At 41.9% G+C, this 61,934-nt stretch overlaps 2 protein-coding genes across 2 annotated transcripts; both read right to left on the bottom strand.

The window, feature by feature from the left end:
- Positions 1–1,293: 1,293 nt before the first annotated feature.
- LOC128470129 (uncharacterized) lies at positions 1,294–25,071 on the bottom strand. Its single transcript, XM_053451963.1, has 15 exons — positions 24,985–25,071; positions 18,211–18,329; positions 14,963–15,118; positions 11,309–11,425; positions 9,782–9,916; positions 8,561–8,632; positions 6,846–6,928; positions 6,246–6,422; positions 5,516–5,575; positions 4,644–4,733; positions 3,868–4,019; positions 2,565–2,650; positions 2,008–2,135; positions 1,781–1,865; positions 1,294–1,403 (listed from the first exon to the last, which is right to left on the bottom strand). The coding sequence occupies exons 2-13, from the start codon at positions 18,311–18,313 to the stop codon at positions 2,101–2,103; spliced, it is 1,266 nt and encodes a 421-aa protein (XP_053307938.1). The 5' UTR covers positions 18,314–18,329; positions 24,985–25,071; the 3' UTR covers positions 1,294–1,403; positions 1,781–1,865; positions 2,008–2,100.
- A 3,802-nt stretch (positions 25,072–28,873) lies between these two features.
- Positions 28,874–54,277, bottom strand: LOC128470124 (glycogen [starch] synthase, muscle-like). Its single transcript, XM_053451958.1, has 16 exons — positions 53,898–54,277; positions 46,191–46,372; positions 40,208–40,399; positions 39,543–39,731; positions 38,674–38,818; positions 37,208–37,325; positions 36,853–36,973; positions 36,452–36,558; positions 35,591–35,650; positions 35,091–35,169; positions 34,285–34,398; positions 32,314–32,440; positions 31,185–31,280; positions 30,899–31,062; positions 30,466–30,546; positions 28,874–30,205 (listed from the first exon to the last, which is right to left on the bottom strand). Exons 1-16 carry the CDS (start codon positions 54,013–54,015, stop codon positions 29,885–29,887), a joined length of 2,214 nt encoding a protein of 737 aa, XP_053307933.1. The 5' UTR covers positions 54,016–54,277; the 3' UTR covers positions 28,874–29,884.
- Positions 54,278–61,934: the final 7,657 nt, after the last annotated feature.

The raw sequence follows: 61,934 nt of genomic DNA, 5'->3' as shown, positions 1-61,934 counted from the left end.
AACGTAAGATTCTACCTTAGAGAAAAGGTAGTAGATACTTGGAATAGACTTCTAGTGGAATTAAAATCAAACACAGGAAAGGAACTCAAGAAAGCTTGGCTCAAAAACAAAAGGTTGTCTAGACTAGATGTGACTACTAGTTTTTTTCTGGTATTAGTATCTCTGTATTGAATGTCACAATTAAAGCAAAGCTAGAATATTTCCTTTGCTTGTTACCCCATTTTCACCTGTCTTTACACATCTTTTTTTCACATTTTTATTTTTGCTAACCTTTAATTTTTGATGCATGGATCCCAAATTCCATTGACAATATGGTATCCTCTGTACTGCTACCAATGGTCCTCTCCAACACATGGTTCGTATGGGATTCATAGAGAAAATACCTAAAGAACAGGAGACAAAGAATAAGTCCAGATGAAGAGAAGTGGCTTCTAGTTACAGATATCTTCAAATGAGTAATAAACCGGATCTACTGAATAATAATTCAAGATTATTCACAGCCCTATACTTATGCCAAAAGTAAAGAGCCCTGTAAAGAGCTTCTAATGTTAAATAGCGTGTTTGTTTAGAGTAACGTGTTGGAATTGGAGATCTGCTCATTCGTAGCCAATCAGAACACACCTTACGGCATACCTGGGTACTCCTGAGGTTGGACACGGAGTCTCTGGGTGAAGTGCTGCTTCCCTGAGTCTCAGGATCAGTCCCCTCTTTCTCAGGGGGAGTGGTGTTTAGCCACGCCCACTCTCCAATTGCCAATCCCTTTAATGCTACCTGGGCTAGATCCACCCACCCACTGCTAGCCATGCCCCCCCCCACAAAGCCTTTCCCTCAAAAGAAAAGGCTCTGGGCAGCCAGCCTTGGGAAGCTCGCAGGTAGGGTTATAAAAATCAGATTGTTGTATCTAATACCATGCTGAGAACGCCGCTTATTACTGTATTTCCTCGGAACTTGCAAGCTACCTGTCCACAGCTAATTAGAATTCCCTGACCTCAATTCTAAAAACATTAATTACTGGGGAATAGAGAACACTGGTTCTATATCACCTAATATGATGGGGAAAAAAACACCAATATTTCACACTGAAACTTACACAATCTTCCCAAAACAAATAATAGTTATTAATAATGTACATTAGATGTATTGGACACTTTTAGACAATGTCTGATGTGATTAGAGTCCATAAAGATCACCTGTAAACAGGACTGGATAAACACATTTATTTGTTCCAACAAGACCAATTTTCAACCTTTTCCCCCAAAAAATTGCTTTTTAGCCTTAACCTCTCTTAAAACTTACATGGATTTTGGCAGATAAACCTTCACTGTCACATCTGTAGCATTAATTTCTTCCTCTAATATAGACTGGAACTCGTCTGCCAACCTCGAAGGATTTACAATATTCACCTGTCAATAAATAGCGTTGGTTACGATTTCTGGATTTAATGGGCTCTCTACAATGTATGGAAAATGGATGTAGATGTATTGGTCCAAGAGGAGATGAGGTCTTAAGTCTATATTGACCCAATAGAAGGCGTCAACGTTGAGTGGTATAAACTTTTGAGAGCTCGGAGTTTAGATCTTCAAGTGGAATCAGTCCGAATGACTGAAGAGACTTCTAAAAGCCTTTGTGACTCTACATCTTTTTTCTACGTTGACCCAATAAAAAGGTATCATCTTTGACTAAAGACCATATATAATGCAGACTGTCTGTAGAATAGACAAAATTGGATCAGATGTGTTAATGTGTTTCAGGTCAGGAATATTGGGGCATTTTACTGTACCTTTCCTCCGGTTTTATCAGCTAGTTGCCCCAGCTCTGGCAGTCGGCAGTCGGTTCCTTCTATTGTGACCACGGATACGACAACACTACAAAAAATATGAAATAAAATAGAATTTTATGAAACACAATTGAAAGGGTCCATTAAAGTTCATGTCATGGCTGGAGTGTCCCTTTAATTGCAGTAGACATATTTTTCTGGTGCCCCATGTCAGAGACCATCGCTCTCACCTGTTCTGAAGAGCCAGGTCAGCCAATTTACTGTAATAAAGCCGGGAGGATTGATACACAGATTCCTCTGATATGTCTTCTAAATTTCCTAAGTCAGTGTTGGCTCTGCCATCGGTGCAGATTATCACCTGAGGGACAACAAAAAGGTGGAAATGCAGGCATTCGTTATCTATATATATCTATAAACAGGTATAAAGAAGAAATAACTACTCTCTATAATTTACTACATATAGGCACAAGGGTTCTGTGGCCCCGCGTGAACCTCAAACACACGTACTTTGAGGATGGGGCCTGGTGGTATTGGGATGAGCATTATTGAAGATGTGTGGGGTCTGATCTAAAATGGGTGGAATGGGGCTTTACTGAGACTTTTTATGTCACTTTGTGACCTACCTGGATTTGGGACTACGCAGGGGCCTAATTATTATTTCTGCCCTGCGCCCATCCCCAATTTCTTACTTTTCTAAGTCCTGGAAGAGTTTCTGTGGATGCCCATGAGCAGCACACTCTTCTTGCATTAACATAGCATACTGTAGGTCAGCCATATTGAAACTCACTTGCCTTAGACCCTGGTCTCTGTGATGCCATTGCTATGGAAACCAAGGCAGCAGGACCCAGTGCCGTCGCTCCTTTTTCTTTCAGGCTATGGTTAAAACAAAATGGTCCGATTATATTCTAGAGTAGATCAACGGTTTAGTCAACAATTTCAGTAAATTGTTCCCTAATGGCCTATATGCTACGAGCACAAGCCAGGCTTGGAAATGGCCTATGAACTATAGACGGCCAAGTTGCCTATTTTGCAATGGGGTACAAATAAAGTAACCCATGTCGGCTTGTACAGTTCGATTGTTTGCATCTTAAGTTTCAACGATGATCAAAAAAATCTTCAAAAATACAAACATGAAGAAAGAAAGATAGATCTATAATTTCTAAATACAGTAGGTCACGTGAACCTTGAGTTGTCACCAATTGTGGTGGTAATTCAGTGATCACATGGCGCGTATTACATACAGATGACGCTACAACACGTGGATCCTATTTATTTTATAAAGCACTGCGGAATCTGCCGGCACTTTATAAATAAATGGAATTTATATAATATATCCTATGACGTCAACCTTGCAGGATTTTTCATCATCTGGTAAAAACAAATGTTTAAGAAAGAGTGCGAATGAGTGTGCGAGTGTGTGAATGAGTGAATTTATTAATCAGGATTCAGATATAACATAATGGATGTGAGTGTGGTTTCGGTGAGCATGGGCATTTTATCCTTGGACCCAGACAGCACAATGTCTTGGGTCGGCCCTACAACTGGCGTTAAATTTAACGGTTTAGTTGCCGAGCGAATTAAAAAAGCCATATGGTCGTTGATAATGTAAAGTGAAATCGGGGAGATAAAACTGCGACCCCGCCCTTTAGTAAATAAACCTCCTTATGTCTAGTAAAGGAGATAAGACGCATTTTCTTAACCAGTTGTGCTACTTCCAGAGCCTCTCTTTGCTCTCCTCCTGTACTGAACTCTCTCGAGTTGAAGGCCAGGAGCAGGGCCCTGTTACGTAACAGTTTGTCTCCGTAAATTCCACCCTGTAAATACCCCAAACTTTCTAAAGCCCTCAGAGTAAAGGTTACTTCAATTCTACACTCCTCCTTTTATCGGAAGAATGTATTTCAAATGGCATGCAGATCACAGACGGAATTATACAAAGGGTAACCTTTTGTGCCGTTTTGAATGATGTGCGAGTGTGCGACTCATTGTAGAAGGAATGTGTTGATAACTATACATGGTGTTTGCGATCTTCTAATCTCTACATTTCAATTGATGTTTATTGAGATCCCCCCCCAAAAGACGATGATAATCACCATTCAATCTTTGACCTCAGGGAAACGATCGTCTCGTCAATTGGGTTTGGTAAAGGCTGGCTTTCACCCTGTGATTTCAGGTAATCTGGATCCAACAGCTCGGTGTCCTCCAGAATCTGTGGATTTCTTGTGCCATCGCCATACAGCTTAACCTTTTAGGAAATGACAGTATGATATATAGTGAATCGTAACGCATATAGCGCTGCGGTTATGATATGGGTCACTAGCAATATCTAGAGTGGGAAACACAAACACATTTTTAACTAAATCAGGGGCTAGAACTACTAAATAGCATACCCATTTTATAATAGTATTTCCATGACCGGTCCAGACCACAACTACGGGAAGACATATTCGGCCATGTCTGTAATTAATAACGACAATCTCTTCCTACCTAAAATTTCACCCCCATCGATGTACTTGTAGGCACGTATGGCCAATATTTGGGCTTATAACGTATAGAGAAAATGTGATAGGATGGGATTATTTTTCTTATTAGACGTAGCACACCTATTCTATGGATGCCAATACAACACAGCACTTCTAGATGGACTAAGACATATCGCTTGGCGCTCCACATTTAACTACTAAGCAGCCCACAGTAATAATAATAATAAGCACTGTAGACATCAATTGCACCATGACCTGCTCATTTCTATGTCTCTTTTCATTGTTTTTATTTGATGTGGCATTTGGCCAGATATATATAGTACATAGAGAGTAGAAAAAAACGTATCTGCCCAGTAAATAAAGTTACTTCTGTCATGGCCGCCTACCTGGTCACTGAAGGTTACGAGGGCCACGCGTTTCTTAGCATTGTGGACATAAAGGAAATTGAGCGACTGCATCAGCCCAAATTTTACAACCTGTGGTAACCAAAAAAAAAAAGTACAATTACATCTGCAGCAATCTTGCCATTCATCTCATGTTTCTTCCGCGAGGCTAAATTGGTACAAACATTTCTTTTTTTGGCCCCATTCTTAAACAAAATGATGTTGCGTAGTTATCGTTCGGGAGCAGAGGAAGAGTTGGCTTGTAAATTTGCGTATTTTAAATCATATAATGTTTTAAATTCTGGCTTTCTTGTGTCACGTCATAGGATCCTCGGTCAAATACCAACACTGAGTAGATCTGGGTTTTGGACACCATAGACCACCAAACAGTAACAAGTCATGTTATACATGTATATATATGTACACATTAAAATAATCTAGCGCAGACGGTGTTAATGTTGTAAATGACTATTGTAGCTGAAATTGGCTGATTTTTAATGGAATCTCTTCATAGGGGTACAGAGGTATAGTAAGTATAGCTTGTGAGTTAACGGTAACACAGAGAGATAACGCCGCAGAAATGCCAACCATAATGTAAGATGAGTCTGCATTTATTAAACTGGCGTCCGCACACTACACTTCTACATCGAGGATGATGTCAAAATGTAGCATGTGGTCATATCCAGCAGGCAGCCACGCTTCCGTGACCTATGGCTTACCAGCCTTAAAGTGCCAGCATCCAGACCCGGAAACCTCTTTATACATGATACAGTATACTGTGGGGGTTACATGTGATCTACCGCAGACCCCCAAAGATATACAATTTATTTATTTATAGGAAAAGAAACTCCACTAGTTACATGAAAAACGGTTACCTCCATTCTTGAAGTGTGGAGAACCAGGTTATTATCGTCAGGGCTACTTTCAGACTGCATCTGGAAAAGCACACAATCAGAACGTAGTTAAGAATAAATAAAAAGACTGAAACCCATTTGTCCGTGTGGCGCTATTAGACGGGGAGGAGACAGCTTCCACCTCTCTATGTGCGAGGGTGCAGAGGTTGCGTTGCATGACTTGCTCCCTCACACCAGCCCAATTATACATCGGCCCATAATATAAAGGTATCCAGTAATGGCGGAATGCCTAAAGTCCCATTGGCCTTATGGAAAATTACATACAGATACACACAAATCTAATAACCCCCCCACACACACACCCAGAACTTGTGGACATGGCCCAAAACACTTACACCAGGACAGCTCACAAGGTATTTGCCCCTTGCCGCTATTGTCACCCCTCAATCTACTGTATACTTCCTCAATGGAGAAGTTGACACAAAGGACAAGTAATTTGTGGGGTGAGTTTACAGGAGAGATCTACAGAACAGTTTTTGGGTGGCCATTATATACAACAACCCACTAGGAAGTGCCGGGATGCTCTTGGTGGTTAAGCTTTCTATCAGCTGATGTTAAAAGACATCAAGAACCAATCAAATCTCTGCTTTTATAATCATTCACCAAAAGAGGACTTTAGCTCCTAAGCGGCATTCAACTGGATGTAGAAGAAGCTAACTTTTGTTCTGAAATGATAATCTGGTTTCAGTACCTCCGATGTCACACTCATGCTCCCAGATATGTCAATACAAAATATCAACATGTCTTCTCCAGCAGAACCATGCTGGCCTCCAGGCTTCCCGAGGAAGACTTCATCTTCTGCAAAGTTGTAGTATTTTTTGCCCTCTTCGATGGTATTCACAGAACCACAGAACACGCAGGTCCAATACTAAAAAGAAACAAAGCAGGTACGTCATGAGGCCGAAACCACTTGATGCAGATCGAGGGACTGTCAACACTTCTAACGTCAGATATTTTTAGAAGACACACCAGTGTTCTTTTGCTGTAGGAGGCCTGATGACCCAAAACATAGTCATTTTTGTGATGGCGTAATACAGGTGTACTACTAGACTATCGGACCATCATTGCATGGTATCTCATATTGGTAGTTGTGACGGTAGTTAGCTGTGGTGGTTTAAGATGGTCTATTATATAGTAGCACAGCGCACGCACGAGAGAACCGGAGAATTAGTTATAATGGAAAAATCAGAACCAAGGAAAGTCAATATTAGAATGATGTCTACAATAGGTTTCTAAAAATAATTTGTTCTTATAATAGATCTACCTGTTAAGCCGGTCGGTTTCAGTTTACCTTGTTTTTCTGTATGTTGTTTAAGGCTGACAGGCCAGCGGCACAATTACTGCACAACAACGGGGATTCTGAACTCGGGGTTTCTGCGGGCAGAAAACACGTCGGTAAGTTAGCCATACACTTATATTTTTTACATACACTCACTGGCCACTTTATTAGGTACACTGTGCTAGTACTGGGTTGGACCCCCATTTGCCTTCAGAACTGCCTTCATTCTTTGTGGCGTACTTTCTACAAGGTGCTGGAAACATTCCTCAGAGATTTTGGTCCATATGGACATCATGGCATCTGATGTCGCTCGTACAGACTTTTAAAATCCTAATGCAGCAACTTGTCCGGCAGAGTCCACTGGTCTCCCTGCTCTATCAGTTAAATGTCCGTACAAGCGACTTTATTGGTCGTTCGTACGGACATTTAACTGATGGAGCAGGGAGACCAGCGGTCTCTCCTGGCCAAGTTACGGCACCAGGAGTTTAAAAGTCTGTACGAGCGACTCTATTGGTCGCCATTGGTTGATGGCAGACAAGCCCCCTGCTGGCAACCAATAGAGTTGCTCATATGGACATTTAAACTCCTGGCGCCAGAGCTCCTGCGGTACACGTTAATCCCATATTAACCCCTTATACAAAACTGGAAAAAACAAAGAAAAAACAAACACGAAGAATGTCCACGAATATTCACCCGAAGAGAAGACAGCAACGGGCTATACCTTACTGAATGAAATGATCTAATTACCTGGAACATTGCATTGGTTGCTGTAGTGATAAGACCACGGAGATTACTGTTTATACATAAACCTATATGTCAACTAAGTTAGAAGCTTAGTAAAAGGTTATATTCTGCACCAGCTAAAACCTCTGCAGAAATCCTTAGTTATTTTGAAATAGACATTTACTAAACAAGTTGTATACGCGTATTGCGTAGATGTCCCCCGCCGGCCCCGCAAGACACCCGGGAGTCTGCTCCAGTAAGTCTTGGGGGCAGAGGTAAAACACATTGTGCGGACGGTCACCGGCTGCGGCGATGTGGGTAAACCCGCTGTTTACCCGCATCGCCGCAGCCGGTGACCGTCCGGACGATGCGCTTAGACAACCTCCCGTGCCGGCACCCCCCCGTGGGAAGTGTTGGCAGGGGAGGCTGTCTGAGTGTATCGGAGAGTAGGATACGGGTCCCCTGCACCGCTGCGGGGGATCTGTATCCTAACCCCGCTGCCTGCCCGGCACCCGGGACTGCATGTCCCGGGCGTCGGGCGCTAGACCCCGAATATAGGCCGCACCCCCACTTTAAAGACTTAAAGTGGGGGAAAAAAAGTGCAGCCTATATTCGAGCCAATACGGTATTCTGTTATTTTATTTAAAAAACACACACACATTAAATATATTTATTCTAGTGCGTAATTAGAAACCAAAGGCCCCCAACTTCACCAAGCAACATGTCCCACAATTCCACCTTTGTCCCCAAACAGCTCCAGAGTGCCAACTTTGTCTCTAAGCAGCTATGCCATCTTGACCATCAAAAATCCTGTCTGTGCCATCTGTTAGTGCCCCCAAACAGCTTGTCTGTGTCATCATTACCCCCAAACAGCTTGTCTGTGCCTTTTTTGCCTGTTGCCCCTCCCCAATATACACTCTGGCAAACATATGTTTCCTGTATGCCTTTAACTTCAAAATTCTTTTTTTTTTTTATTTTTTTTTTTAGGTAAATATTCAGCTTACCAGGGACATCCACCAACTTCCCAACATTCAGGAGCAGAATATTGCAATTTGCCAGTAACTTGGGGGCCACATCTGGAAGAACAAACATCTTATTAAGGAACTTGAAGGGGAAGTCAAATGAAAAACAAACACTCGATACATAGAAGCATAGCTTGGTACCGAAGAAAATTCCGGATTTTTTTTGCTTATTTTTTTATATTTAACTTCATATTATTCAGCAAAATCTGAACTCATTATTTTAATTCTTTGATGTGATATTTGGCTGCCTCGATCTTTATTGTTTGCCCCACAGCAATACCCAAATACTAAAATAAAATAAATTTATAAAATAAAACGTTACCTTTAATCTTGAAGAGGCATTTTGCATCGGACGCACAAATATTCTTGTTATTAGCAAAACAGTCTGGATCCACCTGCACTCCCATTTACCATGCATGTCTAGAACCTATTATACTGGTTTTGCTTGTTTACTGACATACCTTGAGCCTTCAACCTACAACTGTTTAGATTGGTTTGGAACAATTGGGTTAATTTAGCAGGTATTACATATTTAATAATGCTCCAATCTTTCTGTGCTTTACAAGAGGCCAAGCCATTGTTCAACATGAGGGACTCTATTAGCCCTGAATAATCCACAATAAATCTATTAGATAAAGTTAGAGGAATTTCTCTAGTTAAATCATCCATTAATCAGGGTAAACATGCTCCTTCCTGCATGAGAAGACCATGGGAGAAGAACCCTAAGATGGTAAAATGTTTCAACTGGCTAATGAATGAGTCCTTAAACCCACAACAGAGATTAGTGGGCTAATCACAGAGCTGAGATAGGACATCATTCCATGGATCTCTGCAGAGAGCTGGGGGGAACTGAGGTGTTGCCCTGGGTCAAGCCTACTGGAAACCCCCAAACAAAATACTTGACTGCACCAGATGTAGACAAGGTACGTGTTCAGGAACAGCAGTGTCCATGGCATGGCATGTGGGACTTAAAAGATCCTTTGGGGCAGTTAGTAAACTACCCCCCCTCATAGTATTTTGCTGCTTCATATCTCTACTACACGGTGAAAACCATGACATTAAATGAATCCTGCTGGTCACCTTCGGGACACCGTTTACTATATTTGTGGTCCTAAATGTGTTTGAGTTCATTAAGTGTTCCAAAACGCAGTTGAAGCAATACGTTTAGGGCCAGTGTGAGCAAAGAAATGTAAAGTGCCGTACCTGGCGGTAGATCTAATAAGGATTTTTTTTTACAGACTGGAATACGTTGACTTTCCAACTCCTCTGGAGTTGCAGGTAGGACCTCAACATACTCAGAATTTCCAAATGAGCTCTGAATTGGCGACCCCTGAGGATCTACAAAAAAAAACAAAAAAAAAACCAAGCACCATAAATCGTAAATTGCATGCTGAGTACCAACGAGAGGCATTAGTGAAAGAAAGATCAAGGTCATGGTCAATCAGACGTCAATAAAAGCACCCATTAGTTTGTGTATTATTAAATCCATATTTTACATCACAAAAGACTTTTATAGGCACAAAGCCAACTATCTACCCTGTTGTCTTATCCATGAATGCATTTGTTTGTGTGGAACAGTCCTAAACAAACATAGAGAAACCTGCTTCGCTACTTTCCATTCATTGAGGCCTGTTTACTCTTAAAGGCAATGAGACAATGTATGGAGTCACTGCCAAGCCATGCTAAACGGCATGTGTGATGTCACCATTGAAATGCTACAATATGTGTGTTGGAGTTGTGTAACTACTCATGGAGAAGTGGTTATCTATATCACAAAGGGGTGTAGAATGGGCAGAGGTGGGGTCGGCTGCCATTTCCAACTCCTAGAGATTACAGCATCTCTGAGATCCGGGAATGAGCTGCCATGCCTCGAGTCTTTCGAGAAAACCAATTGGGCTCCCAGATACGAGCTTTATACGAATCAGCATACCTGGAAGCTCTCCAGGGTGAAGATCTCCTTCCCTGGGTCTCCAGGTCACGTTCCTTTTTTCTCCGGGAGGAGGAGCAACATTTAGCCACACCTCCTCTCAAAACCACTCCTCCAGAAGAGAGTTCCAGGTAGTCTACCCTGGGAAGTTCCCAGGTATACTAATCATTTTCTAAGCGCCTTCCATATACCACCCAATAACTCTGCCTTAGTAGATCCAACAAAAACCAATACCCACAAGAATCCCTTCACATCACAACTGAAACAATACAGAAAATGGACTTTAGTACAAACCAAGTGTTTGTTAAAAAGGTCTATTGAACACTTATGAAGTCAAGCCATATGTTGAATTCATATGTAAATAATCGGGAACTGCACAGTTAGACACAGCTGTCAATTCAATTAATGCAGATCAATACAGACCAAAGAATTAATCATTATTATTTATTATTAATATAACCTGTCCTTAGTCAGTGCAATTGCTATATTCAGTTTTAAAGTAATGGACAATTTTATCTCCCTTCTCCTCACTCCACTCTTACACATGTTCACATATCATTCATTATCTTATTTTGGAATAAGTGAATGAATTACATCATAATAATAAGAACAATAGCAAACAATAATAATACTTCTATTACAACATAGACAAGTTTGCAGTGTTTAGAACAAAAATCAAAAAACTCTTGGCCTCAGTTTGTACTTGAGAACACGAATAACAAGCAGCTTAGAAAGTAAAGTGAGGAATTTGGGTCTGAGGAAGGAGCATGAGGGCAGCGATAATAGTACACAGATTATCTTACCAGGTGCTGGAACCAGCCGAGGTTTAGTGTCACGACTTGGTACTGGAGGAGGTGACTTTTCTACCTTTGGGTAAGCGGAGACCACTGATAGCGATTTCTCAGAAGCTGGTGCTGCCCCTGTTATGACATCAGAGAGTTACACCTGGGTTACTTATGAAAGGAGAAAGAAAATCATACAACTGGCATCATGTGTCCTGTGCTGGAGTTCTCCCCCTTCTTCCATGCCCAATCCAGCAAAGACTGCCTGGACCCTTTAAGCTAAGAACAGCAGTAACAGAACTGGAGGAATAAATATAATGATAATAATGATAATAATAAAGTAGAAATGTAGGATTCAGGAAAGTGACAGATGGGTGACAGAATCCAGGGCCAGCCATAACCTGGCTCTTAGCGAGGAACCACAGGTTTACCGCTGACAGTATAACTTACATGGAGGCTTTTTACTGCGGCACGGTACTGGAGGAGGCAACGCGACATAGTCATAAGAGTGTCCTGCATCTAAAATGGAATCGTTTTTGGTGATTGTTATAATCTAAAAGTAGCTGGTTTCTGCAAGAAAAACTGAATTCAGAGAGGTCACAGAGATACTTCAATAGACCTAACCAAGCGCCCTCCATTTCACTGCTCCGCTATGGCTGGTCCCACCTGCATTATTGTCCCCCCTTTTCACTTCTCCACCTGGACAGGAAGTGAGGGAATCGCCAGAGGAAGATACTGGCAAGGGCACCATGTTATAAATATTTTGGGCCCTAACATCATCACCATGCTTGAGAAAAGGGGTGTTCACTATCATTGTGATCTACTGTAGTGAGGAGGCATCTAGTTCGGTACCTTGGTCAGCACCATATGCCCAAAAAGTATCGAAGCGTCTAACTTTAATAAGGGTATGATGGAGATACAAACATATCAGAACCAACAAACTTAAAGCAAATCTATTCATTTTGAATTTATTCTAGCACAATATCTATACTGAAGATGATCTACAGGGCCCCGTGTTGCTCAACAAAAGCCTTTTCTTTGTTTCCTTTAACCCTATCAGTGGGTATCGCTAAATCTCTGCAGTGCTAGTATAATAATACTAATAAACTATCCCAAAACTCTTGAAGACTTTTATTAAAATGTCATGCACACAAGATCATGTCATGCACACAAGATGGTTTAAGAGAACCTGGGGGCGCCGGACCAGTCCCTGTCGGTGATGGCAGTCCAGCTTTGAACGCGTTCTCTGTATGGGCGTCAAAAAAACCATTGGATATTCCTCCAGATTCCACGTAATCATTAACAACTGAGCCTGGATTAGCAACATCTAAAACAAAATCAAATTAAGACATTCATTAAAACATGATTATTTTTTTTAATTATAGATCTTGTCATTGACCATGAGAAAAAAAATCTATTAATTTTTTCCTTGCATCTGCACAACATTTTGATGACCCAAATCACGCATCTTTGTAACATAAAAAATTATGTGGTGCTTCTCAGAACCCAACTGACCACAGAGTAGGTCCTATTGCCCCCTTCGTATGTCTTTGGGATAGAGGATAAATACCTCAAAGCAAAATGAAGGGGGATAGGCAGTCTCCAATCCCTGTACCCTACCAATAAAATACTAGGTAAAGAGGAACAAGGTCCACTCATCCATTCAAGGAGAGGCAGGGAATGTTGTTCTTTTGGTAGTCAAAAGTTTAAAGTGCCCTCCTTGAATTAGTGCTGGAAAGAGACCGATTCACAGAAGAAACCACTGTAAATATTTTAAGAAAATAAAAAATGTAAAAGTGCAGTTAAATAATACACCTTTGCTGCACACGGTAATGGATTCTGTTAGAAGTTACACCACATCTTTTTATACCCCACCTGGAGTCAACCAACACTCGAGTGAGCATTTAATGATCAGTCAAGATGGGGCTTGAGTTGAAGTTACTCTGTACTGTTGAATTGAATCAGCTGTGTCCCGGGAAACTTCTGTGACAACTTGACTTTTAGTAGATCACTCCCTAAGAGCAGGGGATTTTACATGGAGACCCTGTTCATCTGGAGAGATTTCTGCATAAGGGAGGAGGAAGATCTTCTTGTTCTGAGTACTTTTTTTATACGAATCACCATATCTGGGAGCTCTCCGGTGTTGACCGAGAGTCTTTGGGTGAAGCTCAAATGCTTCACCCAAAGACCAAATGCTGAATTCATATGTAAATCATCAGGATCTGTACATTCAAATTACCGGTAATATATAGGACACCAAGGTTGATATATAAAGGTTGACATACAGTTTAAAACACAATATAGACACAGTTGTCACTTTAACTCAGATCAACGAATGAAGAATAAATAATTATTATTTATTATTACTATACCTTGTCCTTAGCTCTACAATCAGTGTAATTGTTTGGAGATATTCAGTTTTAAAGTAACGGACTATTTTATCTCGCTTCTCCTCACTCCACTCTTACAAAGGCTGCCTGAGCCAATCAGCAGCCTAATAACGAGCAGAGAACAGTTGTGGGGTGTAATAATCCTGCACATACTGAGAACAGGACCTTAAGAAGGCTGGATCCATGGTACACACATAAGGTGGTTAACATAACTATATATATTTTATTTTTTAACTGTACTGAACTGAATGAAGAATTTGGGAAAAGGGACAGTTCTACCTTTTAAGGGCGTTTATAGGCAAAATAAAAAATGTGTTTAAAGGAGTCTGCATGGTTTCTTTCTTATCTGTATGTTTTACTTGCAATTCCACATTTAGCCACCAGGGTATAATTAATATATTCCAAAAAAAAGTGAATGAATGATATGTGAACAAATCAACAAATCAAGGCCTCATAGGTTCTACCTATGAGGGCTTGATTTGTTCACATATCATTCATTCACTTTTTTTTGGAATATATTAATTATTATTACTATTCTATTACAATCTAGGAAAGTTTGCAGTGTTTAGAACAAAAATCAAAGAACTCTTGGCCTCAGTTTGTACTTGAGAACATGAATAACAAGCAGCTTAGAAAGTAAAGTGAGGAATTTGGGTCTGAGGAAGGCAGCGATAAAAGTACACAGATTATCTTACCAGGTGCTGGAACCAGCCGAGGTTTAGTGTCACGACTTGGCACTGGAGGAGGTGACTTTTCTACCTTTGGGTAAGCGGAGACCACTGATAGCGATTTCTCAGAAACCGGTGCTGCCCCTGTTATGACATCAGAGAGTTACACCTGGGTTACTTATGAAAGGAGAAAGAAAATGATAGAACCCCCAAAACAACAAGGTTAAGATCTTGCAAAAGGTGGTAAAACTGACATCATAATGTTTCCTTTGCTGGAGTTCTCTCCCTTCTTCCATCCATCCATCTTGAATTTTTGGTAGCACAATATCTATACTGAAGATGATCTACAGATAGCTCTCTGGGACCCGTGTTGCTCAAACAAAAGCCTTTTCTGGAACTAAATAAAAGTTTTTGTAATATTTCTTCCTTTCCTTTAACCCCATCAGTGGGTATCGCTAAATCGTTGCAGTGCTAGTAAAAATCTGCCAATAACAATACTAATAAACTATCCCAAAACTCTTGAAGACCTTTATTTAAATGTTATATTGTAACACGTGGAAATATGTCCCGATTCTCCAGTAAGAGCAGTAACTGCACACAAGACACTTTAAGAGAACCTGGGAGCCCCGGACCAGTCCCTGTCGGTGACAGCTGTCCAGTTTTGAACGCGGTCTCTGTATGGGTGTCAGAAAAACCATCGGTGGAAGAACTGGGCTGAGATATTCCTTCAGATCCCACATTATCATAAACATCTGAGTCTGGATGAGCAACGTCTACAACAAAATCAAACAAAGACATTAAAACGTGATTGTTTTTTTGGGAAGAAAAATCAATTAATTTTTTACATGCATCTGCATAATATTTTGACGATCCAAATCACGCATTTTTGTCAGGCTTCCGTGTAACATAAAAATGGTGTGGTGCTTCTAAGAACCCAACTGACCACAGAGTAGCTCCTATAGTCCTATTGTCCCCTTCCTATGGGATAGAGGATAAATACCTCAAAGCAAAATGAAGGGGGATAGGCAGTCTCCAATCCCTGTACCCTACCAATAAACTGCTAGGTAAAGAGGAACAAGGTCCACTCATCCATTCAAGGAGAGGCAGGGAATGTTGCTCTTTTGATAGTCAAAAGTTTAAAGTGCCCTTCTTGAATTAGTGCAGGAAAGAGACCGAGTCACAGAAGAAACCACTGTAAATATTTTAAGAAAATAAAAAATGCAGAAGTGCAGTTAAATAATAGACCTTTGCTGCACATGGTAATGGATTCTGTTAAAAGTTACACCACATCATATCTTTTATACCCCATCTTGACTGATCATTAAAAGCTCACTCAAGTGTTGGTTGACTCAACCAACACTCGAGTGAGCTTTTAATGATCAGTCAAGATGGGGCTTGAGTTGAAGTTACTCGGTACTGTTGAATTGAATCAGCTGTGTCCCGGGAAACTTCTGTGACAACTTGACTTTTAGTAGATCACTCCCTTAGAGCAGGGAATTGTACGTGGATGGAGACCCTGTTCATCTGGAGAGATTTCTGCATAAGGGAGGAGGAAGATCTTCTTCTTCTGAGTACTTTTTTTATACGAATCAGCATATCTGGGAGCTCCCCGGTGTTGACCGAGAGTCTTTGGGTGAAGCTCTCCTTCCCTGGGTCTCCTGGTCACATTGCTCTTTCTCCAGGCAGAGGTGGGACTTTAGCCACACCTCCTCTCAAAACCACTCCCCTAGAAGAGAGCGCTGGATAGTCTACCCTGGGAAGTTCCCAGCTATACCAATCATTTTCTGAACTGAAAAGAGCCATCTAAAGCGCCTTCCATATACCGCCCCAAAACTCTGCCTTATTAGAGCTGAAACAACTAATAGCCGCAATAATCCTTTGACATCACAACTGAAAACATACAGAAAAAGGACTTTAGTACAAACCACGTGTTTGTAAAAAAAAGGTCTATTTAACACTTTTGAAGTCAAGCCATATGTTGAATTCATATGTAAATGATCAGGAACTGCACAGTTTAAAACACAATATAGACACAGCTGTCAATTCAATTAATGCAGATCAATACAGACCAAAGAATAAAGAATCAATAATTATCAGTCATTATTAATACAACCTGTCCTTAGTCTTTTAATCGGTGCAATTGTTATATTTTAAAGTAATGGACTATTTTATCTCCCTTCTCCTCACGCCACATATGTTCACATATCATTCATTATCTTATTTTGGCATAGGTGAATGAATTACATAATGATAATAACAATAATAATAATACTTCTATTACAACAGACAAGTTTGCAGTGTTCAAAACAAGAATCGAAGAACTCTTTTGGCCTCAGTACTTGAGAACATCAATAACAAGCAGCTTAGAAAGTAAAGCGCAGAGGGCAGAGATAATAGTACACAGATTATTTTACCAGGTGCTTCAACCAGTGGAGGTTTAGCGTCACGACTTGGTACTGGAGGAGGTGACTTTTCTACCTTTGGGTAAGCGGAGACCACTGATAGCGATTTCTCAGAAACTGCCCCTGTTATGACATCAGAGAGTTAACAGTGTAAATCTTAACAGTGTTAGCCAAATCTCCACACTCCACTCTAGTGCTGATAATACCAATAAACTATCCCAAAACCAAAAATCCCAAAAGACCTTTATTAAAATGTTATATTGTAACACGTGGAAATATGTCCCGATTCTCCAGTAAGAGCAGTAACCGCACACAAGACACTTTAAGAGAACCTGGGAGTCCCGGACCGGCCCCTGTCGGTGACAGCTGTCCAGTTTTGAACGCGTTCTCTGTATGGGTGTCAGAAAAACCATCGGTGGAAGAACTGGCCTGGGATATTCCTTCAGATACCACATTATCATAAACTTCTGAGTCTGGATGAGCAACATCTACAACAAAATCAAATTAAGATGTATTAAAATGTGATTTTTTATTTTTTTTAGAAGAAAAATCAATGAATTTTTTTTTACAGACATCTGCATAATATTTTGACGATCCAAATCACGCATCTTTGTCAGGCTCCCGTGCAACATAAAAATGATATGGTGCTTCTAAGAACCCAACTGACCACAGAGTAGCTCCTATAGTCCCCTTCGTATGAGATAGAACCACTCATCCATTCAAGGAGAGGCAGGGGACATTTTTCTTTTGACAATCAAAAGTTTTTGGTGCCCGTCTGGAATCAGTGCAGGAAAGAGACCGATGCACAGAATAAACTATAATATATATTCATGTTGACTTTTTTATATATATTTTTTTCAAAATGTAGAAGCGCAGTTAAAATAATACACCTTTGCCACACAAAGTAATGGATTCTGTTAGAGGTTACACCACATCATTTTTTATACCTCAACTGGAGTCAGCTAACACTCAAATGAGCTTTTATCGATCAGTCAAGATGAGTCTTGAGTTGAAGTTACTGGGTACTGTTGAGTGGTATCAAGGCTGCCTCCTGAGGAAGTTGTGACAACTTCACATTTAGTAGATCATTCCCTAAGGGAATAAAGTTGTAGTGGAAACTCTGTTCATCTGGAGAGATCATAAGGGTGGCGGAAGACCAACACACACAGGAAAAGTCTCATCAGATGTATTCTCCACTATGCTACGGGAATAAACCCAACACCTGACCATTTCGCAATAAACTTGTTGGAAATCCCATACCCATATCTTTGCCCCCACTTTGTGGCTATAACAGCCTCCACTCTTTTAGGAAGGCTTTCCACAAGATTTCAAGCTGCATGTGGGAATTTGTGAGGTCAGGCACTGATGATGAACAAGAAACGTTTCAATTGATCCCAAATGATTATGCAGAAATAAAATAATAACATTTTTAATTTCAATACACCTTGTTTACCTAAACCTACCGTGAATGGGTCCATTGGGCAACGAGATCCTTGGAGAACGTGACCCTTCAGTATGTTGAAGAATCTGGTCATCAACGTATATATATCTGCATCCAAACTCCATTTCTGAGTCAATTTGTCTGTAAGGGATGTGAACAATTTTATGCAAAGGTGAGCTTATTGCTATCGAGTAACTAAGAATATATCAAGGATGGACAGAAGCGACATCACAGGAACTTCTCCAGCGAGGCTGCAACATCCATCCCAACAATTTCAGTTCCCGTCAGAAGTTCTCAAGGAAGATGATGTTGGGAAAGGGAGAGGGTAGAGGAAGAGAGGGAGAGAGGGAAGGAGGAAACAGGGGAGAGAGGGAGCAACATGCTAGCTTTATGTACTGTATCTGTTTACTTCTATTAGAAAAACACACCTTATTAATCATACTGCATTTCTGTAAACAATAGAATGGCTCAGTCTCAATCACAAAACACTAAAATTACCGCATACAACGCTGTATTTAATGCTCAAAGAAAAAAAATATATAAGGGAAGATCCCTTTTAACATGTCGTTTTGCGTGGAATGCGTATTTTCGTTTAGTCATGCTTTGTACGGAAATCTAATAAAGAAGCACAGAATGAGCTAGAAATACCAGAATGTAATGTTTCAGTAACAGTGTCCGCCGTGGCATCTCGCAGCAAGATAAAACCAGCATTAGATGAAAATGAGGGTCATACAATGAACGTATGCTTTCAAGAAACACAACTTTTAACACGATAATCTGAGATAAACTGGATAAAAGCTGTGGGTATCTCACGAACAAGAAGGAAATCGTGGGTTAATATAGTTCTTTTGGCTTATGCAGTTTACGGGAGAGACTACACTTGACAAATGTAAATGTCAAGGACAATGTAAAAAGCACGTAGGAGTGTTTGAATGTAAAATAAACACGATATTGGTTTCACGTAGTTATTTTGTTACATGCTTCCTTCAATGAATCGGCCTCTAATGACAGAGCCCGATTTAAACCGTGGGCAAAAACAAAACGGTTGCACCTTCTGCTCCCTCAAAAAGCAAAATAAAAATTGTACCTTCGTTCCGACCCTTTTCTCATGCTAAATGCTTTTATACTGCATGCAGATCACAGGCAGGCATTCACTGGCCTAGAAAATGAGACTTCTGTTTTATTTAACTCCTCCCCCCAGCTACCTCTACTAGAAACAGGAAGCATTCGTGCGTACACTTGTCGCACATGCTCAGTAGCGCTCCCATTCTAGTCAATGGGCAATAACTGGGCTCTATATAGGGATATCATTTACTAATAACTTTACTAACAGTCCCCAACCAGTAAATGTATCCAATAGGTTGCACAAGCAGCCCACAAAGATGAGAGTAAAGGGTTAAACTCTGTAACTATGCTAAAGAAAATATAGGTAAAAGCCGGTGGCTAAACAGGCAGCCATACACTACAATACAGACAAGAGTTCTTGGTGATCGCCCTTTGAAGCCCACGAATATTGCTATGCAGGAGATACATCGTTGGCGTCCCGCGAGCCCAGGAGGACTGCTACAAACCTGCCACCTAGTTGGAACTCTAGGGGTTAAATGCCTTTTACCACTAGGCCATATTTCTTTGCTATCCTGAAAACATTCCAAGTGTGGCAACCAAGGCTAGTTATCCTCTCAGTGACATAAATAGTATAAATAGTTTACAAAACATCTAACCACAGCCCCAAACCAAAAGACCCGCAGGCCCTTTTTTTCACCTAGTCACAACAAAAGCGTTTGAAATGTTGGGTTCTTCAGAGTATAACATAACCCGAAACAATAAAAAAAATAAAGGTTTACCGTAACATTACACAATACCGTAAGCTGGAAGTTCGCCACCATGAGTCACAGGCACCGTGACAAAAATGGTAATATTTGCAGAAGGATTCACATAATAGTTTTGTCACTAAACAGTAGAGGCTCGGTGAGATAGGAACTGGGCATACGCATAACTGGGAACTCTCCTGGTTTGACCCGGAGTCTCCAGGTGAAGAAATAATGGAAGAGAGAAGGGGCTTCTCCATGATGGCATTAGGTGTCACATCAAAGCTGTATGTTTCAGGACAAGAAGGTGGAACCCCAAGACCACATGGCAACCTACAACAGCCACCTCCAGGTCTTCAAATAAAATACGCTCAACATAAAAACCATACCTTGCGTGAGTGGTGATGACTTGAAGGTCGTCGGCCGCACTTGACAGGCACCATGTCATGTTGATCAGGCCAGCAGCACAATGACCACTGATGTACTCTGTTTGGACAGGTCCAGGAGGCAGCACTCCTCCAGCTGCCAAACCAAGGGGCAAAGCCCCTCTTGGCAATCAGACCCCCCCAGTATCCCTCTGCTGAACAGGCCAGTTACAGAGGAGATCTCATCAACCAGTCCATTTACACTATGGAGGCTGTGCCCACTCAGCACAGGCCCTGTAGTCTGGATTCGAAGGCACTGCACGCCATTTAGACACAGAATGCAGGGATGTGATGTCATATCACAGCGCTCCATGTCCTAAAGGCCTTAAAAGCCTACACAGACTATGACAAGGAGGGGATGGCTAGGGGAAAAAGGAAAGTTCATCCCTACCAATGGGCATTTGCCCAAGTCCAGGCCTACACACTGATGACTTTTATACCTATTAATAATTCTGAAAGAAAAAAGTAGTTCCTAATAGATGTGTGAAGCGGCGAAAGACAGTTTCCTGGATGATTAGCAACGTTAGTTAATGGCAGATTATAGAAACACAGGACATTTCAAACTCCAGTGCCAAGGAGCAGACCTGGAGACAACTTGTGGTGAAGGGTTCAGCCTCTGTCTGAATAAACCCTTATATCATCTACTTGTTCCCCTAAATAACAAGTCCCTCCAAACTAATAAATACCATATTGGAGGACAGCGGTATTCATGATGTTTAAAAGGTCCCTCCTCTGAGGAACTTGGAGCTTTTGTAACTAAGCTAAGCATTAGAAACATCATCCGTTATATCGCTGAATGCCCACGTCATTCCCAGAACTTTTTCCAAGAATACTTAATTATCATGTGACACAAAAGCTGGCACTGGTAGGATATTGCCATCGAAACCAAGAAAGCTTCTTAAAGCCTACGATGATTCAGAGGAAAACATCTGATTAGAGATCTGCTGAGGTTTGCGTAACATACAAGGGAGTGCAATTAATCATTTCTAACGAGTCTTGAGATGATTTGGTTGCCCAAACGGTCAGCATTGCAAAGAGTTTTCCAACGCTTAAAGGGTTAAATTGGTAAAAAAAAAAAATCTGTGATCTTCCCGGCAGTCAATATTCCTTGTAAATGTAATTTTTATAGCACAATAAACGGAGTTAAAAGAATCTTTATTACTGCAGGGTGTTCGCAGTTCTTTTGCCTTTATTGCTTGCACTCGTTTTCCATGTGAAATTGTATTTCCAAAAATTCTTATTTTTTTCCAGTAAAATTCTTGAAATTTCCATACATTTAGGAATTTTTAGGATTTTTTACAAATATTTTCATGCAGGATAAAAACAAAAAGATGTCCAACGCATGACTTTTAAGGTTAGCTACTTTGCTATCTGAAAACATTGATTATTACGTTTTAAAATAAATTAAAAAAATACAATTATGACCATCTTCATATTCAGAGATTATTGATGGAAATATAGTTTTTTCACTTAAAAAATGTCAGCAATGAGCAGCATTTCCCACATTGTCTGGTTAGCAATTTTTCTTCTCTCGCTCTCCCTTTTTCCTTTTCTTTCTTCTATCACCATTTCCCTCTCTCTATTTACTAAACAAACCAGTTATTCTTTAACGGATATAAAAAGTCACCTAGCACGAGATGCCCATCGACATTTATGCCTGCCATGCATGTCGGAACATTTACCGTTACAGGTTCTATCTATTCGATTTTATTCTATTTCCATTGTGTGTTTTTTTCTTCTTCAAAGTACAACTTGGGCCTTAGGTGCGGGCATCATGGCGCCAACAACACAATAAATCAAACGACCAAACCATATTCTTAGTCTTATGCGGCACGTGAGTGGTCTTTAATTAAATACGGATGAGAAATGGAGTATAAGGGGGGCTTTGCTACCCCTTCTCCGCCAACCTCTACGGCAGAACATTTCACAAATAGCACTGGTCTCAGCGTTCTTTCATTGGATCTGTTCTATTACACTAGAGGCCCCCAGGGCCAGTATAATGGACATTAATGTAGTGACCCTGAAATATTCTGAATTCTTTCAAACCTGCACGTAAAAAAAAATGCACATATTTTGAAACTGAATATTTCCTCATTCAGGCGACGGCTTTTAAGGAAATGTAAATAAACTGATTTTCTATTGACCCAGGATTGCCACGCAATCGCGGGTCGGCCCGCCGCCACATTCCGGCTGCCTCTTCTAGTGTAAACATAGGAGGCATATCTTTAAGTTTACACTACTGTTCAAAAGTTTGGGGTCACTCAGCTGTTTTCGTGGAAAAGGGTTTTCGAACGACCAATTAGCCCTTTAAACTTAAACTTGGATCAGCGAGCACAAATCCAGTGGCCCACCGGGCATTTGCTTGGTGTGCCAGATGGCCAGCCCAGGCCTGGTAGAAGCCTTTAAAGTTGACGTCCCTTTGCCATCCTATTTAACCCCTTAAGGACAATGGGCGGTCCCTAAACCCATTGAAAACAATGCACTTTGAGCCTGTACATGTACGGGCTTTGTCATTAAGGGGTTAATAAACCTATGTCATATTATATACATCGTAAAATAAGAGGCATGTATGTAATAAATGTGCTGTTCCACTAAGAAAACAATTACTGGCATTCCCTAGTTAGTTAAGCAAACAAACCTTAGCAGGTCTGTCTTTATTCTTTGACCACTTAAAAACCGCCAACAAACTTTTACAGGGCTTTTCTTCGTTTCCGTGGCAACAACCTATCCGTGCTTGTTTTTGTGCCACAAAAGTAAGAGATCCTGGCAAAACTGGGAACGAGGTAAAATTTTACTTGATTTGGCATGTGTGAGCAGTGACCTCGAAACGTGCACCGCCATCAGACCGACGGCCTGAGATCAGGCGACCCGGTACGTTTTGTTTAAAGGGTAAGCGCGTCAGCGATGGGTGAAAGCGTGGAGTCATGCATGTCGATGGGTAAGAGGTGGATAATGGTAAACAAAATCAAGTATGTGGAAAAACAAGACACCAAGAGAAGAACATAGTTCAGATTCTCCATTTGAAACTAAAGCTTTTCACAACAAAGTGGAGATAACTTTGGTTTGTATCGGTTTCAGATGTAAATAAACGGGGTCTGGCTTTCATAGATATTTTTTTTTTTAAATAAAAAGAATAACGAGAATGCAAACATTTTAAAACAGAGGCAAACTGGAGATCACGAGGATCTGGCGTCTACCTGATGAGGCAAGGACGCTCATGTAGTGTTCACTAGTCATATTGAGCCACTGGCCGGACCCGATCTGCTGCTCGGGTGAGTATGGGATGCTGATTGCCAGCCTGGGCCTGCTTCAAAACATTTAGCGATATATACACAATTATTTTGCTTAAAAACCAACACATTTTCTCAAAGCAATTTAATGGTGTATTGAACCATAGTGACCAAAGGTGAAGACCTTGAAGACAAATCAAGAACGTTGACTTACTATAGAAAGACAACAAATTCCTAAACCGGTTTAGAAACACCACTGTAAAAAGTAATTTATGAAGCTCCGGAGTGTGAACCATAGAATACCATTATAAGGTTAGTTTCTCTATACATTCCAGATCAAGATAACAAAAAAACATACACAAATATAGTCTACAAAGAACACGATTTCCCTTTTCAATGTCCACCTTCTAGGGAGGTCAGAATGTCTGGTGGGTATTAGGGTGTCCACGGCTGGACTGGCAATGACAGGGTGGCCCTGGCACTTTAAGGCCAGCGGCTGCCTGATGACGTCAGAGCGGCTGCCTGATGACGTCAGAGCGGCTGCCTGATGACGTCAGAGCGGCTGCCTGATGACGTCAGAGCGGCTGCCTGATGACGTCAGAGCGGCTGCCTGATGGCTGGATATGAGGCAGGATAACCAGCCACTGGCCGCACACTGCATTATGAATATAAGGCGCTGTCGCCCACCGGGCCAAATGGCCCATTCGGGCCAGAGCATATCACAGTTTTATGTATAGAAACAGCCGGAAATCTAACTTCTGTAAATAAAACACACTATTCTTCCAAATACCTTACTATGTCATATATAACATCATTATCAATCCCCGCCCTAGCCACGCCTCTAACCAGACCCCTAAAAAAAAGGGTCCCTCTTCGGACATTCGAAATGTTGTCAGACATGCAGAGAAATTCCATAGTTTCCAAATTGAAATCCTATTACAACGTAGTAAATTAACACTTTCAACAACTCTGTGAAAACGACCAACCTACTATTATCCTGCAACTGAATAAGCGTGTGTGATAGCGGCACCAGTAGATCAATGATATACAGCGGTTACGGACATACAAAGTTAATTAATCACAGCAAAGGCAAATAAAATAGCATCAATGCATTCAATTGGAACCGGCTGGCTTATTTGCACCTAAGTTTTTGAATATACGCCATCTTAACGGAATAAGACCCAAAAATATATTTTATTTAAACAGTGCCAACAACAGGCAGAGCTTCTTACATTCCATACATTCATAGGGTCTAAAAAACTACAACAGACAGATGAACCAATATTATTAAATAATGAGGCTCAACTTAAAATCATCGTATGTATCACCTTACCTGTGCTGTTTTATTGTCTCTACTACCACCGAATCATGAGTCGTGTGCCGTGCTGAACTTTTAAGAATCACTAGAGAAGCCTGACAACACCTGACCGGAGGGGATGGACTATTTACCCCACCCTACCTGTTACCTGGGACGTCAGGAGTGTAACACTACACCTGCCTGCAATAATTATACTCGCCAGTAGAGGGCGACTTGTGTTATACATTCAACATGTGAAAGAGAAGAAACAGCTCATTCTGTTTCTTTTTATTAAAAAAAGGTTCTGCTTTCAGCTTCCAATCTATTCTACAACACTAAAAAATTAAAATAAAAAAATAAACTTTTTTTGTAGTTGCTTTTTGACTGTGGGTAAGAATCTGTTAGCTCACCTGGTCTTCATCCATGTATTTTACACCATGTCTTAAAATTACACCAGGCAATCTTGGACCTGCAGTATCTGCCACCTCTTTGGGAAGGATATTTAAGTCATCCTCTACCGTTTCTGTAGAATGTATTTCATGCGGTTCCTAAACTGTCTGCTATTTAAGTTTATAGTAAAGCTGTTAGCTCCGAACAACTGTTTTAGGGAAAAATAATACGACTTTATATAATTGAATAATAAATGGCAAATTTGTAAAATATATAAATTTATATCTATTTAACTGAATAATAAATGGCTAATTTGTAAAAGAAATAAAATAAATATTCAGGAAAAAAAAAAAAAAAAACTCAGGAAGCTTCCCTATAACAGTTGAGCGATTCTAGAGAATCAAAGTTCCTATGATAGTATAGGAGGCAGAGTAAACGGACCAAGAAATGTAAAATGGAATTATTTATCTAAACATGGGGGGTTTGCACCGATCCCTAGACTCCTCAAAGCATTACTCTTTTAAGTCTATCAGCAACATTCTTTAGAGAATTGGCAGTTGTGGTAATTTGGTGACAGAAAAGACCAATTCAGCTCATCTAGTCTGCTCATTTTTCATGGTTTAAAGACTCAATATTCTAGTAGATACCAATGGTCATGTTGGGATTTGTGAAGGTCCTTAATAAAGTCACTTGCACCAGATGTTTAAGCTCTGGTACAGTTCCCAAACAAGTACCAGTTGAAAGACTGGTTGTACTGCTTCATGGGCTAGAAAATCACTTTGTTCCTGGTTCAAGAATGAGATCTTGCTCTTTCAGTCCTACAAGTAATTCATGGAACATATCTGCCCCCTTGTGTCATATTCATGTATTGCATTTTGGAATGGCACCACAATGTCAACACATTGGCGGTGATGGCAGCGAAATATCAGGCAGAATGGCTGGACATCTGCAGAATGTGGCGTATGTCGGAAGGGCTAATATCTTACCATGTTAATAAAATATAGCTCTTGCAGTACAGTTTATAGGAAAACTATCTCATCTTGCGTTCGGCAGTCAACCAAATGGCAAACATTTAGATTCTGAATATTTCAATATAAAAAATGGAACACGGCAAGGGTGCCCACTAGCGCCATTATTATATACATTGTCTATTGAATGCTTTGCTGTAATGATTTGTTTATCGAATAAGATTCAAGGGATAAAAATGAAATTTAAAAACTACAAGATAACATTATATGCGTACGGCACCCTCCTAACACTTACATCCCCACAAACATCAATTTCTGCCTTACCGAAAACCACTACGGAATATGGTTTATATTCTAACTCTAAAATCAATATATCTAAAACTCAAGTTATAAGTGCTAATTTGGCAACAGATCAACTAAAATATCTCAAAGACAATTTAGCCTTTGACTGGGGAATTAGCCTTATAGAATTTATCATCTTCTGTTCACAATAGTAAACAGTACTTACCATTGAATCCCATCGATCAGCGTGGAACAAGGTGTAGAAGCCTACAATAAAAGAGAGATTTTGCTTAGGAAAAAAGTCATCCATACCATGTCAACCATCCACTCCGAGGGGAGCTTAAGGATAGAAGACAAATACATTTCAGCAGATTGCAGAGATTGTGGCATTTAAGAAGATTTCAAAGATTTTAGTCATCATCTCTAAATTTCCAAGTCAATTAACTAGCTGCAGTTTGCCCCAAAGTTATGAATCGCCATCTTGCATACTACCTAAACGTGATGATTCCAAAAGTAATCTGGAAGAGGAAACAACCATAATCTCTAAAGAGGCAGACTGGGTCATTTCTTCATAGGTTGGGTCAAAGCAGGTGATGTTAGAACCTAACCTAGCAGATAATTTCTGCAGCACCAAAAATATTTATCCATCACTCTAAACGTCCAGATCTAGATATTTATGTGCTACAAAGTTGTATTTTTAGGATAGGATTTGTGTTCCAGCTTGCTTTGAAACCTAGTGTTGCCATCCTGCTAAGATGTTCTGGAACCCTATGAAGAGGGTGGCTACTCTATTGGCCATCACCTCTAGTATTTAGTTATTTACAAGCACTTTCTGTTAGAGAACCCGTTGATCTCATAAACTATGTTTCAAGTTCCCCATAAAAAATAAAAAAAACCACAATGATGCGTTAAGAAATTCTTGGCAACTTTTGGAAAATGGTCACTTGTTGGAGTTTTCTAGATAATCAGAACTACCTGTAACTCAATAACTTACCTTAACCATTAAGAATAAATAATACAAAACCCGTCATCACTTCTTGGTAAAAAGAAGTCAGAGCAAATTTATACTCCGCTACTGCCTAGATCTTATGCCTACGGATGAACATAACTTCGGCAACACATTTAATGCTCCCCACACTTTGCTTTAATTGAGCAATTAAAAGGAACTTACCATTAAGTAGAATTTTCTATATTCTACTTACATGAGACCAAGTACCCAAATCCAGGCTGTGCTAGGGCTTTCCCAGACATCTTCGCAATGACGGTTGTGTGCATCAGTTCTGTGGCTTACCAGGTCCACCGGCCCGCTGTGGGATTGCCTCATGGTGGCAGGTCCCAAAGGTGAGTTACGCAACCGAACACCCAAGCCCAGCATTAGAACTATTGGGTCTCCCCCTATTTGCAAAGTGAGCATAGTCAATCAAATAGATTTTAAAACATCTCCGCTCACCCAGATGCCCCAGAAAAGCCACCAAACATTATGCTCCAACTCCTAAGAATACAAGCAAGAAGCCACTGCACCAACAAGAGGAACCACTTTGATTTTTTTTCTCGCCTAAACATTATTCAGATTTTGGATTTATTTGATACGTTGGAATTCACTTGTCCACTCATGTGGTTTTAGGCCTCTCTGCAAAGATGTCATTGACTTGCTTTAATGGACCAGAATGTAAACATGATCTTGGATCTAGAACACAGTCTGAACAACCAAAGTGATAAGATCATAAAATAATATCCAGATAGGGTTATATAGAAATACATGGAGTAGAATAAGGTCTATATAACCCATACTCCAGAGTAAGTACCAGACTAAGTTCCTCGTGGAATGTTGTTGGCTTGAAGAGCAACAGCATTTGCCTATTGGTCAATAAACAATTTAAATTAACTTGAAGCTGGGATATTTCCCGTCTTCTCTAAGAAATGACTTGAGAAATCGACAAACTAATAAAAGCTTTGACTGAGAACCACAAATGTAAAGCTTTAGGTGGACTTATAAAAAACCGTGGAGATGCAGCATTTGCTTTTGAAGGCTTAAAAAAAAAGTCTCCAGTCCATCTCCACCAAATGAAGCCCACAATACGCATTGTCTGAGAGCCAATTTAGATACATTTGGACCTCAGTAGAAAAAAAGACTTAACTTAAACCCCCACCACCTAAGCAGAGTATGAAGACAGAATACAAAGGCATGCATGGGTAGATATTCTAACCCTTGTCATGAAGATGTATCATTCCTTTACCAAATAGTTTAAATAAACCAGGAAAGAAAAAAAATGTAGATTTTAAAATTTTATTTTTTAAATATTAAAGTTGCTTTTCTTGAAGAATTCTTCTCCATCTTTTTTGTTTCTTCAGTCAAACCCACACCATGTTGATAAAACGTAAGAGCGCCATTCACAGAGCTTAATAAATTTGAGGTACTGTAAACCAGGGAAAACGTTACAGTTGTTGAAGCCAGTTGTTCTGTAAAGAACTTCATTTCTGAACGATTCCAACAGCGAGGTCAAGTCTTGGAATTCTGGAGCAACCTTGGCTTTGAGATCATCATCATCATCAGTGAAATTCCACCATTCTAGAACCACCCGTCTCCAATAACGAAGACCTGCTCAGCGCAAGATCATGTCTCGGTGACCTGAAGAGCCAACAGGTGGACTCAATTCTATCAAATAACTGTAAAAGGTTGTGTTTACGGAAGACTTTATGGAGCAGCTGGATGAGGTGTATGGTATAGAGGAAAAATATGGCATTGTCCCTGGGAATTACCTACGCTTTTGATCATCTCCATTGTATTTAAATATGTTTCAATGTAGGGTTGGATGTTAAAAATATTCTAGTTGGCAAATATATTATAGAGATATTTTCTTTATATGCCCAATATGATCTACAACACCACAAGGTTGACGGCCTTTTTAAACACACTATTCTGCAATAATACAATAATCCTAGGTATTAAAATAACCATTGCTTGGATGAAGAAATGGGACACTGAAAAAGAGAAGTAACCTCTTTTTTTTTTGTCTTGTTCGTCTCCAAGGATAAACCGTAATGAAATAAGGGCAGCCCGGATTCGGTTTTCCTTCAGGGCGACCTACAGTTAACTGCAAGACCTACTGATTAGCGAATATTAAAACAATCAGGAGTGAAACACTGGCGTCATGATGAATGAAGAGTGATTATTTATATGAACCTAAGTCAAGAGCTAACAATACATGGAACAGTTCATTTTTATGATGTTTTCCCTTTTTTTTTGTGGTAACAACCAGTAATCTCCGTCTTTGCAAAAACAAAGAATGGAATATCTAGTTCCTCTCTTCTATGAGTGAGCTCGTGGGGCTGCTGAGGTCACTTGGGCTACTAGGGTTGGTGGGAGTGCTGGCGTTGCTGGCATTGCTGGAGTTCCCCGCGTCGACAGAACCTTTCTTGGACCGCTTGCGCCACTCGGGCGCCGGGCCGGTTGCTGCAACGGCGGGGGGCTTGATGTTTTGCCGGTCTTTCTCAGCCTCTTCCTCCTCATCGTATCGCTCGTCATCTTCCGTTTCGCTGTGGTGGGGGCTGGAGTGCCGGGACAGGGATGGAGAAGGTGGCACAGACGCTGGCCGTGGGTAGCGGAAGCCCTGTGCCTGAGAAGACACAATGGAAAAAAAACGAATTGCTGAGGACTTTTAATGGGTCAACGCAACTACTGCTCTACTTGAAGTTAAATTAACACCAGGAGAACGGCCTAATGTACGGGTACTGAGGCCTAAATACCTGAAAATCAAAATTAAGAACAATTATATTAAAAATATAGACTGGAGAACTAAAAAAGACTTTAATGTGCAGATAAATTGAATTCTGGAGCACGGTACAAATCATAGCAAGCCATGGTAGATCTACTTACTGCTGTGGGTTCGTGAGGCTCATAAGTGAAATTGTCAGGGAATGCCTTCGCTAAAGCCATGTGCCGGGCATACATGTAATACTGTAAAGAAAGTAAAAGGAAAAAAACACTGAAAGAAAGAAAACTAAATGAATCTTATGATTTATCCAGACAAAATCTCATCCCAAAGGATCGGGCACCACATAGGATCCTTGCACCGCACTTGACACCTTCTACTCTCTTGGATCCTTTCTAAATCAATCACATATTAACTCAATAATTAAATAGTTAATTAAAAAAGTGTTGCCTGCATGGTGCATTATGCGACATTTAATAAACCAAAGCAGAAGCCTACACACAAAATGTAAGGTGCCGTTGAGGTGAGGTATAAATATTTATATTTTTGAAGTTTTATAACCTGTATTATATATATATATATATATGATTGTCTTACGCGTCCCAGGTACTTCCAGTCTAGCAGGTCGGAGAGACGCTCTGTGCGGTTCCTCTGGATGATGCGCTGCCTCCGGGTTTGCTGGCAGAAGCTGTAGAGGAAGGACGTGAGTTGGGTGCAGGAGTCATCCACCGAACGGAAGCGCCGGTCTAAGATATAGATACCTGTTGGGGAGATAAGGAAAGAGAAAAACGATTTATTCGGTAATGTTTGTTTGGCTTATCGACATATTTCAATGGTAAACTAGGCCCAGGGAGCAGAGATGCTACGACAGCCATGTGCTCACCGTATGCGGAAGGGTCTGCAATGTGTTCTTCCATAAAACATCCAAATCCGGACAGGTTGGTGGAAATGCTTGGGATCCCCATAACCGTGCATTCAGCTAACATGAGAAAGAAAACCTCTTAACGTTAAATCTTCTCATTAATTCCATTCCATTCATTTTATTTTAAGAAACAGCTTGGGAAACTTAGATAGGGGGTACAAAGCATTATTAAATAGCCCAGGATACAAGCCGGTGCTAACTGGTTTACCCTGCTGCCACGGCACGACAGGAGTCGTAAGAAAGGGGAGGAAATATTGAAGACCTGATGATGATCCACATTTCCTTTAGAGGGTTGGTTGCAGAAATAGGCCTGAGTCCAACTGCTGTCTTGTCAAAAAGTATCTAAAAGAGAGCCCAATGGCTGTCATGCTGAGGTGAGGCTAAAGTACTTAATGTGTGTCTGTCAGAAAGACACGAGGACCTGTGTATCTCCAGAGAGGGCTTAGACCGCCATGGCTGACTTGCCCACATCCAGGGCAAATTTAGTTTATTAATAAGTAATTCAGATACCATGAATGCCATAAAATGTGTTATAGCTGAGTGAGTGAGGAAAAGGAATGCTTATTGATCCCCTTACAGAACTACATTGGGGGGGGGGTTAGTAAAAGAAATTTGGAAACAGAAGCAGTGGCCAAAAAATAAATACAAAAACAATATTCAGAAAATCTTCAGTATTGTAACCACCTACGATAAAGGCTTCTCCAGCCAAATTAATCTTTGGCGTCTCAACCCGCCTTCCTTCTGGCCTGGTGCCATGCTTTAGATGGTAAGGCCTTCTTCTGATTTATGAATTATGTGTATGTTGCTCAATGTGTAGCATTTTTTTGGCATCTGCCTAAAAGTACAATTAGCCACATGGCGGATATAAAACACTCTACGAGGACGGCGCTCCACACTGGCAGCCAACTGATTTGTGGTCTCAAAAAGGAGCCACGTTTCTACCACCAAGTTGTGCACGCAGTTGCATCGGTTCTAGAGAAGACCTCAGTAATCTGACAAATTTTAGCAGGTCCGCATATACTGGGTGTGGAGTTACGTTACATTAGCAATACTATACTATACTAAGTTTAAAAATAACATTAACACTTACCAGGTGTGTACCCCCAGGGTTCATAATAAGATGGGAAGACCCCCAAATGACATCCTCGTACAAACTCCTCATAATCCACTGGTAGAAGCGGGCTGGTAGAGGAGAGAAACTCTGGATGGAAAATGACCTGCGAGAAAAGTGGGAACGGAGAGAAAAAGGAGTATGACAAAGTACCATCTGAAAACTTAGATGCAAGCTCATCACATGCGCAACACTTCCAGAGGGGGTTAATAGAGTATTTGGTTGAAATCATAAATAAAAAGATCCTTACAGTCAAGATCTAAAGTCCTGAGAAAGCATGATACAATTCTAGCTTATCATTACAAACACAGAATTTGCCGGCAGTCGGCCCGTCTACTCTGCCCCTATTTCCTGATGCAGAGACCCAGACTTAATCAGTCTTCGGTCTCGTCTTGGCTTCACTATAGCTTTAAACCCAGGTATATTTCTTAATTGCTTATATTGCCTTCAGGGTTCTTCATGGATGAAACTCAACACCCTAACCAACCATAGTGTACAGCACAGTATTGACTAGATGCAGGATTCCAGCATGGAAGTCAGACAGTTACTACAGATAGGTCATGAAGTGTGCCCTCTCATAATACTTAGACTTATGTTGTCCAGATGACTGCATTAACTGTACATGGATAAGATGAAAGAATGACCTTTGGTTCATTGATAAAAACGTCTATATATATTTCAGCCAGCAGAGAAATCTCATAAAGGCACAGCGGAAAAGCCTGCTGAGTATGTGACCCAAAGACCATGTGGCTGCTTTCCAAGACTGTTCAATGCGGGTGAGGATTTGAACAACCCGTTGAGCCCATGTCCTGGCTGCTAAAAACCACGTCAGCTGTCCCTTGTGAATGTGTACACAAAACTGGGGAGAATAGACATCTCAAGAGCAATTTCTGCTCACAGCGGCTGGATTTGACATTGTAGGAGGCAACTATCTGAACCTTGGAAATTAGAGAAACCTTAACCTCTGCAGTCACATGCGGGACATGCAACGTTTGGCCACGGATGTTCCCGACTCCCATACTCCATAATGCAACCAGCTATCTTGTTGTTGGATAAGGACGGATGTTATCGGAACGTTGGTGATTTCTGAGTTGGTCGTTTTCAAAGCTCATTGTCACTTATGTGTAAGCTTATTTGCTCTAAAGCCTTCAGTGGGATGCTGTCTGTCTGTTTGCCGGGCCCAGGTTGGCACCCAAAATAGTGGCATACTGGAAAGTGTCCTGTATTCTTCTTATTCCTGAAGATGGTCGGTATTTTGTATCGTCTACAGACATCAACAGTATCGGTCACTGACTTGAGTTCCAGAAAGAAGATCCTAATATGTATATAAAGGAGCGTTTTGGTTCTCCAAGGGCCAACGTAAAGTTTGTTCTTTCTACCATGATCAAGAATCCCAGGGAATGTAGCAGACTACACAAGGAAATAATCTACAGTGGTAGATGGGGAAAATGGAAACCAGACACCAACTAATTTGGATCATCTATGGTAACTAAAACCATCTAGACATATCCACAAAGTAAAGGAGGAGGCAGACTTTCCACCACTCGCACAATGTGCTCGACCCTTCTTTAGTCAAGGGGCGTGAGATAGATATTATTTCTTTGACAAACAGGACGTGAAGCTGAACCAACTTCTGGGACCTCAAGCGGAGGTCCATGCCAGTCAACGAGATAGATCATGACCATCCCCACTGGCTTCACATTAATATGTATATAAAGGAATCCAAGATGCATATAAGGGTATGAAATCGAGCAAGAAATTGTCATTTCTTCACTCTTTTAGAAATCAATGTCTTGTGTCAGAAGAATGTTTAAATAGTTATTCCATAAATAAGGAATTTAACCTATAAATGTGAGAACTACACAATGCCAATGAAACAGAACCATTTCTTTACAACACGCCAACCAATAACCAATACATGAAACACATGTGAGGGGGGTCCTCTCTCACCTTCACCCGGTCAGCGCTGCTGTTGAAGAGTCCAATTCTCCGAATGGTGTTCAGAATAGCGTCCGTGGAGTCATCAAGCATGTTGTGGGTGCAAATGGGAGGGAATGAATGCCTCTGTGGAGAAAGTACATGGTCATTAAACTATTCAACCGTAATATTTAAAAAGAACAATCGGAAACTTTGTTAATGCAAAGTGGAGCCAGCTCCTCCCTTCAGTTATTGGCGTTATACATTGAGACTTCTGTCTTGTCTTCCTCCACCCTCTGCAACTACTTAATCCAGTAAGCATTAGTATGTAAACTTTTTGCACATGCTCAGTAGCTCCGTTTGAAGTCGCTAAAGCCGCCGCCGTCACATGTATGATATCTGAAAGCTGGCTGCTGCTACTCCCTTTGATTCCAATGGAAGCTCGGCTGACATTCACTAGGCCGGGGGTTCTACTGAGCATGTGCAGGAAGCATACTTAGGTATGCTTCCTGTATTCAGTAGTAGTATAAAAGGGAGGGGTGGAATAAGACAGAATTCCAATACCTAAATAAATGAATGCACAGATTTACATGCAGAAAACCACACGGAAGTGGACTAAAATACGTATTTTATATGAATACAAGGTTGGTTCCTTTTAACAATGCCAAGAAGAATTATATTCTGCGAGGATCCACTAGAGCCAGTTTTGCCAGGAATTATTTATAGCCGTCCAGAATGTAAATTATTATTGGAAGGAATTAAGAGGCAGAGGGGGGCTTTCCTTTTTCTGAATGGTCCAGCAGTAATATTTCCCTAGCCATGTTTCACATTTCGCTTACCTGCGTGGCGAAGATGGCTCTCTTCATCATCGTAAAATCTTCCTTATCAAGCATCTTATTCATATCTGGTAGGTTGCCCCTGGAAACGTAAAATAACATGGATACATTCACACACCTTTCAACAAAACTTCAAAATAAATAAATAATAAATTTAAAAAAAATTAAAAGATACACGTTAAGCATGGAAATTGACTACTTTGTTTATAAGAACTAAAGGGGGAATTAGATTTCCATAATTAAGAAATATTTTTTAAAAAGGTAGACATAAATATTTTTATTTATATGGCCAAGTAATGTCAGGGTGGCCACTTTATAGTAGTCTCCCATAAGCCAATTTTCTATGAAACTCAATATATTTTCCCAAGTCATTATGTCAATGAAGGAAGGGAACGCGTGTTTGTCTAGTCTTATAGACATATAATGTCATTATTATTATTAATTAGTGCATAATAAGGCGAAGATCTTGGGCCCGGATAGAAAGTTTGTTTCATCATACTTACACTAGTAATGATTCATACAGCTTTTTCCCGAATTTCTCCTTTACTGCGTTAGCCGTGTCCCTGGAGAGAAGTAATGGTACAGATGGGACGATCGGTTAGAATAAGTCTCAGATGCAGAATACACACTAGCGTTCAAAAATTTGGAGTCATTTAGAAATAGCTTTTCTTAAAAAAATAAGGCAAATTGTGTCCGTTAAAATAAAAAGAAATGGATCAGAAATCTAGCGCAGACGGGGTTAATGTTGTAAATGACTATTGTAACTGGAAACAGTTGATTTTTAATGAAATATCTTCATAGGCGTACAGAGACCCTTTATCACTCCCATCACTCCTGTGTTCCAATGGCCCTTCATCACTCCCATCACTCCTGTGTTCCAATGGCCCTTCATCACTCCCATCACTCCTGTGTTCCAATGGCCCTTTATCACTCTCATCACTCCTGTGTTCCAATGGCCCTTTATCACTCCCATCACTCCTGTGTTCCAATGGCCCTTCATCACTCCCATCACTCCTGTGTTCCAATGGCCCTTTATCACTCCCATCACTCCTGTGTTCCAATTTCCCTTTATCACCCCCATTAATCGTTAGAAAACCCTTTTACAATTATGTTACACCGAGAAATTGCCCTATTTCCCACGAAAACAGCTGTGTGACCCCAAACTTTTGAACAGTAGTGTAAACAAAACCTGCTTTATGACACAGTGAGCAGAGACCGCCCCCTCGCGTAATGTATAATGTTTTCTAATAGACTGTGAGCTCACAAGACCAGGGCGCACTCCTCCTTCTGTGTCAGTATTTATTAAATTTACTAACTTGGCATGGTCTGCTTCTTCAAACAGAAGACGACATTCTCTCACTCACCATAGCTGTTTCCGGACGGCTTGACCTTTCAGAGTTTCCACATTAAAGTTATTGGTCCGTGCCGGCATGATGAAAAACGTGACTACGGTGAGATCGCTCTGATTAACCTGTGAAGAGATTTCAATACTTGAATACAAAGAATATAAAAGCAACAATTTAACTCCCGATGAGTCAACCCGCTACGTTCCATTCTATAGGTGCAAAGAGTATGAGAAAACTGTTACCCGCGTGCTAATAAACACACACAATGTTGGTTAATTGTACGCAATGATTAAACAATTGTAAACATTTAAACATAATAATTAAAAAATAATAATAATAATAATATATATATATATATATATATATATATATTTTTTTTTTTTTACACCATGAATAAGTTAATATAAATTGTAATTTACTCTCAGAAGGTAGTTGAGCCTGGCTAAGGCCTCCAGGAATATGTCAGCTCCTTTGTTTGAGAACTCATAGCGTCCAGCAATGAAGAAAAACAGGGTCTTATCTAAATTAAAATCCAGATGCCTGAGAGAGAACAGCAGATGGTGGATGTGAAAGGTACACGTATAATACATAACAGGTACAAAACTTGAACATATCAGATATACATACACGTGGTTTATACTTGAAATTTCAGATTTTTCATTAAAAGTCACAATTTCCATTTACTTCAAATTAAAGTATTAAATACAGAATGCGAGGGGATTATCATAAATACAAAGGTTACGTCATTTTTTAAACACTTTTTTAAGATCTCACCCGTAGAAGTGGCCTCGTATAAACTCCTGAATGCGGTTTTTGCTCTGGGCGTGCAAGTTTTGAAACTCGTGCATGGCGGAAAATTTCTTTACATTCAAACCGTTCGGGGTGACTACATCTGCATTCGAGGGAAAAAAGAAGTACAGAGAAAAAGGCTGTCAGCGTAAAGGAGAGGTGAAGACTCAATGTAAACATTGCGGTCGAGAAATGTTCATATCCACACACACGTATATATTATATATTTCTATATTAAAATATAATATAATATAATATATATATATATATATATATATTTTTATTATTATTTATTTATTTTTTAAGTATTGTCCAGGAAATACACACACATTGTGAAATGCATCCAATGGTCAAAATGGAAAATCTAATCTTTGTCCATTTATACCCATCTTCTAATATAATCTCCATCTAAGAGGTCAGCAGGGTTTTAATACAATCCCAGTTTGATATATTATATATATATATATATATATATATATATATATATATATATATATATATATATATATATATATATATATATATATATATATATATATATATATATATCGTATTGGCTCGGATATAGGCCGCACCCTAAAAGTTTGGTGCTTTTTTGAAGAAAAAGTATTTTTCTTTAAAAAAGCACCAAAAAACCATGCTGCCACTCTGCCCCCCCCTGAGATATGCTGCCACTGTCCTCCCTCCCCGAGATATGCTACCACTGTCCTCCCCCCCCCGAGATACGCTACCACTGTCCTCCTCCCCCCCCTGAGATATGCTGCCACTGTCCTCCCTCCCCGAGATATGCTACCACTGTCCTCCCTCCCCGAGATATGCTACCACTGTCCTCCCTCCCCGAGATATGCTACCACTGTCCTCCCTCCCCGAGATATGCTACCACTGTCCTCCTCTGCCCCCCCCCGACTTACCGGAGCAGACTCCCGGGTGTCTTGCGGGGCCGGCGGGGGACATCTACGCAATACGCGAATACAACTTCCGGTGCCGGCACATCCAGTGCAGGCACCGGAAGTTGTATTGCGTAGATGTCCCCCGCCGGCCCCGCAAGACACCCGGGAGTCTGCTCCGGTAAAACGCATCGTGCGGACGGTCCGCACGATGCGCTTAGACAACCTCCCGTGCCGGCACTGCCCCCCCCTCGTGGGAAGTGCAGGCAGGGGAGGCTGTCTGAGCGTATCGGGGAGTAGGATGCATGTATCGGGGAGTAGGATGCATGTCCCGGGTGTTGGGCGCTAGACCCCGAATATAGGCCGCACCCCCACTTTAAAGACTTAAAGTGGGGGAAAAAAGTGCGGCCTATATTCGAGCCAATACGGTATATATATATATATATATATATATATATATATATAAACACACAGTATATATTCCATGAGATAAGGGAATGTATCCCAGTTAGTGTAGCGGGAACGTATTGAAACCTATGGTTTGAGGACGGTATAGATTATTACCAGGCTTGCGTTTTAATAGATGCTCTGCTTCTATGGCGGTGATTTGAGACACCGTGGTGAAAACGTGGGTGCACTGGACGGCTGCCCTCTCCATACAGTAACGATGATAGATCTGGCGATCTCCGGCTTCCTTGTCAACGTTAAACTGCCAGAAACATTAGAAAAAATACATATTAAGTAAACACTCAGGAATTCAGATGCGGTTTTAGAGCGAGTTCCCCGACCTACATGGTGTCAAAACAAATCCTGCAACGTTTTCTGGCATAAAAACACACAAAAAGAGATAAACAGTTACGATAAACCAGCTACTTAAGATCTCCAGGTCCATCTCCTGCATGTGGAACCTCATATAGGAGGACCAAAGCTGGCACTTCATAACGCTAAGTTAAAGGGTTAACTTTTCCATCGCTTGCAATGAACCTACAGTTGTTTTTTTTCTGAAAGCGGATTAAAAACCGCCTGCTGATTTGAGATAATACGCTGAAACCCTATAATGTCGGGGACTCGTTAGAACCCCGTAGAGAAGTTTGGAGCCAAACTTCTGCAAGCCTTCAAGATTTAGATCTTTCTGAATGAACGCGTCTTTGGAAGAAATAAATAAAAAACAGTAAAATATATTAAAAACAGCCCCTAACTACACCTTTTACATTTCATGTATTCACTAGAAGCCTTTACCCAATAATTCCCTTTATGTATTAATGATCAGAAGTACAGTTACTACGTTTCATCTTCAAAATGTTCAACGTACGATAAACTACTCTAATGTTTATTATATTGTACAGCGTTGTGGAATATGTGGATGTTTTTGTTTTTTTTCCTTGTTTACCCACACATTAATCGAGCGTTTGGATAAGCAGGCGTAATCTCACCGTTTGTAGATTGTTGTAGAAGTCCACGCTCCCAGCACACAGATAGCGCCCCAAGAGAGTCGCGTGGGTCGTAAATATAGTGGCTACCGGGAGCTTGCGGATTCGGCACAGGCATAGGCCCACGCCGGCAAGCCACTCGTGGAAGTGGGCGATGATAAATGGCTTCTCGTCTTCGCACTGGGCAGCAAACTGAAGAAAGAGGAGGAAAGCGATGAAAGATCGTGGAGAAAAAAAAAGGAGCAGGAAAGAGAAGGATAAAATAAGGAGAAGAGAACTAAAGCATGTTTTCTTGGATAATCTATCAAATATTAAAATTATTTTATTAATAGTGACTTTCACAGTTCCGTACCTTGAACAAAACATAATCATTTATGGATTTAAAACCCATCTTATGTGTATAAGCAGCCATTCTAATGCCCTGTTAAAGGACTCTCAGTTAAGGTAGGTCTCCTCTGTTGAGTGTTGTTGGTGGCCTTTGTTGGGTACGGGGGTTCAGGACATTGATTGATAACGCAGATCTGAAGCTACTAAGGCTAACCTTGCCACTTTCCTAAGATAAGCTCGCTTCAAAACATAAAATCTGAAGGGGTATGTTGGCAATTGGTGCAGTAGCGGCCCTCTGTTCAGCTGAACGCTCCTTCTGCAGCGTGGTCTCGGGTACTCACCTCCCCAAGGAGCCAGGCGGTAAGAAAGCCAAAAAGAACCGCATCATTGGCTTCACGGTCATACCATGGGATTCCAATGGCACAGCTGTCCCACAGCTCGGTCTTCCAACGGTCAAGACTCCAAGCCGTGGCCGCAATATCAATCAGGATTACATAGGGGCTTCCTTCTATGAGCCAGCGGCCAAAATACACCTGCGCAGAAGACGGAGAGAAGGGGTTTTATTTTGTTAGGAGGAAGTGTCATATAAACTTTAGTTTAAAACATTTTTTAACCCTTTATTCTATTGTTTTATCTCAACTAAGCCTTTGTGTGCTAGTTGCTGTGATAATGGTCACCCCAAAAAACACTGGATTATAAACAACTAAAATATAATAATGCCGTTCTTTTCATTGATAACGCATGCATTGAGAATGCAGACTTCATAATTTCATTGACATATAAACACGCATATTGACTCATTGCGCATGGACTTCGGTGCATTATACTGCATGCGTCCTTTAGATATCGGAGAACGAGACTTCTGTCTCTACCCAAAACTCATTTGGTCACCAACTTTCGACAACAGACATTATGGATTTGGAATTGTCAGACCTCACTTTGGACAGAAAGCTGTCTCTTTTCTTGGTTGTAATAACTATAAAAAAAAATAAATAAAAAAAAAAAAAAATCCCCAAAACGCTGTCAATTTTGCAAACAAATTCTGGGGCTACCCAGCGATGGCTTGTGAAGAACCACAACATTCCAGATCAAATTCTTCAGCTTTTTTATTTAAATTTTCCACCTTATTTTTTATATAAATGTATTTTATTTTAATCTTATTTCACTTTTTTATCCTAAACATCAACATCTATTACTTTTCCAAAATACAAAGTCCACCTTTGCTTCGTTAAACAGGAAACGATCTGTGAAAGGTCTTTTCTTATTAAATGTCACTTCCCATTTTGTCAATTTAAATAATCACTAATCTGAACACACCTTTCTCCTATTTTACAGAAACAGGCATTATTTAGAACACGCAGCATATGGACTATTCATGGACTGAACCGGTCAACCTAAAGTGGAATTGTGGTGCCATGACATCTACTGATACACCGCTACTTATTACCTATAGCTGATGGTCAATTAGATTTCTTGTTGTGTTTTTCCACAATCCCTGCAGAATTTCTTAGGACTTCTTGCACAAAATCTCCAAAAAACCACAAACAAATAAAACAAGACTCGTCTGCGTTCACCACAGAGCCCGTAAATGCGTTAAGTTCTTGAAGAACCTACGTTTGAGAGCCTGATTCTGCCCACGGTTCTAGATTCCTATACTTCTATACTTTTTAATAGAACGTTTGCTTTTTACAGTGTACATTATAAGTGTACAGAAATGTACGGTATGCATGATGTCCATCTTTATTTCTTGAATGGTCTGAGAGGTCCTCACAACCGGTACTTGAAGGTGAGGACTCATCATGTTTAAGTAAAAAGTATGATAAGTAACCTTGTAGATTGTGAAGAATCTAGAAAGAAAATTCCATACACAGAGTGAAATATTAACTCACGGCTTAGGAGAGGCGTAGGGCACGGGCTCAGAGAACGTTTGCAATAAATATTTGTGGTTTTGACGGCAATTTTACAGTTTTACAGAACAAACTTATAAACACCAGACAGTGTTACGTAAGAGGATCGGTTAAAAAGGATAAGTCTAAGTAGACAAGTGTAAGGAAATGAAGGCACATATTGATCTTATGTTTTGTAATTTGCCATGAGCTATATGGTCCCTACGCTTACTTACTTACGCCACTTACTCACTGTGTATCTCTGTCTAATTCTCAGTTACGTCTGGACCACGGTTTTAATGTCTAGAACGTTCTCAAAGCTACTTCCCTCGATGATATTGCGTAGAAGTTTTGTAGACATTGCCCCAAAGCATGCTTGGCCTCTACGGAGGGCACCCAAAGGGGCAAGTGAATGGTGGTGTGGGATTGTCTACAAGTCCTTCCGGTCTTAATGTACCTTAATGTACTTTAGAGAGTAAATAAGTATCACTATTTTGAAAGAAACATCTAGCCCTCAACCAAGTACTCAGATTCTGTTTTCTGAAGATGCCTGTCTACGAACAGAACGTTTTGACAAGCCGAGCCTCACCTAACCGGATAACATCACCGCGACCCAGCCAACAAACAGCCGGTCACAGGTTACAACACGGTGAAGAAGAAGAGACACGGAGGTCACTTAGTGGACATCAGAACCCAAAATAACGTGGACACTTCCGAAGGTTACCAAGAGAAGATAAACAGTCGAACAAAGCAGGACTGAAGATCTCTTGTCGTTGCTGTCACAACGTTATACATTACGGGGTTATAGAAGCAGAAGTCATTATTTATCACTGCATAGAATGGTTCTAAGATGTGGAAATTAAGGAGATCTGTCATTTACCACTTCATGCAATATCAGTAGATTTATAAATCTGCTTTTTCCCCTGCAAGGAGGAAACGCACCGGGAGCACATTAACACATAGCTTCCCGTGCGTAAACACGTAGCGTATGCAGACAGCTGCCGGGTAAAGCAACAAGGCACTTCTCAGTGCTGCCACGGTCACCGGCCGTCGAGCGACGATCACAATCCTTCCTAATTTCTGCTACCAACAGGCATTTATTTGGCACACGCTGGTTTCTCGAATTCTAAGGAGTATATTCACTAAATAGGGAATCTGTTGGCGAGTTGAACCCCAGTGAGCTTCTTCTGCAAGTGAACCAATCTCTATAAAACGCATAAAGAACGCGGGGAGAACCATCTGACCGGTTTAAGATTACGTGGTTCTTGCAGAAGCCGCTGGGGGTTGATCCTTCACATAGTGAAGTTCAACCTGCGTGAAAAAGAACCTGGTTTAGTGAATACACCCCAAAAGCCACCCGTTAACTATTTTCCATCCATAATCTCGCTGCATTACCTTTGATTTTGTGAATCGAGTGCTAATCTTATATTATTATCTTTTGATTCTATAAGTAAGACGCCAGCAGCAAACATTTGTGGCTTGTCTAGCATTGAAACGTTTTCATCTCCCAATGCAATTAACAGCTACTAAGCGTTAGATCGTCGACCTTCATTTGACATATTTGACCCCTCCGCGCAGACTTTGAGACGTCTAAACTACAGTCACAGCTGTGAGCTCAGGACAGACCCCTCTTTACGCGCTTCTGGAATCTGCAGCTTCATACTAACACGGTCTAGATTTGGCATACTGACCTTTCCATCGGCCGGTAACTAAATCTCTGCATAACAAGGGGTCACAGCAGACAGACGCTAAATTTAGTGACCCGACATGTGATCGTGAGCTCAGACACAACCAGGCGGGGGGAAAAAAAAGCAGACAAAGAGACAAGAGAGTTGAAAAGGGCACATTTTAGCAAAACCATGCTACAAAGACCTACGTGCAGCAACGAACTGCTTGCCCCGTCGGGAGGTAGAAAAGACGTCCTCGTCTCTTATGAGATCAAAGTTTGAGAACCTTTTATAGAGTCCTATCTAAGAATTTAGATTTTGCAAGTCAACATTCCGTCTGCGTCGGCTGATATAATTACATAATTATTACTAAACAGTTACTAAAGTCCTTGAAGTTAAGACGCAATCGTATTGCAAACCAGGACAGGCATTTACAATGTTAACCCTTTCTGTTTCCCAGGAACAAAAAAGAGGTTAATCAGTAACCTTGTGAAGGCCCAATAAGTAGTGAAGAGCCTATATGAAGAAGACAAGGTCACCCGTAACCACACACATATACACATTATATATAGAGATCAATAATGAGTTGCATCATGCATCAAAATGATGTAATGAATAGGGCTGCAACTAACGATTATTTTAATAATCGATTAATCGGCCGATTATTTTTTCGATTAATCGATTAATCGGATAAAAAAAAACAATATGCAAATTTTTCGTTTATTTAAAAGAATTTAATGAACTGGATGTTAAAAAACAACTTAAAATTTACATTAACATTCTTATTTTGTTATGATGTAATAAAAAACAATATTTTCAAAGTACAAGAACCCAAACACAATATTTATGAAACAAAATAACCCCAAACATTCTGAAAAGAGGTGGACTATTACTGTTCAAGAAACTTTGCCCCAGCACTTTGCACTTTGCACCCAGCACTTTGCACCCAGCACTTTGCACCCAGCACTTTGCACCCAGCCCTGGCACTTTGCACCCAGCACTTTGCACCCAGCACTTTGCCCCAGCCCTGGCACTTTGCATCCAGCACTTTGCACCCAGCATTCAGCACTTTGCACCAGCACTTTGCACCCAGCCCTGGCACTTTGCACCCAGCCCTGGCACTTTGCACCCAGCACTGGCACTTTGCACCCAGCACTTTGCACTGTGCCCCTGCACCCAGTCTCTAACTCTGCCCTGCACCCAGCCCTGCCCCCACATTCTGCCCTGCCCCCACACTCACACTCTGCCCTGCACCCACTCTGCCCTGCACCCACACTCACACCCTGCCCTGCATCCCCACCCCCACTCTGCCCTGCACCCACACTCACACCCTGCATCCCCACCCCCACTCTGCCCTGCACCCAGTCTCCTGCCCTGCACCCCCCACCCCCACTCTGCCCTGCACCCCCACCCCCACTCTGCCCTGCACCCCCACCCCCACTCTGCCCTGCACCCCCACCCCCACTCTGCCCTGCACCCCCACCCCCACTCTGCCCTGCACCCACACTCACGAACCGCTCTGTGCGAATGGAGCCACTCGCACAGAGCGAACCGCTCTGTGCGAATGGAGCCACTCGCACAGAGCGAACCGCTCTGTGCGAATGGAGCCACTCGCACAGAGCGAACCGCTCTGTGCGAATGGAGCCACTCGCACAGAGCGAACCGCTCTGTGCGAATGGAGCCACTCGCACAGAGCGAACCGCTCTGTGCGAATGGAGCCACTCGCACAGAGCGAACCGCTCTGTGCGAGTGGAGCCACTCGCACAGAGCGAACCGCTCTGTGCGAGTGGAGCCACTCGCACAGAGCGAACCGCTCTGTGCGAGTGGAGCCACTCGCACAGAGCGAACCGCTCTGTGCGAGTGGAGCCACTCGCACAGAGCGAACCGCTCTGTGCGAGTGGAGCCACTCGCACAGAGCGAACCGCTCTGTGCGAGTGGCTCCATTCGCACAGAGCGATTCGCTCTGTGCGAGTGGCTCCATTCGCACAGAGCGATTCGCTCTGTGCGAGTGGCTCTGTGCGATCCGTGCACATAGACATGAAGAATACTTACCTCCGGAACGCGTCACATCCGTCACGTAGCTAAAAGAAGGCGGAGACTGCAGAGCGTGTAGCAGAAGCGGGGAACGCTCGCGGAGGTAAGTAAAAGGAGCCGAGTGCTCCAACAACGAATTGATCACTCGATTAATCGATAACGGAAATCGTTATCGATGATTTCCGTTATCGATTATTATCGATTTTATCGATTCGTTGTTTCAGCTCTAGTAATGAAGTTGCGCTCATTCATGCAGGAGCCAATAAATGTGACATGAATAAGTAGTTTGTTTAGTCAAGGATGATGGCATGTTAGGTGCACTCTCTCATGCTGGAACATAGCAGGTAAAACCTAGTATGTGCTTCTAATTCCAGCGTCATAGAGAACTGCTGGTCTTGGTCATGGAGTCATTACCAACAGAGAACTTTATAGAGAGGTATCTAGTAGACTTTAGGATTTCAAGTCAGACAACTTATTCCTAGGTTTAACCAGTAGCTCTCCATCTTTTATGGAATCCTAAAACCAGATTATGTTTTCTTTTGTAGAATGCTAGATAAGCCCCAGTGTTGTCGGGAATTAGTTCCACCTACCAGGGGCAGCTAGACCTCCATGTGATACGAGAAGAAGAAGCATAGATCAAGGAATAAGCATTCACAATTACTAGTCTAAAGGGTTCAAAACTGGGATCTAAGATAATCACTTGCTAATGGCACCGAGGAAGGACTTCAATCTCTCACCTTGCATCCCTTGGAGTTCATAGAGTCCAGAGTACGCTTGAGAGCTGGATTTGAAGGCTCAATCAACTCAACCTGAGTTCTCACATTGTGCTCAAAGTAGGGCCCGATTAGGAAGTAGTTTTCTCCCCATTCATCTGTAGTGATCTTTGCTTTTGTCTGGATAACCGTATAGATACCTCCAACTGGAAAACAAAAACAAAAAAATAATCAAATATTATTCTACAAAAAAATAACATATCACGAGAGATAAAAACATTGCAATATCCAACTCATTCTTTGCCAACATTAAACTCGGTCACGTGCCAAAAATTTTACAGACAAAAATGATCAAGACTGAAGTAAGTACCCTGTCCCCACTTGCAATGACATTCAGTGACCTATTCCACCAAAATTCCAACCTTAGATTTAGACACTCTGGATGGACTTGGGCTAACTGATTTGAGAAGTTACCTTGATCCATACAGTGTGACCCTTACAATCTGTCTGTTCAGCCTGACATCGGAGTAAAGGTCCTGATGGGCCACAACTATACATTGACAAAGGCGTAATGCAGTCACAGGAGCGCCTCTAACCATGGACGGATTGGGGTTGATGTGGTGGCACTTTAAGATCGGTGGCCACCAAATGATGTGTGTGCAACCAGCGGGTGGATAAGAGGGGTGGCACGTAACGTTTTTGTGCAGCCGGGTCGATTCAGCCTGGAGCAGTTTGAAGCGCTGTTAGCCAGCGACCCACCGCCATTTGCCTAGGATGCCAGATGGCCAGTCTGGGCCTGGCTCTAACATTTCAACAGATCAATTCCACCAGATACTAGAGCGCTGGTGGAAAAGGGGAGAGTAAAAGTTAATAAAATTAAAATGGTTGATAATATACACTAAGACATACTGGTCCAGAAGGAAAAGAGGACCCAGCTCTTGGGATTCTGCACCCTATCAGGAAAGTGGTAAGAAGAATCTCTTCTACATTCTCTTCTACATTCCCTGCAAAATATAAGAAGCCCTATCCCTAATGACCCCGCCATGCCAAGGAACATTAGCAGGGTAAGATCTTGCTCTGCTCATCTTGCAACAGGGAACACTTAATTCTAACTTGTAGTCTTATGACACGGGGAGAGGTGCCAAAAAAGGCTTTCACAGAAAAAAAAAAAACCTCTGCGTGTCACAGTGTTGTTTTTAGACGTTTAAACTTTGAGGACAGAAAAAAAGACAAGTCTGCTGAGGTTACTCCGATTACCTGGGTCATCCAGTTGATGTTTGGTTTAAGTGAAACGGCACCTACGAGCGGGCGAGATAACACGTTTCACCTCGAATCACCTGTGGTTCATCGTTGGGTGAATGAACCCTTTTATGTAAGCTTGCATGTCCTCAAGCATTAGTTAGGAATAGACCATATCACAAGTATCCAATATTTGGCTAATTTATATGGCTTGGATTGGAGGTCAATTAGGCACCAATACCTGCGTAGATAACGCTGATTTATTAAGGTTTTTTTCCCTGTTCCTTTGCTATATGGGGAATGGCAGCACTCCCTTGCTTCACGTAGTGTCAGATGCCCTACAAAATGTTTTAAATTTAATTTTTATAATGCTCAGAACAGCAGGCATCGCCAGTGCCAGGTCCATCAGTGGAAAACGGAGACGTACACACGATATAAGAGTGCGACCATAAAACCGCTTGTATAATGCGTAATGCATGCCAAGGACATCTCACAGGTACAGGGAGATGCTGTCATTTCAGGTCTGACAAAGTACAGAAATGTCACGGACTGCACAAAACGATCAGCGGCCGGCGGTCTCGTTTGAGTGCTCTATTTCCAGCTTGGGAAATTATTATGCTAAAAAGAGAACAGTTAGGAAGGAAGAGAAAGTCCTCAAATCCTTACTGTGTCCTTGGCTTTATCTTCTGTTCAGGATACCCTTAAGCCTAACCCAACTAGGGCTGAAACAACGAATCGATAAAATCGATAATAATCGATAACGGAAATCGTTGTCGACGATTTCCGTTATCGATTAATCGAGTGATCGATTCTAGGGCTGCAACTAACGATTATTTTAATAATCGATTAATCGGCCGATTATTTTTTCGATTAATCGATTAATCGGATAAAAAAAACAATATGCAAATTTTTCGTTTATTTAAAAGAATTTAATGAACTGGATGTTAAAAAACAACTTAAAATTTACATTAACATTCTTATTTTGTTATGATGTAATAAAAAACAATATTTTCAAAGTACAAGAACCCAAACACAATATTTATGAAACAAAATAACCCCAAACATTCTGAAAAGAGGTGGACTATTACTGTTCAAGAAACTTTGCCCCAGCACTTTGCACTTTGCACCCAGCACTTTGCACCCAGCACTTTGCCCCCAGCACTTTGCACCCAGCCCTGGCACTTTGCACCCAGCACTTTGCACCCAGCACTTTGCCCCAGCCCTGGCACTTTGCATCCAGCACTTTGCACCCAGCATTCAGCACTTTGCACCAGCACTTTGCACCCAGCACTGGCACTTTGCACCCAGCACTGGCACTTTGCACTGTGCCCCTGCACCCAGTCTCTAACTCTGCCCTGCACCCAGCCCTGCCCCCACATTCTGCCCTGCCCCCACACTCACACTCTGCCCTGCACCCACTCTGCCCTGCACCCACACTCACACCCTGCCCTGCATCCCCACCCCCACTCTGCCCTGCACCCAGTCTCCCACTCTGCTCTGCACCCACACTCACACCCTGCATCCCCACCCCCACTCTGCCCTGCACCCAGTCTCCTGCCCTGCACCCCCCACCCCCACTCTGCCCTGCACCCCCACCCCCACTCTGCCCTGCACCCACACTCACGAACCGCTCTGTGCGAATGGAGCCACTCGCACAGAGCGAACCGCTCTGTGCGAATGGAGCCACTCGCACAGAGCGAACCGCTCTGTGCGAATGGAGCCACTCGCACAGAGCGAACCGCTCTGTGCGAATGGAGCCACTCGCACAGAGCGAACCGCTCTGTGCGAATGGAGCCACTCGCACAGAGCGAACCGCTCTGTGCGAATGGAGCCACTCGCACAGAGCGAACCGCTCTGTGCGAATGGAGCCACTCGCACAGAGCGAACCGCTCTGTGCGAATGGAGCCACTCGCACAGAGCGAACCGCTCTGTGCGAGTGGCTCCATTCGCACAGAGCGATTCGCTCTGTGCGAGTGGCTCTGTGCGATCCGTGCACATAGACATGAAGAATACTTACCTCCGGAACGCGTCACATCCGTCACGTAGCTAAAAGAAGGCGGAGACTGCAGAGCGTGTAGCAGAAGCGGGGAACGCTCGCGGAGGTAAGTAAAAGGAGCCGAGTGCTCCAACAACGAATTGATCACTCGATTAATCGATAACGGAAATCGTTATCGATGATTTCCGTTATCGATTATTATCGATTTTATCGATTCGTTGTTTCAGCTCTAATCGATTCGTTGTTGGAGCACTCGGCTCCTTTTACTTACCTCCGCGAGCGTTCCCCGCTTCTGCTACACGCTCTGCAGTCTCCGCCTTCTTTTAACTACGTGACGGATGTGACGCGTTCCGGAGGTAAGTATTCTTCATGTCTATGTGCACAGATCGCACAGAGCGAATCGCTCTGTGCGAATGGAGCCACTCGCACAGAGCGATTCGCTCTGTGCGAGTGGCTCCATTCACACAGAGCGGTTCGCTCTGTGCGAGTGGCTCCATTCGCACAGAGCGGTTCGCTCTGTGCGAGTGGCTCCATTCGCACAGAGCGATTCGCGGGGGTGGGGGTCCACGGCGGGGTGGGGGTGGGGTTTCAGGGGATGCAGGGCAGGGTGTGAGTGGGGGTGCAGGGCAGGAGACTGGGTGCAGGGCAGAGTGGGGATGCAGGGTGTGAGTGTGGGTGCAGGGCAGAGTGGGAGACTGGGTGCAGGGCAGAGTGGGGGTGGGGATGCAGGGCAGGGTGTGAGTGTGGGTGCAGGGCAGAGTGGGTGCAGGGCAGAGTGTGAGTGTGGGGGCAGGGCAGAATGTGGGGGCAAGGCTGGGTGCAGGGCAGAGTTGGAGACTGGGTGCAGGGGCACAGTGCAAAGTGCTGGGTGCAAAGTGCCAGGGCTCGGTGCAAAGTGCCAGGGCTCGGTGCAAAGTGCTGGGTGCAAAGTGCCAGGGCTGGGGCAAAGTGCTGAGTACAAAGTGCTGGGTGCAAAGTGCCAGGGCTGGGTGCAAAGTGCTGGTGCAAAGTGCTGAGTGCAAAGTGCTGGATGCAAAGTGCCAGGGCTGGGGCAAAGTGCTGGGTGCAAAGTGCTGGGTGCAAAGTGCCAGGGCTGGGTGCAAAGTGCTGGGGGCAAAGTGCTGGGTGGAAAGTGCAAAGTGCTGGGGCAAAGTGCTGGGTGCAAAGTGCTGGGTGCAAAGTGCCAGGGCTGGGGCAAAGTTTCTTGAACAGTAATAGTCCACCTCTTTTCAGAATGTTTGGGGTTATTTTGTTTCATAAATATTGTGTTTGGGTTCTTGTACTTTGAAAATATTGTTTTTTATTACATCATAACAAAATAAGAATGTTAATGTAAATTTTAAGTTGTTTTTTAACATCCAGTTCATTAAATTATTTTAAATAAACGAAAAATTTGCATATTGTTTTTTTTTTATCCGATTAATCGAAAAAATAATCGACCAACTAATCGATTATTAAAATAATCGTTAGTTGCAGCCCTAAACCCAACTATATCAGTCACCACCACTTCTACCAAGCAGCTAACCCACTTGTATATCAGCCCAAGACTGCATGCCTAGGAGCCTGGGGGCAGGGAACGGGGTCAATCCCTAGAAGGGGATTCTACAGAACCTTTCAACGAGAGAAGAGACGATCATTTAACGGGGGGCACAGCTATCATTTTAAAGCATATGACAGCTGGACGATCCCTTTAATCACGCCTGACATTTTGTAAGACCACTTATCAAACTCTTTACTGGAATACGTTCTTATACACAGCCCACTTTGTGTGTGGTTTTTAAGAACTGGTAATCTGTGTGGGTACACATAAGTTACACGTACATAGATTAGGCAGGTCTATATATGTTTGAAACACAAACTATTTTTAAAGCATTGTGCCCTTTTAACCGTACAAATGTCAAAAGGAACCAAGATTGACCTCATTTACACCGCTGCTGGGCAGATTTTGTCTTGGAGCAGGACGACGCAGCTGCTTCCCACCAACATGGCCTTACGACCTCTATCTGCCGGCTGGAAGGGTGACCATGTCCTCCAAACTGAATTAGTTTCTTACATAACACAACGTCGTCGTCTAATTGGGAAGGGGTTAGAACTGATGATTCTGGACAATAAGGTTTAACACATCAAGATCTTTTAACACAGAGTTCTTTTGAGGCTTCAGCCATAGCTACTAAACACGATAAACAAAGTGTCTGCACGTGGAGGTAATTGGTGCTTATGGGGCATTTATTCTGCCCGTCACTTTATACTCCTACCATACACAATTTCCTTAAACATATTAAATCTCACAAGCCTAGCTGGACCCCACCATCTGTATTCAATATATGGCGGTATCAGGTTCTGACCCTACTTTTCAGAATGGTTATTCCAATCTCACTACGGACCACAAAACTTGTAGACTACAAGTTTATTATGTTCTCATTAATAAACCAGAGTTAAAATTGCCAGTGGAGCCCAAGTGGTCCATTTAAGATACCATCAAGAAATGACAAGCTAGTGCTTCCACGAGGAACATCTTATGTCCATAATTTGCAAATGGCCATGTAGCGAGGGCCACCTCATTTTAAAGGTTCTAACCTTCTTAATACCAGGCCTGTCATTTGTTCCAATGGCAAAGTTGGCCACGGTTTTACCAAGGCTTTTAAAACTTTTTGATGGCCAAGTATGCGACAAGTTAAGGTATTTAGAGAGGGAACAATGTATCTGTTTGATTTATAAACAGATTTACCAGATAACATAACATTATTATGACTTTTAAGATTATAGAACACTTTGAAACCACAAGCAAACATCTGGAGCTCCTAAAAAGAGGGCTATCATGAGGTTGTTTGGGTCCTAAAGACAGGGCTAGGCCTAGGCAACCTAGAACTGTGTCTCAGACGCTCCCCTCCTTGATCTACAAAATTGGTGTCCTCTGCAACATACCCGACAACTGCCTAATTTGCCTATATGGTATACTATAGATGCTAACCCTACTCAACATGACCATGGTGTAAATATAGAACATACGTTCTGCAACATGTGTTATGATTAATCCATGGGTTTTAAGTATTAACCTCACTGTTGATGCAGAAGAAGCCAAAACTCCCACATTGAAGCCATTTCCAATTTGGCCTCAACAAGGGAAGATATTCCTTCTTGACTCCAAAACAGCCTCCGACTTCTCACTAGATCAATAAACTCTAACTAATCCTGTCCTTATAACCAATTATATCCAGGTATATTCTCCTTTTTGCTAAAAAGTCGTCCAGCCCAAACGTAAAGGCATCTCTGTGGTTGACGTACATTCAATAAACTGTTTCTTATAAAAAATAAGTCAAAAGAACCAAAAAAAAGAAAAGTTGGGAGGCCTTCAAAATGTATATTTTGTAACGATCGCTTTAGAACGGTTATGTTTAAGGAAAACGCTACAAGTGAAGGTTAATAAACATTCCCACCGGGGAAAAGATCTATGCAGCGCCTATAGCTGGGGGATGTGCTATATGTTTCCCTGACACAGAATGCACCTATTGATTCGCTCCAAGCAGGAACGGAACATGTCACAACCTAGAGTTCCAGCCCGATAACATCGCCCCAACCCTGCCACGAGAAAGGTACAATAACCAGCGAACAGGCCCAGCCTTCCTGTACATTATTTGCTCAGCAGCTGGCACCGGACCAAAGGGGAAGCCACATTTCCCACAGTCTCCCAACAGCATGCGGCTACGGAGAATAACACAGTTTAGAGCCGGCCGTTTAGAGATCTAACACAAACCCTCAGCGTCCATCGGACGTGCAGAGACGCCAAGCTCTACAGAACCCTATTCAGATCCAAGCATCATTTCATTGATTTATTTGTACGTGTTCCCCGTTAGACTGTAAGCTCTTCTTCCTTGTCTCAATTTGTTTCTGTATGTAATTTTTTTTTTTATGCATAACTCATCGTAAAGAGCTGTGGAACCTATATGCTCTATATAAATATTATTATTAATAATAATAATAATAGTTCTGTAGGATAGTCTCCTGTAGACCACCGTGTTAAAGTGAGAGCAGGATGACCTCGGACATTCTTCATGGATGGTGCAGCCTGCTTGACAAAGTGATGGTTAAATTATATATATATATATATTTAACCTATATATAAAAAGTCATATTTATCCAGTGATTTGTCACTACGACGTGCTCATACATGACATATCTCTAGGACAACAGTAACCTTGGCAGATGCCATGTAGGATCGTTAATAAGAAACGACCGATTCATTTCCAGTCTGATTGCGCTCTTTCCCCAACCCCAGGGCTTTAAACTCCACCTTTAACCCTTTAAAATGCCTGAGAAGTGAGGCACAAACTTTGCCTCCCAGTGGAACTTAGAACATTAAACAACCAGTAACAGAAAGAAGAAGAAGAAAAAAAAAAAAACATGAATGGTTAGTTCATTACACAACCACACAGGAAACCCAAAGAGCTGCAGCCGGCTGCTGTATGGTGCACCTGGTATAGGTGGCAGATACTCACCTTTATTGGCCACTTCCCAGGCCACCTCAAACAGCACTGTGTTCTCCAGGTTCAGATCATCGTCCCAGTCCTCCAAACCAGTGAGGGACGTGACTGACAGGCTACGGGCCAGGGGCATTTTGCTGGATATCAGGGCAAGAGGGCTCCGATCAGCTTTAGCTTAGGAAAGCCAAACTAGGCAATTTCCTCGGAAATGCAGGGTGGGGGTTGGGGGGTTACAAGCTGTGTAATGCCCCCCCAGCGATCAGATGCTGCAGGCTTGCTTGCCCTTGAGCTGTCACCCCCCGAGACTCCTCTCCTGCTACTCCCACCCTGAGGATCAGGACTCGGGCTCCAGCTGATCAGATCTCCCACAGACCTCCTGCGGCATTGACAGGCACAGTTACCAGGCAAGCCCACTATGGGAGAGGGGGCGTGATGGTGGGCGGGGTTTCATCACCAACACCCGCCCCTAGAACGTAAAAATATAACCGTTTGCTACAATGTGGCGCCCTGGCAATAAGACGGAGAGGGAACGGAAGGTTATAGAATCATAGCGTGCACATAAAAAACAAACAGCGACTGTCTAACCCCTGTATTTGGAAGGGAAACCCGTACAGCTAGCTTTCATTGGTTATTAAAAACGCAACTCAAACAGCAGCCGCTATCTGATAGGCGTAGCGGTTCTCTAGTGAGGCGGGATTTCGAAGAGGCGTTCCTTGTGCGGAAAGGATACGCTGTACGCTGTGTCAATCAAAGTGAAGTGGCAGGCGGTGAAGCGTGGCATACGTGCGTATAATAATAACTGCGCAATATCTGGACAATAACTACTCCTATCACTCTCGGACATTGTCCGCGTCTGGCTTATTAGAGAGCTTGTGCTCCTACGCGTATAAATGCCAATTTTAGTATGGCTAGTTCGTTTAAAATGAGGTAATATCTTAAAACAATGGCTTGTCATTTACTTTCAATAATGCCATCTGGTAGAACCCCCCCCTGACGTTACAAACAGGCAAAGAGGGTCACTTGGGTGTAGGCTGGGCCTGACTGGGTAGCCAACGTTCTGTTAGCCTTAGGCCTTAAATTGCAATGGCTGATTTTATCGCTCCTTCACATTACTTGCCCCCAAGTGGTTGTTTGGGGGGTGTGAGGAATAGACAGGGCCTTCCCAGAAATATTTATGTCACTCCTACGAGGAATTAAAATCTTTGGTGCTTATGTATTACCCGGGCGCCGTCTCAACTCATAGTGCCCCGCGGGCAATCGGCACCCTTGTGACGAGCTCTGACTACTGCCGTGGCAATGGGACTTATTAAAGTGCCGGGGTGTGGGAACTTTGCTAGCAGTGGTTTAATGGGTCTGGGTAGTTGGCGTGTGATGGGCAGCCCCGGCAGCCCCATAATTACGCAGTTCAAAACAATTTCTTGCTGGTTCTATACATATTAGAAAAATGGAGTGTTGGTAGAAACACAATGCCGAGTAGTAATTCAATAAAGATATTTTTAGTATTAAAAGACAGAGATAACTATCATACGACAGCAACTCGATGCATTTAGGCATGTGGACGTGGTTGAGACAACTTTCTGAAGTTCAAACCGAGCATCAGAATGGGGAAGAAAGGGGATTTAAGTGACTTTGAGCGTGGCATGCTGGTAGTTGGTGCCAGACGGGCTGGTCTTTCAGAAACTGCTGATCTGCTGGGATTTTCACCCAAACCATCCATAAGATTTACAGAGAATAATCCAAAAAAGAGAAAGCGAGCGGCAGTTGTGTGACGGAAATGTCTTGTTGATGTCAGAGGAGAATGGCCAGACTGGTTCGAGATGACAGAAAGACAACAGTAACTCAATTAACCGCTCGTTACAACCAAGGTATGCAGAATACCAGCCCTGAACGCACAACATATCGAACCTAGAAGCAGATGGGCTACAGCAGCAGAAGACCCCACCGGGTGCCGCTCTTGTCAGCCAAAAACTGGAAGAACGTTGCCTGGTCTGAGGAGTCTCGATTCCAGCTGCGACATTCAGATGGCTGGGTCAGACTTTGGTATAAACAACATGAAAGCATGGATCCATCCTGCCTTGTATCAATGGTTCAGGCTGGGGGGGTAATGGTGTGGGGGACATTTTCTTGGCACACTTTGGGCCCCTTGAGCATCGTTTAAATGCGGCAGCCCACCTGAGTATTGTTGCTGACCATATCCATCCATTTATGACCACAGTGTACTCATCTTCTGATGGCTACTTCCAGCAGGATAATGCAAAATGTCACAAATCTCACATCATCTCAAACTGGTTTCTTGAACATGACAATGAATTCACTGAACTCCAACGGCCTCCACAGTCACCAGATCTCAATCCAATAGAGCACATTTGGGATGCGGTGGAACGGGAGATTCGCATCATGGATGTGCAACCGAAATCTGCAGCAACTGCGTGATGCCATCATGTCCGTATGGACCAAAGTCTCTGAGGAATGTTTCCAGCACCTTGTAGAAAGTATTCCACGAAGAATGAAGGCAAAAGGCCGGTACTAGCAAGGTGTACCTAATAAAGTGGCCAGTGAATGTGTGTGTGTGTATATATTTATATATATATATGTATATATAGCAAAAAATACATGGACATTATGAATTCATATTTACTATTGATATATAAATGGCTATATTTGAATGATGAAGGATTCAATGAAGATTACATTTTCATTTCAAACATGGTTATTAATAATTAAAAAAAAAACATTAAAATTCAATTTTGGATTTCAAATATGATTATTGATTATAAGAGATATTGTGAAATGGAATATTTTATACTTTTTGTTTTTAAGATGAATCATATAAGTAAGCAACCAATGTAACATATATACTTAAAATATACTCATTTATACCATATGGAGTAAATTGTAATTTAAAAAAATTCAAAAGGACAAGTATTATTTTCCTACTGATTTAAGTACATTCCTTACGCATGGTTAGTTATTGTTTTATCTCACAATGTTCTATTCATCTTCAATGTTAGGAAAGGTTCTTACACTTTACAGAGCAGACCCTGCTCTGTCAAGTAGGCTCAATTCACCCTCTAGCGGTTGAAGAAGGGATAATCTAATACATGTCAGTGGTGGTTGATTCTTCTCTAGAAAAAAACTCTTATGGTCAAGGATAGAATGTATGACTTTTTTTTTTAAATAATTAAATCTCCAATCTTACATGAAGGTTCTGAATCCAAAGTGAAGACAGAAACTTCCTGATAGCGTTGCTTAGTACAATGCTCCTGTGGTTCCCAGTCTCTGTTTACTGGCTTGGTTCCTCCAGCGTTCGTGGGTTGGACAGAGCTGGCGGCAGACGTGTACGAAAAAGTAGTAATCAGGTGACCACTGGTATACCAGTCCCAAGTAGGCAGAAGCATTCTTCCTTGCAAACAGTTGAACTACCCCTACCACGGGTCATTTTGTAACAATTACAACTAAGTACTCACTGGTTTTTTTAAATGCTTTAACACGTCATAGCTGGTCTTTCAGTATAATACAATATTCTCTGGCTTTTTATCCTTGAAATCCATGGACCACTTCCTCACCACTGAGGAGAGATGGTTAATGTGTAGCAAATATTTCCTTATTTCAGATCCAGTGATGTTCCAGGCGCAGTCTTTGTTATCCGATTTCAGGACAACCTGCTTAAGATGGCTGAAAAACAGATATAGTTCTTGTTTAATCTGATGTTTTCTTCCGTTCTTGGGAAAACATACCTTCAGTTCCTTTTCAAAGTTTTCAAATTGTGCCTTTAGCTGAACCCAGTTCTCCTTCTTATATCCAAGTTTATTGTGATTTTTCTTCAGGAATAATTTTATTTTCAAGAGGACCTGTTTGATGATGTTGGCAGCCTTAACCTGGGTTTCTGTAGATGTCACCTTCTGTTGGAAAAGATGTTCTATAGAAGGAAGCATTCCGACATTCTGACATTCTAAAGACTCTTCACCAGGACTCATCAGATGAAAACGTTGGAGAAACTTCTTATTCTGTATCTCTTGTTGTAACTGAAGCCACTTGCATTCTCGGGAGTAGGAATAGGTGGCGACACACAGCAAAAGTAAACATGTCAAAGAAGAAATAGTCATTCTCTGAGATTGTCTTATGTATGTCTTCTACTCTACTATTACATGACACGTTTAATAGATCAAAACTGATGTGAAGTCGGGAACTGTTGTCATCCGATCATTCGTATTTTTCTCTCGTTCAGCATTTTAGGAGTGAATCATACAGAACATCATGTTGACCGGTACAGGTATAGGTGTGACTCATGAAAGCATAGTATGATATACAGTAACAATTTAAGTTTTAGCATAATGAACGCGTGCCACTTGTCTGACTCAGACTCCCCGGGGATTTTTCCCGATAGTAAAAGTATAGCTACAGGAGATATTTATAACAAGAGGGAGAAAATGGACAAACAAAGAAACCAGGGGTATGGACTATCGTCAGTGGACCATCATAGTTGTTATACAATTTCACATTGTCTGGTTAGTGCGATAATGGCCTAGCGAGTACATAGTAAGTAAGCGAACACCTCCAGGGCAGTACAGGTTATAGATTATATAGATCTGGTCGATCATTATGGCAAGCATATAATTATTTCTTAATTTTGATTATGCTTTTGTACAGCTTTGACATGGAAACATTTCTACTTTTGATTCACTCCATGGGGGGCATGAAGTGAATTGAAACGAAATAAAATCTGTCTACTCACGCGTATAAACCTTCTTAACCAGAACCAGAAGGACCGTGTTAAAGTCAGATCAGAATCCAGCAGGAGAGTCAGAACAAGCCAGGCCAACACAGGCAGTGGAAGAGCCAAATCAGGAACCAAGGGACGAAGTCAGAAGCAAGCCAGGTCACAATGGGTTAATCCAAAGCAGAATGCTGCTAGAAGGAGAACAGGGCCAGATAAACTGCAATGCAAAGGCCCTGACTGGAGGAGTAAGCAGGTACTCGGGGGGGAGTTACACCCAGGTGAGCAGATGCAACTTAGCATACACAGTTCTGTGTTCTGACAGATGGCCTCTAGAGGCTACAGCGGATATGGCACCTATAGACAAATACAGAGTCTGGGCAAACAGGGTACAATCCAGACACTAGTTTTCAGAAAAGTATGGTTTGATAAGGGTAAATTGAATTGGCTGGGTTGAAAGATATGCCCAAAAGGACATGAACGCAAACTGGCTAGATGTGAAAATTCCCCCCACAAATGCAGACAACCCTACAAACACAAAAAGGGTGATATCACTGTACTCAGGAAATGCTGCTAAATACATATTGTGGTGTTCTTTGGCTGTGAGATATACAGGGGCTGTAAATTCATACAGTAATTACAATGTGTGGTAAAAACACAAAACAATACTAACAGAAACTACGACAAAGGATAGTGATAAAATTAGTGAATGGGCAAAGCCCAATTATAAGCATTTGAAATACTGTGAGGCGAATTGTATCGGTCAGCTTCCAAGATATCCCAAATAGGAGGGCAACACAAGTCGACTGCTCAGCTGGTCAGGACAATCGGCCATAAGCTCATAAGGTTGATGATAAAATAGTAAAAGCTGGCCCTACGTATTTCATCTATATAATATTTCATCTGGGGTTTAAAATTACTTTTTTGGCAGAAAAAAAACAAGAAAAATAAAAGTATAGTTGGAATACGGTGACGGAAGCCTACAAATACACAAGTGCTGGTGTTTTTTAAGGGTTTTATTTCTTAAAATAAAGTTGTTCGGAGGAAGATGTTATCCTTGGATTATGATCAAAGCTATGGATGATCGTCTAAACACTTTAGTGTGGCAGAGAATGCATCTTTACACCTTGGTGATCGGTAATGGACTCACAAATGAGAAGCCACTGAACAGCTTCTGATCTTCAGGAGATATGACCTGATCAGCTTTATCCAGCGATAGTAAGAAAGACTTCTCTCTGTTGTCCGGAGGTGTCTAAAAGAGAAAAAGAGAACACAAATCTTAGAGTGCAAAGACCGGAATTGATACTTTTAGAATTCTGTTTGTTTCATTGCGGAAAGTAACCAAAGGAGCCCTTATTGGCGCCATGCTTATTTCAAAATAACACATATAAGAAATACAGAACTGTTTAACCCCTTAATGACAAAGCCCGTACATGTACGGGCTCAAAATACATTGATTTCAATGGGTTTGGGGATCGCCCATTGTCCTTAAGGGGTTAATTAACACCCTTTATAAGAAATCAAACCAAAAAACTTGCACCATGACACACACAGGGCAGTTGACCACCAATGGGACATCTGTTGGTAAACTTACTTTGACTACAACTGATGATGGAGGATCTACCCGGCCGGCTTCCAGATCTTCCCACACAACAGAGCAGAAGAAAGGATGCGCTCTTATTTCTGTTGGTGAACGAAGCCGTAACTCAGGGTTCTTGCAGAGTAGCTGAAAATAGAAAGAATGCTTGCGATGAAATATTGTAACTGGCATTCAAATAAAAAGCCCTAGAAATTAATATATAGAATAACACAGCTCCTGATTCCTCCCCTCAACTCTACTTCATACTCACTCTTTTCAAGATGTTCTGTTCTGCCGGACGGATCCACTCTGGGTAATCTGGTGAGCCGTGCACCGCCCATCTGGCAATCTCAAAGTTGTCTTTTCCATAATCAAACGGGGTTGTTCCAGTAATCAACTCATACAAAACAACCCCAAATGCCCACCAGTCCACAGAGGAGTTATACGCCTTATTCAAGATCATCTGAAGGAAACCAGAGAAACACGGATTAGAAAACTGTCTACAGTAAAACCCTAATGAGACAGACAGACGGACGGACATATTTCTTACCTCTGGGGGAATGTACCCGATGGTCCCGGCTAATCCAGTCGCTGTTTCATTCTCAAACACGTTTAATAGTGCAAGTCCGAAATCAGCGATTTTCACGTGTCCCTTGCAGTCCATCAGGATGTTGCTGGGCTTGAGGTCACTGTGAAGAGAAACATTCAGAGCTCAATCTATCGTTTAAATAAAAAAAACTAAAGCCAGAGATCCGAGGTCTTTTAGCCCCTCGCTCGGCTGCACGGTGTGAAGCCCCCAGATATGAGACAGGAGGACAGGCCGGTGAATGGAGAGCAGGATATAGGACGCGGCGCAGTACATAGACGGCGATGAAGAAACATTAATGCTTACCGGTGGATGATGCCTTTGCCGTGGAGAAATTGCAGACCACAAACTATCTCTGCAGCAAAGAATCTGTTGGACGAGAGAGAAATTAGCCTTGAATGATTTTCTAAACGCATGACTTCCGATAACGGAAATTAATTTGGCTTATTTAGTAGAAATTTACTAAATTGGGGTTTAATAACTATCCCAACATATAAGAGAAAAACATATCTGAAACTAAATACATTTTGTAGACAACCCCTTAAAATGTATAATTGTGCCGGTTAAACTATTAAATTTCCAGGAGTTTTCAATAAAGGATATTAAACCTTTACCCTTCTGATCCAATATAAACTATTTCAGGGAATAATTTACTGTTTTTCTACGGAATAATCAGTAAACAAGGTTTTTTGAGGGCCATGTAGTAGCTCTTACGTTATGGTGCTGCTATCCAGTGGCGAGTGGTCTATGATGTAGTCTAAGAGGTCACCTCCAGGTAAGTACTCCATGACGTAGTATAGATGGCTCTGTAGAGAGAAGAAAGTTATCAAACATCATCGTAAAAACCGTCTGCACCTCATTCACTGTCTCACTATTTCATCGCAGTATATCGTTACATAGAATGTCTCCAATGGGTTTTGTTAATAGGGTATGAGGTTTATATAGTGACTTTGTTTCAATTCCCTTTACAGAAATTGGGATATGGCCGTAGAACATCTCACTAAGTCTCTTGGGAATCAACATTAAGTTTAAAATGTCTGGGACAGTAAATGATAAAGCTTGGATGATAGGGAAATGTACCTCAGTCTGGAAGGTGGAATAAGCCTGGGTGAGGAAGGGGCATCCTGCTGCCATCTCCAGCACTCGGCGCTCAACAAGAATATCCTCCTT

Source organism: Spea bombifrons, chromosome 12 (genome assembly GCF_027358695.1).
Source record: "Spea bombifrons isolate aSpeBom1 chromosome 12, aSpeBom1.2.pri, whole genome shotgun sequence".
Lineage (NCBI taxonomy): Eukaryota > Metazoa > Chordata > Amphibia > Anura > Pelobatidae > Spea > Spea bombifrons.
This window is presented reverse-complemented; position numbering and strand designations above follow the sequence as displayed.

What these genes read in the sequence shown, in the direction of transcription:
- LOC128470124 (XM_053451958.1), bottom strand. Translation starts at nt 54,015, where the DNA reads ATGCCCCTGGCCCGTAGCCTGTCAGTCACGTCCCTCACTGGTTTGGAG. An exon ending in ATACGAGGCCACTTCTACGG is followed by an intron (nt 36,974 to 37,207) that starts GTGAGATCTTAA and finishes GTTCTCTCTCAG; the next exon opens with GCATCTGGATTTTAATTTAG. An exon ending in TGCAGACCCTTCCGCATACG is followed by an intron (nt 31,063 to 31,184) that starts GTGAGCACATGG and finishes TCTCCCCAACAG; the next exon opens with GTATCTATATCTTAGACCGG.
- LOC128470129 (XM_053451963.1), bottom strand. Translation starts at nt 18,313, where the DNA reads ATGGAGTTTGGATGCAGATATATATACGTTGATGACCAGATTCTTCAA. An exon ending in GACTGGTCCGGGGCTCCCAG is followed by an intron (nt 11,426 to 14,962) that starts GTTCTCTTAAAG and finishes ATGTCATAACAG; the next exon opens with GGGCAGCACCAGCTTCTGAG. An exon ending in TCGGCTGGTTCCAGCACCTG is followed by an intron (nt 9,917 to 11,308) that starts GTAAGATAATCT and finishes TTTTTTTTGTAG; the next exon opens with ATCCTCAGGGGTCGCCAATT.